At 43.7% G+C, this 55,000-nt stretch overlaps 1 protein-coding gene and 1 long non-coding RNA gene across 2 annotated transcripts in view; both read right to left on the reverse strand.

The window, feature by feature from the left end:
• Nucleotides 1-25,648: 25,648 nt before the first annotated feature.
• On the reverse strand, nucleotides 25,649-33,149 carry LOC146207409 (uncharacterized). Its single transcript, XM_084576713.1, has 3 exons — nucleotides 32,358-33,149; nucleotides 28,145-28,305; nucleotides 25,649-26,541 (listed from the first exon to the last, which is right to left on the reverse strand). Exons 1-3 carry the CDS (start codon nucleotides 33,071-33,073, stop codon nucleotides 25,649-25,651), a joined length of 1,770 nt encoding a protein of 589 aa, XP_084432839.1. The 5' UTR covers nucleotides 33,074-33,149.
• Nucleotides 33,150-53,662: 20,513 nt separating this feature from the next.
• LOC146207410 (uncharacterized) overlaps nucleotides 53,663-55,000 on the reverse strand; it is a 2,293-nt gene continuing 955 nt past the window's right edge. Inside the window, exon 3 of the long non-coding RNA XR_014703345.1 lies at nucleotides 53,663-54,296. This is a non-coding gene — a long non-coding RNA (uncharacterized LOC146207410). The remainder of the gene's footprint in view (nucleotides 54,297-55,000) is intronic.

The raw sequence follows: 55,000 nt of genomic DNA on the forward strand, positions 1-55,000 counted from the left end.
TTATAATCACGCTGCTAACCACAAGGCTTCCGCCTCCTCTTCTCTTCTGAGGAGAGCAAATTTGAGTCATCTGTTCTTTCGAGTTTGCAGCGAGCTAACGGTTAATTTAGCGGTTGGTGACTGACATGAACGCAGTTTTGCTCTGTGGCAGCAGAAGGCCAACAGATATCGCATAGCTGGATCTAAGATCCAAAGCCTAGTGCACAGCAGCCGCTGGAGTCATCAGATCATAGCGTGTGCTCCATACCATGCAGCATACAGTAAGAACTTGACGTAAGAAACACCATGTAAATGCGGGGGAAGGAAAATGAAAACAATAATACGCAACCATAGTGAAAATACCAATTCCCGTCGTACTACGTGAACATGAGCAAATGATGTCCGACGTAGTCACAACTGAAGCATATCACAGATGTTCTGCCTTCAATGCGGGATTTTATAAGCTTGAGTAATAAGAGTGAAATGTAGCATGCCAATTGAGTACAGAATGGCCGCATGCTTTATGTTATCCTACGCGTTTTTGATGGCAATGGTGACGGCGATACATTGAGTGCCGGTCATAATATAAATATTACTGAGCACGCATCGATATAAAAACTCTTGTCGTAACTAATCGAGCAATTATTAGGAAGTACTTTATATACCACTCAGCACATACCGCTGGTTCACTGGAGTATATGGACCCAAGTAACTGCCACATCTCTACAGAATGTGTGCGAAAATTTCACACATCATAAGCGTGCTAGCTGTATACTGTGGCTTCGGGTCGATTCACAGTAGTTGATGGTTGCTTTGCCAATGCGAAGGACCCAAGTAACTATCATATTTCTACAGAATGTGCGCGTAAAATTTCACACATAATACGCGTGCTACGTAGCATTTAGGCCACATCTGTACGTTGTGGCTTCGGGTTGACTGACAGCAGTAGATGGTTGCTCTGCCAGTGCGAAATCGATGCCGCCGCCGCCGCCCGTAGCGCCATACTGCACAAGCACATTGTTGTTGGTGATGCAGTGAAGCATGCCTTCAATTCAAGGAACGAGCTGAAGATGTATGAAGGTGCAGTGGAGGTGCATATCTACGGAAAAGGGCGCTCCGAGGGAGGCGCTGCTTAGTAATGCATATTTAAGAAATTCCCGAAAAGAAAACGGGTATAGCTATTAAGGTGCGATTTCAAATTTGGCCCTACGCTCAACTGTAGTTAGGTGGATGGTAGACTGGCATTTAACCTGACGCGGAATTATACACTGGGAGAGTATGGGGAACTCAGTAGAGCAGCGTGAAGAACTGTGCTGGCAAAACAGTATTGTGGGGTCGCTCATGAAGACGAGAAAAGGTGTCGAAAATGTCGCTAAGACCGATGAAAAAACAAGCGAATGTTTTCGGCGAGTCTTGCGACCGAAGACTTTGATTCCTTTGTCCAGGACGACAAATCTAACAGCCGCGAAAGCCCGAAGACCAAGCGCAATGTCCAAGTCGAATAACAGAAGCGAGTACGGCGACGGTGCGTTGAAATTTGATCGTGACCCATTGCAAATGAGCACAGCATTGCATGTGAACCGTACTAAAATGCGCCGAGTTTGCTACGCAAGGTGCTTTCGTAACGCTGACGGTGAAGTAGACTGGATTTTTTCGCTTTTCGTTCTTTGTAGTTCGCGTATGTTTGTCCGCTCAGGCGTGGGCAAGAGAAGAAAACTTCACTGTCTGTTAGATGTCACTGTCGCCTCCCTCATGACATTTGAAGCGGAAAACAAGAAATATTATATAGTTCGCTATTGTCACGTGGTAGTGACAAGGCCATACGCAACGTGGATCAATACTGAAATAAACTCTTTACTGTGCTGACTTGCGCCCGGAAAAGAACTAAGCAACTCTGCGGTGGCGATAGCAGCAATCGTGCTCGGCGGTCGGCGATCTACGAAAGGCCATTCTATTCGGCAGTGCTCAATTTAAATTCAGCGCAGAAACATTCATATAAAGCAGCTAAGGGATACTGGAAAAGTCCGGATAATGCGGAAGCAATTGTGCTTGCCTGCAATCATTCGAGATTAATCTGGGCGCATCTAACGATACAAAGAAAAGGATAAAGCCGCGTTTCGCGACACCAAGCATGAAAAAAGAGCTCTAAATCAATACGTGCGCTACAGTTACAGCCGCAAGCCCGCAGGTGTTGAAAAGAACAAAATAAAGATTTCAAAGGCTCGCGGCACTGTGAAGCAAGAGAAAAAAACTTGACTCATCAGTAATTTTTCCTAGTGGTCTTTTGGTTGTTTTGTGGCCTTCCGAGGTTCCTCACTGTTGAATTTTTAGCTCTGTAGTTTTGTTTCACGGCAAAGGTGTACTCCGTTTACGCCCTCTTAATTTCAACTACCTTTCAATAAACGCTGGGTACGGTTTAGCATGGTTATAGCGATTAGGCATCACATAATGATTTCAAAGTTGGATTGGAAGTTTTGTGTTGGAGATATAAACAAACCTTTTTTGCTTGCAGTTTTTTTTTGCGATGTTTATTGGGCCTCGGGGCACAAAAAGAAAGCTATGAAGGATGAAGGCTATGATCAAATGTTGTTATTTTGGCACTGCGCAAATTTCTTAGAGGTGTGAAAGACGAAGGTGCAGTGGTTAGACGCCCGACTACTGTGCCGGAGCTCCCGGGTTCGAACCCGACCACGGCGGCTGCGTTTCGATGGAGGCGGTCCGTGTGCTGTGCGATGTCAGCGCAGGTCTCATAGGAGAGGTGGTGAAGGGTGGCAGTTCTCGGCCCTACGGGGCTGGGACGGTAGGTCAACGCCGCTTGCGGCGGGGGCTAGCCAGCCACTGATTTTTATCTGTTGTAGGCCGTCATTGCACCCGCCACCGCTTCGGTGGTGGTGGACGACGGCTGTTGTTGCGGCGCGCGTGTTTCTCTCCCTCTTCTTTTCTTTCTTGTATATTTTTTCTTCTGTCCGCACGAGGCAGCGGAGGGGGCTCAGCTACAGAGCCAGTAGCAGGCCCGTACATTTCCTTTTCTTTCTTCCTACAGCCACAACAACAACAATGTCAGCGCACGTTAAAGATCCCCAGGTGGTCGAAATTACTCCGTAGCCCTCCACTACGCCTCCCCTTTATCTCGTTCCACTTTCACTCCCACCTTCCTCCCTTCCCTTACGGCGCGGTTCAGGCGTCCACAAAGCAAGTGTGACAGATACTGCGCCTTTTCCTTCCTGTGAACCAGTTAGTATTATGTGAAAGACGAAGCGTTCATCAAGAAGGCCATCTCATCGAGAACGACAAAGAAGACGACCAAGCTTGCCGGCTCGCAAAGGCGATGTGTTTCCGTCTGGTAATCATAGCGATAGCCTCCGTCATTTTTAGCCGTGTGGCGAAATGTTTCCTACAGCTTGAAGCTATCAGGTGAGACTACTGCTATGTGTAAAATAGGCACGTACATACATAACTGCATGATCACGCATTTATTCATCCTGCTTGAGCCCCTATTCACAGAGTCCTTTGCTGCGGTTTACTCAGCCTAGACCCACTGCGTAGTTAAATATACCACTCCCTCCTACGTCAGCAAGTTGCAGAATGCGCTGCATACATCATCAACTGAAATGCAGAGTTGGGGATTGTTCGCCTTCCTTCATCTGTAAGCCTTGTGATTTCTTGAGACATGCATTTTTCAAAAATATTGGTCAAACGCTGACTACACTTGTATGGAATAATGAAATCGCTCTTTTGAGGAACAGAATTGAAATGAAAGATCGTAGAATACGCAGTGGACAAGTAGTATTTAGCGAATAAGTGCATCTGTTTGCACAAGTCTACGCCAAACTTTTTGCACTTTCTTGCGGCGCCTAATTGAGCCTATATCTAAATTAAGAAATGGCTTTTCGCTGCAACATTTCATGAGTTCGTTATTCATATTTTCATGCATATATCTGCTCCCGAAGGACAGCCCGGTTTGCGCGTATAGCCGATGTCATCGCTATAGCGAAGCACTTTCTGTAAATGCCTTTGCGTCTTTACGATTTTGCTAGAAATTTCTAAGGCAAAATCTGCACTGAACTATCATTCCAGTGTGAATGCATGCGGTGCAACAATCAATCTGCGCTTTTTTTTTTTATGTGGCACGAATCTGGCTACTGAAAACCAATATTCGTTGGTTGATACTTCTAGGTAGTTTTTAGCGTGTGGCGCTTAATACTACTCCGATTTGTTTCTTCTAGTTAAGCTGCTCAAGCTACATTGTAAGGTGGCATAATTCAACTCATTACTGCTGTATTCGAGTGAGAAACCTCTCGCACTTGAAGCAACCGAACTTTCACGGTGAGGGTCGGATTGCAATACACAGGGGCTCCAGTTTATTATAATCAATGTTTTGATAATGACGTAGATGTTTGTTGCAGTCTAGGTTCGTTCGAATAATTGTGATCACGAAAGAAGCGCTTTAATTCTCTAACACGCACCGGAACACAAGAATTGCGGAAACAGTTGAAAAAGAATTTATGAATTGGATAAGCGTCTATTTCTCCACCTGAAATATTGCTTCTGTCAGCGCAATGCACTTGAAACGGTAGTAGGCTTAGGCATGTCTAGGCACATGGTTGATATAAAATTATTTGTTCCCGTTTTTAAAGTCAAGAGAAGCTCATTACCCGAATGTTTTAAAGTAATAATTTAGACGCGGCCGATACAGAACTGCCAGCTGCGGTGGCGCAGTGGTTAGGGCGCTCGACTGCTGAACGCAAGGACGCTGGTTCAATCCTGGCCGTTGGCGGCTGTTTTTCGATGTAGCCGAAAAGCAAAGCGCCCGTGTAATATGCGATGTCAGTGCACGTTAAAGAAGCCCAGGTGGTCGAAATGTCCGGAGCCCTCCACCACGGCGTCTCTCATATCCCGAGTCGATTCGGGATGTTAAAGGCCCTTTGAAATTCCACTTGGGGTAAATTCTAACGCAAGTCTTTAATAGAGGAGGTCTTTGTAAGCATTCGCGTCAGATTTGAAAGCCTTACCTGGAGCCGATAATTTGCAAATAATTTTTAATCAGTGGTCCTGGCGACCGCTCGCAGCCGACTTGGGCGACAATCGTTGCGCTCAAGTCTCCCCACTGACGTTAGTGGGGCTGCTGGGCGCTACCGCTCATTGTACGCTCTCAAGTTAGGCGAGCGGGACAGGGCGTGGTTGGGCGCCGTCGCGACGTTTTCTTACGCGCCGGTGTGGGTGGAGTTGAGGAGGCAAAGGAGAAGCATCATTTTCGATCGCCCATATGTTTGGTGCTAATGAAGCTGGCTCAAAAAGCTTTTGCCTTGCAGATAGTATTGATAGGATATCTATTGGTAGCACGCGTTTTATAATTCCAGTAAATAGCTTCTCATAAACCTTTAAACCTCATAAACACAACCAAATACAAAACTCCCTGCTACCATGATTATATGTCTTAAAAGCCTCTCTTTAATTAAATATAGTTATGAAAGTATACACTTTGCTATCACGATGGGCATTCCGAAATTGTTTTGCTGTTATCATGTCATCTTTTTTAGTCGCCCCAATGTTTAGCATTCTATACCGTGCAGTACTGCAAATAATTTATGCTCGAAACATAGGCGGACTGATGGGTTTCTTAAAGCCACCCTAACAGTAACGGTTCGTTTTAAATAGCCGACCATTGCACTAAAGGGGGCTTAGTCTTGCTCCATCCAAATAGGCTTCTGCGTTATGTTGCCGGTAGTTGAAAGAAGGGACTCTGCATGGGTGCATGGGACCGGCAGCCATCAAACTCTTGACACACAATTTCTTTTCGGGCTACCTTTTGACTTACGGTGCTAGCTCTGCCTGTGTGTTTATTTATCCTATGAATGGTATACTAGTGGGTTCATCGTCCAACAAATGTTCAGTTCTTTAATGTTGTAGTTTGAGATCCTTGAATTTATCCCTTAGATTGTTGTATGAAACACGAAGGAGTGCAATCAGGCTCGATGTATTTTAATAAGGATGACAAAGGTTTAGTTGCTTTTCTGTACACTATATCGCTTGTCATAATTGCACAAAAAGCTTTTCTCATAATTATGCCAATGTTACTGGTTCCTACTGCTGCCGTTTCTGTAAATGGTTAGTCTGTAGTGGAATATGCATAATCCGAAAGATAACTAAGAGCACCACACACTCCCGCAGTAACGATGTGCAGCACGAGGAATCTACGCCTACACCTGCTGACATCGTCTCAACAGAGGATGATGTGCTCACAGAGAACCCAGCCTCGCGCCAAATCATCAACGGTAGGTTGCAAATAAGCGTGCTTATATTAGGCCTATATCTGCGCCAATTCTATTGGAACTCGGGTTTTGTATTGTATCAAGCTTCGGAAGGGTTACGGGGAATGCTTATCATTGTGAGCAGTGACGATTAATTGTGGTTAGAAGTCTGTTACATCGTTTGTTAAGCTAATAGCAGACAAGTATCGCTTTAGTGAATTTAGTAGAATATTTTAAACTTTGGGGTGAAAATTTGCTTCCTTCCAGCTACTTTACCTGCCCACAGGGCTAACAAGAGCAGCCTTTCAAACGCGAAGCAGAGGATTACAATTAGAAATTCACGCTAGGTAAGTGCAGCAGCATGTCTATAATGAAAAGGTGCAGAACTGCTGTTGCTAAAAGAAAATCTACTCCGGTTTGTTGTCAAACCAGCTATGACCTGCTGGCCGTGATGCTCGAAATGTGGTAACAAAATGGCTTACAGAAATAAGAGCTAGAAGGAATTTTCTAATTAATTTTAAGCTGCAACAGTATGAAGAGGACATCGTAAAGACGCTTTCTTCTGGGGTAGTTACTCCGTCTGGGTCATTTTCGCGACACGAGATGTGGGAACACCGCATTTCAAGATAAAATATGAACTGTGGTTAATCGCTCAACTCTGAGGAAAGCTGAGTAAAGAGGTGATATTGGATGCCGTTTGCAATCTGTACATATATATGCAAAACATTTCCAACTGATACCACACCATCTTTTGCGTTAGCAGTGCCTTAGCCTTTGAAGCATCTAGAAAAGGTTATCATGTCGCACGGCAGCTTCAGAAAATGATCCATAAGTCATGGTCAATTTTTATATATACTGGAATGATTTGTTGTTTTTAGTGTAGGTACTCGCGACCACTCAGAACAGTTTAAATACTGTAGACAGCTTACCTTGTGCTTCTATGCTTTTTGACCGCCGCTGCCTTTACGCCGTCAAGATTCATAAGTTTCAGTTTCTCCTCCTTGGTAGATTCCCCTCATTTGAACCTGAAACGCTGAATGTTCAAGCTCCAGGAATAGAAAAAGAACGATTCCAACGAACTCTAATAAGTTACAATAGGATTTTCATAATTTACAGGTACTCCAAAGCTCACTATATTTACCAGTTGCTTTGATAAAGACCCTTCAGACAGTTGTGACACCGTTCGCCTAGTGATGCTTTCACTTGGAAGGCGGTGTTGTTGAAAGCTGTTCAGTTTGTTATGTTTTCTGTAGACATCTTCTAGAGGCGTCATCACATTCTGGCCCATACAGCAGCCCGCGGAGCACAGGCGTGTGGCGCTAAACCAAAGGCATCTTGCTCTCATATCTAATGGCAGGATGCAGCTTTATGCGCAAAATTAATTTGGTGGCAGTTGACCATAAGCAAGCATCTTGATCTCAACATAAGGATTGAGGTACTTGGCCTTGAAGGCATCGCCATACCTGCGAAAACTGGTAAACAGCCGTTATTTCCCAAGAGTTAGAGAAAATGTGTCAAATTTATTTTTTACCTGGTAGGTACGAGGATTTTTTAAGAATTTTATTCCTCCGGCTATTACTACACATTTTTCTTAAGCTTGTACAACATTTTCTCCCGCACTCATCGTTATAAATGTAAATTAAGTGTTAGTGTACACATACACTACATAAATCGCGGGCACCTGTTTGCGGGCAAAAGTTGAGATTTATTCAGTTTCCTATATATCTGTTGTCAATTGCGATGTCCAGTGATGACGTAGTCTGTATTTAAGAAAGCATGAAATATTGACATCTCCTATCATTTTGGGAGTTTCATGGGATGTGTAATCTTTTATCATAGCTCAGCCTTACTGTAAAGCTCACATTCTTAATGAAGCTGACTGTGAACGCGGCCGGTCAACGAGTAAAGCGTGCTGTAGTCTGGCACATACGCAAGGGCGTGTTGACATGGTTATCTCTCCATGCCACCGGGTAGCCCCAGGCCATCTTGGTTGAGCCTGTTATTGCATGTAATTAAATTGTCAACTTCCCCGTAATCAGTTCATTGCTCTCTTAGCCGCTTACAAGCAAGACAGGCACATTACCACGCACATTACCACGGCAGTTATAGTACCCTGACATCGCACGCTCAAAAAGTAACGAAAATATTAACGCTTTATGATAAAGGCGACTTCGATACTATAAACAGCAAAGTAAAGGAATTCAGTCATTCTTTCGTTACCTATTTCTCACTTCACACAGTTGAATCGAACTGGTCATTGTTCGAACACAAAATGGAGGAACTTATCCACCTCACATTCCTACAAGAAGAGTCATCATGCAATCGTCATTCCCATGGTTCAACCAAACAATACAACACCGCTGAATAAAAATAAAAGGCTCTTTCGTTAGGAAAAATGCACTAACAGTTCCTGCGTATGGCAACGGTGCCATTATGCGGAAATACTCGTTTTTTATTATGCCGTTGAAGCTAAAAAAAAAAAAAACAACAACGACATCTTACTCAACCACTTCACCGTCAATACTTCGCAATAACCCTAGACAGTTTGGAAAGCGATAAATTCTTAGACACTCACCTTAGTATCACTCTGCTATTACCTAGGTACACATGTCACAAAATCTTTGGAGCTAATCATTCAGCCATGTCTTTTTTGCCAATTTTACTAATGAACCCGATGACTGCATGTCTCACTATCCACATTTTGATTACCTACCTATGCCAGACCTACAATTAGAGCCTAACGAAATAAAATTGCTCATCGAATCTCTGAAACTGTCATTATCAGCTGGAGTCGATAACATCAATGCTTAAGTACTTCACAATACTGAAGTTACTGTCGCCCCCATTCTTTCCCAAATCTTTCACGAATCATTTGAACAGAATGCCATATGTCATGACTGGAAAGTAAAAAAAAAATTTCAAGTGCATAAAAAAAGGCTCACCATCGTCTTATTAAAATTACCGCCTATTTATTTAATCAGTGTTCCCTCTACATTAATTGAAGCATGTAATTTACTCACAGGTAATGAAATTCCGCCAGTCCGTCAACTTCTTTCATCGCAGTCAGCACGGGGTTTTAAGAAACCTATACCTAACTAGAATTATTCACTAACGACATCAGCTCTAGCTTGTATACTGAATCACCAGTGGATGCGCTCTTTGTATATTTTGAAAAGGCGTTTGACAAAGTTGTCCACCGAAGACTACTACATAAACTCTCACGACTAAACTTAAACCTACTAATGTTTGAATGGTTGCAAATTTTCTGACTAATCGCCAACAGTTTGTATGGGCTAATAACCGCGCGTCTTTTTGTCTCCAGTCACTTCTGGAGTACCGCGAGGTACTGTTTTAGGACCCTTACTATTTCTAATATACATTAATGATCTACAGAAAAATAACGAACAGCATTGATTCATGTAAACTTCAGTGTGATTTAAAACTTGTTGAAACATTGTGGGCACTAATGGGTTAATGCAGCTAAATGTAAACAAAACCACTAAAGTTTCATTCCATCGTCGCGCATCATACCACGCAGAAAACTATACCTTATGTGGTGACCAAATATTGAATGAAGCTGCAAATAAATACCTGGGCATTTCATTTACTCAAGATCTTACTTGGAAATCTCATATTACTAACATCATTAACGAAGCTAACAGAGTTTTAGGTTATCTTAGGCGAACACTACGACTTGCTCCACCTCACGTAAAACTGTCCGCTTATACAAGTATAACCTTAGGCAGCCCAAACTTTAATATGCGTGCTCGATCCGGGACCCACACCAAACTAACCTTACAGAAACACTCGAATCCGTCCAAAACAGAGCGATTAGATTTTTTTTTTCAGACTATGCATATCACGCGTGTTTTATTATTAAAAAGTTAAAGCTAACCTTGCAAACCTAGAATCTCGCCGTAAGGCCACCAGAATCTGTTTTTCCCACTAATTCTATCACTAACCCCTGCGCAGAGCCGTTATGATCCCTGCGCATCGCCACTCAGCCTGGATCAACCATCAACAAGCCGTCCAAACCCCTCTGGCATCTACGTCAGCTCATTTGAAGTCATTTTTTGTTCTAGCTGCAAAGGACTGGAATGCTTGCGCGCTTCAAATCATCAATTGAAAATGTAATAACTTAATGTTAGCCCATCCCTCGTTTAATGCCTTTCGTGGGCCTTTGAGGTACTAATAAATAAATAAATAAATAAATAAATAAATAAATAAATAAATAAATAAATAAATAAATAAATAAATAAATAAATAAATAAATAAATAAATAAATAAATAAATAAATAAATAAATAAATAAATAAATAAATAAATAAATAAATAAATAAATAAATAAACAAATAAATAAATAAATAAATAAATAAATAAATAAATAAATAAATAAATACGTTCTTTAGAAAATCTGAATTACTTGTCGAATGTAAATGTGAGGTTTCCTATGCAAAGTTTGTTTTTATTCGGGCACAGGTCGCACCTAAACGCCCTAGGGAATGAATCATATGTATATCTTATATGTTACGAGTCTCAAAATGTCACAATTTACTGTCATATCACCTTCAGGGGCTGCGCCCACATTTATGGACATGATATGAACAGTGCCAAGCCTCGCCTACGCAAACAGAAATTTTAACAAATGATGGTGCACAACATACTCTCAATCGCTCAATGATCGCGTGTGGTCATACATCTAGTTAGAGATGCGAGGTGAACATAGAGGATTATTTTGGATTGCTCTGCAATTCTGGCAGTTCTCTTGTTGCTCTAGTGAGTGTCCGTTATCCTTAGCAAGCGTAAATACACTATTGTCTACCTTTAGCCGGTCTGCTTGCGCAAAGGCGTATGACGGGCATAGTCGAGATATAAATGACATTTAAGTCTGTGTATTCATTTGCGATCACGGCATTGTCACCGCCACGTGAGAATATTGCAAAGTCCGGATATGGTTATATGAAGACCTGACAGAATCCGCATAAATGATCAATGAAGAAGCCTGGACTTTTTTGTTTGCGTCCTTAGCTTGCTTCTTACAAATGCCTGACAATTGGAAAATATCCCCCCCCCCCCCCTTCAATTACTCTTATATTGTTGCGGGTGAAGCAGACATGAGTTGCATGGTCTGCTTTATCACGGTCTTTGTGGTTGTTCGTTGCAAGAGATATGCCCGCTTTTAACACCTTTCAAACGGAGGCTATGTGTGGGGCGGTTGTATTGAATTCTCACTCCGCGGCGGCATGCTTTACACGGAGAACACTGGCGAAAAAATGCGATCTGGCATAGTTTTCAAGGGAATAAATTGAACTGAGCCTTTAAATAAAGCGTTATCAGCACCATAAATGCATTTCACGCAGCTTGTTGCAGAATCTCATTAGGCCTACCAAATAAATTGTAAGAATATTTTATCCTTTTTCTGAGGCTTTGATAATAAAGACACTTGTCTCCGAAGGACAGAATTCCATCCAGAGTTTAAGATTTGCGGGTCAGCTGGGACTATAAATTAGTTATTCCACACAAGACTTCACCCCGTTGTCTTACAGAGCATTTAAAAATTTAGATTTAAAGGTAACATGCTGATCATCCTCTGAGAACGTTGAATCAGATTTATATCTGGTTCCTCATAGCCGATGTCACATTGGGACGTTAAATCCTGTAAACCAAACCATATCTTTGCGCAGGAAGTGGCCAATTGGGGCCGGGTTCCCTATGTCGCCAGCAGACCGACTGTGCGCACGAGCTGTTCTGCCTCGCGTCCGGAATGTGCGGCTGCTCCCAACTGTCGCCTGTTCTGCTTCTCGACGCGGGAAGCTTCACCTGTGTTAAACGTGTGTTAACCATCTCAGCTTATTATTAACGCGAAAATGCGCAATATGATGATAGTGGAAGCTTGTAACGGTTACAAATTCAGCATCTCATCAATGCTTCCTTTTTCATAGTCGTTTGATGCCATTAACCCAAACTGTCAAGCTATATATTGACAAAGTTTTGAAATTTTACTACCCGCCTACGCAGCTGATTGCAACAGTCAGTGTGCAAAACTCGTTCGTTCATTTGGACAGGCAAGTGCGGGTGAGAAGTTGCTAGTTTTGATGAGATGTGGAGCTTGGTTTCTAGGCTAGAGTACGTGGTTCCCACTTTCTTGCGGAGTCCCCAGATGCCGAAATTACATGTAGTACCAACTAATGATTAATAGCTTGCACGCAAGTTCTCCATATTTCATCTCCAAAGCTCACAGAAGCCGAAGGCTGAAAAGCACACCATGATGAACCTACAAACAACGCCAGTGTGCTCTGAATCTGCAGTTCTCCCAATCAAACTGAAAGAATACCTATCGGTTTCTTCTCAGTGGTGACCCGAATAGTGAGCAGGCTTGTCCTACTGCAGCTCGGCGCCTCAACGAGCCTTGCCTGAGCCATTCGGAGTGTAGCCACGGTAACAAGCACGCGTTCTGCCTGGACTCCGTTTGCAGTTGCCCATCACGATTCCGCACCGACGAAGACAGATCGCTGTGCCTTCCTGGTGAGAAGCGGTTCTCTCCTGCAGTGCTATGATGGTTAATATAGAGCTTTTGTTTTCAGCTGCATCTCAAGCATGATGCTGCTATTGTGCATAATTTTTGTTGGCATGCGGAGCCGCAGAGATATATGGTGATTATGTGCACCTTTGTAATGTTGCCACTCTGTGATACATGGTCAAGAAAAAAAAAATGCCGTGAACTTTGTAAATATTCACGTGTTCGTAGGTTAAGACAACTATAATCTACAAGCAGGGTTATTTCGTTATAACAGCCGTATTTATGATGCCTATTCCACATACTGGCAGGCCTCAGACTGTCGATATGTGGGGGAACTGTGCAGCGTTGCAACCTTGCTGAAATTCAAGTGAACGAGCTTTTCGATTGGCGATAAGCAACACGTGCATTATGCATCATTCTGTGGACTTTGGCTACTTGAAATCGTGCTTAGCTGCAGCTGCAATTAACAAAAAAATTGGGCTTACAATCCTGCAGATAAACATGCAGGCCGGATGTATATCTGCATGTATATATATATTTAGAGCAGAAAGACAGGATGGACAGAAAAACAAGACGAACACGGGCGCTGCTCACAATTGATATACTGAAAGGAGAGCGAGGCATATAAATATGCAACAGGCCTGGGGGTGCCAGCGCAAACTAACAAAGAACTTGGATCCACAGTACAGAAATCACAGTAGATGCGATAGGAAAATAAATCTCGGCATTGTATAATACGATAGATGCGTCACTGACGCAGTTCTGTTTACCTTTCTTGGAAGCTTTTTTTTTTTTTATCAGGAAAGGGTACAGAACAGCGTTAGTGATAAATCTCTCGTATTGTACACTACCGAGAAGAATTTCCTATCGCTTCTACTATGATTTATGCTGCGGATACAAGTTCTTTGTCAGATTCACTCCGCAATATTTGTCAGTTCACCCCAGAAACCGTACGTGACCTAAGGACTAAAAAGATCCCAAGCGAGTTTACTGTATCGCATCCGCATGGCCACTGCTCGTGCTCCTGCATGGATGCATAAGACGGGACTGACAACGCCTCCGCGGTGTTTCGCATGTGTTGTGTATGGAGATATAAAAGAAATTACATAATGTTCATCCAGGGTACTGCGCGGAAAGGAGGGTGTTGTTCGCTTCCCTCAAATAAGAGGAGTCCTCCACAGTTCACTTCTGGACATTATCTACCCGTGCAGAAACCGGTCTAGTAGAGAGGAGGTTTCAGGCAAAGAGATTCCACTCCTTTTAATTTTCCTTCAGGACTCTGATCGGGACTGCAGATGATAACAGCAAGCGTGGATATTATAATTACATGTCTTTGCGTGTATATGCCTGCTTTGCGGACACTATTTAATATTTAAGTTGCTGTACGGTGGAAAAACTGGCGACAGAACTCGCAAAGCTAACCCCACCTGTAGTCAGTAGCATCCTCAACCTCAACCTCTCAATTATTTTATGGTACTGTCTTTAAACCTGCTCCTTATGTTAATCTCGTAAAAGCCGCATTGATCTGCTTCACAAAATGAACATTTAAATGCAAGAAATACGGCTAAAGTTTTAAACCCCTGTTTACGTACATAGTTTATCCTATTACCAATGAAGAAACGAGTAAGCTCTTGGATGGAATGAGGCGAAATCTGTCTGAACAACACAGCCGTGAACTGAATCTTGAGAGCAGCAACCAAGGCAAGCAAAATCTGCCTGACGAACATAGTTTATTGATTCACGGGCTTATTGCGTGGTCATATTTTTAGTGCCCTTAGACACAATACACTGCCAGCGAAGAGCTATACGCATACTTATTGTTTCTATAAAAGTGAGAATATCTCTAACACCTGCAGGCTTTTGCACGATAGGTATTGTTCATCTTGTACTGTATGAGCGAAAGAGCGCTTGACATATGGCCGAGTAAGGTTCTGTGTGACAAGTTCGTACCTTTGACATTTGGCTTGTGCAGAGTCCATGATGTTCAGCCTTGTGACCATGGCCATCCTGCCGGCATTGGTGCTCATCCTAGCGGTTGTTGGTCTTGGAGTACTCAGCTATCAACGGTATGCCCTAATCTCACCACAACGTTGTCTTCATAAAATTTACGTGTTTGCAAGTTTGAAAACTCACTGAATTTTTTCCCTGTACAAAGTATAATTAGGCGTATCTGATAGTGGTTGCAAAACGGAGCAGAAACGGAGCCCTCTGAACCACGTCAATGACTACAAGATATGTAGTTGCACTCAGAATTTCAATGAGAAATCAGCCCTTTTTACTGTTATTTTTTACTTTTAGACAAATTGTTCCATTCTAAGTTATGCTTACTAACACAACTATGAAAGTGCTTCTCACCTGGAGCTATGAATATGCGAGCTCCTGCGACCTTTCGGGATGTCCGGCTCTGTCTACGGCAACTACCGCACAGGACACTAATATTCACTGAATTTTACTCCTACAAGCTACGAGCTTTATTAACGCAGATGAGCTATTCAAGATGTTCCGCAAACCTAAATAGGAACGTATCTGAAATACTATATCATCTCGCAATTTTTTTACCTGAAATCTAAATAAAGTGAGAACTGACTTCTCGTAAGAAATAACGCTTCTCGTCTTTTTAGCTACACTATAATGACGTGTCTTACGACTAGGTGTTGCGAAAAGCAGACAAAAAACATGCACGGAATTTGTTATATCAACCACCTCAGTGCAGTTGTCGGAAATTTCCACCGAGTGTCGCCTTCTTAACTGCATCTAATCTCTGCGAGGTGTAGTCAGCCTGAAGAACAGAAGACACGTTATCGTTTATTAATAATGCGAAGGCATAGCTAGACCATCTCGGCAAGTTCGCGTGAGCAGATTCGAACGTGCATGCAGAACGTGTGTACAGAACGTGTGAACAGAATGGAATGTGTCCGCAGCCATTGTGTCATTCTTAGAAGAGTTAGAATCAAACGAATGTTGTGATTGATAGAGAATGATATGAGAATGCTGCAGAAAAAAAAATATTCCAATAGGATGATTAGGTAATTAGAGTCAAAATGCAAAAGTAAAACTGATGAGGCGTCGAAGTAGCTATACCAATAATGTCGACGTCCAAGGGATGTGACGTCACTCTAACCGAAAGTGGATGTGTTTCTGGCCTAATGAGTCAAATAAATGCGCGATGGTGATGAGAACTGTGTAACTAGCGTCAAAAAATTAGAGGGTTTCTTTTTCTTCTTCCTACAGCCACAACAACAACAACAAAAAGTTGGTCCCGTTGATAGTGCTGGAGAAAAGCTGGCTGCCGCAATGCTGTGTTATTCTTGCGAGGCAGTGGCGTGTGGCCTGATATGAATGCAGATTATACTCAGTGTAGATGGTTTATGTAGCTGTTTAACTGCGCAAACACAATTTGCCATGTTGCAGGAATGCGTTGGTGTCTTTCAGCGTGTCGATGTGTATGGAACATGGAACTACCAATACATGGGAAGGCTGTATTAGAGGTCTTTTTAAGACTATGCCTCATTGTTGTCGGCAGAAGGTTGTCAGCAGAGGTGTCATGCTTTCAAGAACGAGTTAAAAATAAATTAACATAATCGGCAAGCGTTGTGATTATTATATTACGCCTGTGAATTTTGATGCGTTCAACGGAACGCGGTTGTGCTAGATAAGGCGAGCCCGATGTGCCGTGTGCAGCAGCAAAGCTCAGGTTTTCGCATTTCTCCAGTGCACTAGTGCCCTCGGAATTTTTACGCGCGAGCACGTACTCATACTATCATATTGTGTCTGTAGAGTAAAAAGAATTCTAACGATACCAGTCTTCTAGTAAACCTACCGATGAAGATGAATCAGCTATTTAACGCCATGCCATATCTAACTGTGAGAAAAATTTAGCCTTCTGCACTATCTGCAGGCTGTACAAGTCGTCTGGTGATAAGCAACGAGAGGCGCCCGATCTGCCTATCTCGTCTGGTGATGCAAGCTGCCCCAGCAATGCCATGACTCGTAACAATTTCGCGAGTTTCTCTCGTGAGAGGGGCTCCCGTTCCGGTTCCATTTCCCTGTCCGAATGGAGTCGTCAGCGCGCTTTTGCTATGGATGCGACGTTAGGTATGGGGGGCGTCAGGCACCATTGTAAGTGGCCAATCTCTGACTCAAGCAGTCCTTGCACAATGACACACGAAGACGAACTGACGAACTCCACTCCCTTTTCCTTAAATTACACGTGCAAGAAGCGACAAACAAGCAGGATGACATTTTTAGAGTCTGACGTAACTTCCATGCGGCTTTCATCATCCAAATCGTCGCAGCTCGGAAGTGCACTATACGGGCTTGTGCGGCCTTCTGCACAAGGTAGCGTGACAACTTACTCACCGTCACCGCCTTCAACGACGGCGGACAGCGATAACCCTGTTCCCAAGCATCGGACAAGGATTTCGACCCTGTCAACCAGCACGCTTATGCCTTGCCGCCGCGCCAATAGACGAAGCAATTTTAGTTCTTCTGAGTCGTCGACGGCTACTACGTTCACATATAGAAACTGGCCGGGATTCCTGGGCAGTGGACTGTCCGGTCTGCGTGAAATGGACACAGAAGCGAATAGTGAAGAGTCTGAAAAGTCTTCAGTGCTTCTGAAAAGCTCGCCCAAATTTACCATGTTCACCGCAAGCGAGCTTCAGGCTGCGGGTCCAAAGAAATTTAGATCGGAAAATCTTGGAGTCACAAATCCCAAGCAAATACGGCGCACTGTGTCCGACCTGCACGACCGATTGTCAGCTATAGTGGAGGAGCAGGCAGAAGGTGAGCAATGTTGCAGTGCCGGAAGTTCCAATGTGCACTTGTATGCACCTTCCGACGATTCGAAAAGCACATTTGAATGGCGCACTGAGTCGTGCATGAAGCTGTTCTCGGGAGAAGACTTCGACCATGACAAATCCAACTCTGTCCTTACCTGCAGCCAGAAAACATGGCCGTGCGAGCCCGTCGTCCAGAAGAGTCCCGACCGCAGGGCCAGGACGTGCGAAGCATTCACTGCTCAGCACGGTGAAATACGACTCCCTAAACTAGTAAAGAGGCCCAAGGCGAAAATCGCGGCATTTCGTCGGCTGCCCCGGATGTTTTTGGGGAGCGGGAGCCACAGACCAGTGAGTAGAGACTCTTCTCGCCGACGCCACCAAGCCCTGATAAGCAGCATGGCTTCGAGTGAGACGCAGTCCATTGAAACCTGCGCATCTGTGCCGGATGTCCGGTCCGTGGCCTTGGAAACCCAGTTCCCATGCGGTAGCGGTGGGCCCCAGTCTAGGAAACCTGGTGCCCGAGCAAGGTCACCCTTGAGTCGCGCCTACCAGAGCGCTCCACACGCGGTGCGCATGGCTGCGGCGGGGCGGCGGTGCGTGGACCCTTGACTCCACCTCTAGGAAAACCACTGCAGTGATAGGGAGGGGCCATCAACGGCACCTCTGTCAGCTCGATCGCGGTCACGTGTGACGCCGAGCTCCTTCCTATTGTTTCACTTCAATGCAATGCGCAGTGGTCACACTGACAGCTCGCGCGACCTGGAAATCTAGCAGTGATAATTAAATTATCAGAAAAGATTTGTTACGGAGAGCGTGTTACCTAGATTTCTTATGCTGTTGATAATGTCCCGTGACCTTGACGCGTGGTGGCCATATCAAAGCCTACTAGATGTCAGAAACAATTCTAGAAATACGTATTTATTGGTAGAAATTCGTTCATATTTTGGAATGCCGCGGTGGAATGCATTGGTACAGCGTCAAAAAAAAAAAAAAAGACAAACGTGATAAGGGGTGAGGGGGACCTCAGTCTTGTAGCCAGTGTTTCGAAAAGTGGTCATTTCTTCGTCTAGACTAGCGGTCTAAGGCTCTCCCCAACCGTTGTTCAGTTTATTCTGACTTTGTGTACCCATCTTTAGCACCTTGCTCTACCGTCCATCAATAGGCAGAGAGGTCAGTGAAGGATTGTGTCTTGCATCATATCCTATCCACTGTCAGGTAACACGTCGCCGACAAGAATCTACTGTGCAGTTTCGCAAGCAAGGTAGTACTAATCACTCACGGCTGCAAAGTAGTATTTTGGCAAAATTTAAGAGAGAGAAAAAGAGATTTGTTGATTTATCCTGTCGGGGTAGTCACTTGAAATCTCTCAGTCGGGGCCTATATCACCTTCCACATGGACGAAATGGGCAACGAACTGAGGCTAGAGTAATCGACAGAGTTCCACAGGAGGAGCGATACAGCTCCCTAAAGAATCGGACACGCATAAGACTTACGATAGCGTAATAATCCGAGATGCAGAGTTCACCGGCATCTGCTGCTGCATCCCAAGCCGGGTAATACCGTATCGTTTGCGCAATGTTCGGTCTTCTCTCGTCAGCCTACGCTTCAATGTGTTGCCGCAAGCAGAAATCGCAGCGACGATGGAGGAGGGATCGGTCAAGTTTTCTCGAATTCTTTAGGAATGCAAGGACATTTCACCGGTCACAGAGTGCTGTTGTAACCTTCACTACCAGGTATAGAATGCCTCGGCCTACTCAGGTCAGTGACGGAATCCTCTCTGAAAAGAGCAGCGGTATCTTCCATGCTGTACACGTGTCTGCTGCTAGCAGAGACAGGAGATTCTATTATTATTTGCACATACTATCAGTCCATCTGGACTAAGATAGGAGTGGGTTTGCCATCAAAATTTATAAACGCCGGCCAGTACGATAAAACAGCAAGTACAGTCAATAAAACACAGTTCATAAAATACAGTCAATGTAATGCACAAATTATGTGCACTCCTGCGTTAAATATTTGCATATAAGGGTAGCAAATTGCTCTCGGGATTGAGCATTCACAACGTGGTTAGGAAACGCTCGAGTATCAGTACGAAAGAAGCACGCGTAGCTAACTTTCAGAACATTCTTTGCACCTTTTGAGCTTGGACTCTGTCAGAGCTAACTCCCTACTGCACTGAGAAGCTCCACCTTGAGACACTGAAGCTGTGACGAGCGCAGTATTGGTGTTCATCGCAACTGCCGCCGCTTACAGCTATGGCAGCTAGCAACCTATGTTGGTAACCTAATCTAGTATCGGCCAAGGTTCACCAAATGTAGGCAAGGTATGTAGTAAAGATGGAAATAAAATAAGATATCAGGGTGAGCACTCTGGTGAAAGGTAATTGCAAAACTCGAGTTTGTAAACAAACACGTTCATCAACAAGAGCAGAAAGCTCAGCAATTCGAGAAAAGTTCTCGTGAGCGCTAAACTGCGTGAGAAGGGAGGCTCAGAGCTTTAAGAAATCAAACGCCAGCAAAATGATTTTATGAAGGGCAAGTGCATACCTCTTTTCTGAAGCCCTCACCGATTTATAACCAGAATGACTGCCCTCAGTAAAGGGCAGTCATTCAAAGAAGTGAGCGCACTCACTCCTACAGCTGTGAATGGGAGGGAGCGGATATGAAAACGTGGCGCCATTTTCCGACTTTATCACTCATCACCTGGGTCGGTATACCGAGTTGGCGCCGTTATCGAAAGTGGCGTTATCTCACTGGCCTCGAGTCGGTGCGAACGCCGGAACCGGAAGTGGTAGTTACATCCGGTTCGGTGTTCCCACCGACGTGGTGACTCGAGGTCGGGGAGATAGTGACACTTTAGAGAGAGAGGGAGAAAACTTTATTTCAAAAAGAAAAGGAAAAGAGAAAGGAAAAAAAGGAAAAAAGAAAAAAAGGTGGGGGGGGCAGTGAGTGGAGTCGTCATTCCAAGACCCCAGTGGCCTGGGCTGCCGCTCTTGCCTGAGTTACCAGCCTACGCTGGGTCTCCAGATCATAGCACTTTAGATAACTACGCAAACTAGGAATAAGGGCCCTGCGCTCGAAAGGCGATACGACGTCAGGGTGGCGTCTTCGCCGCCGAAGAAGCTGTCTGGAATCAGCTCTGAGTGTACCGAAAATATCTCCTAGTAGCCAAAATGAGCGAGGGCCTGCGTTACAAAACGCTGTCGTGTTTCATCGAACCAAATAAACGCCTTCGTGTACCGGTTGCCTTCGTCGTGTGGTAATGCTGGCCGATGCGTGAACGTGAGGCTTTTAGAGCGAGCAGGATTAGTCGACAGTCTCTCGCTTGACAACCTTCCAACACGTTTCCGGGAATGCGAACAGTCGATATTCTTTCCAAGAACCACCATTTTATTAGTCAAGAACAAGTGGTGGTGGTAAAAATATTTGAATGAAAATGTTTAGGAGGTTGTAGCGGTGGTTCTGAACGCGCAGCAGGGAACTCCATGCGGCAGGAGCGCTAGTGCGCTATCCAAAGACGCTTGCTAGAGAAAGTGTGACAGATACTGCGCCATTCCTTTCCTATATGTAGCACTGCAACGAACACAGATAAGAGGTAAATGATAGGAGAGCAAGGATTTGCTTTCGCCATTCTCTTTTTGAGACATCTAAGAGACCGTCTAATTTTTGAGGCGAAAGCATTTAATTGGCTCATGCGGCATCCGGCGTCTGGTGTCCTGTCCCACTGTGTCAATATCCTGACAACCACACCGGGCAGTTCTTGTGTAGCGTCGTGCCAGCGCGGTTGCCATGGAGAGAAATTAGTTTAGTTAATTAGTTATTCTAATGAACGGCCCAATATTTAGTTAATTAGTGGTGGTGATGCTAATGACAGAGAGTATTATGATGTCATCACCTGGTGACGTCATGATGACGTCACATTCGGTTAACGTCACGACGGGTCATGACGTCACCAGGCGATTCACGAGTTAGCCCGAGATCTCTACTTCCGGGTAACTGTGGAGCCGCCTGGTTGCCAGAACATGGACGAACGTCTATTAAATTACACAGAAATAGTCAAAATTATATTATAGCGAAAACAGAAAGCTGGTGCCACCACCGGATAAGCGTCTGAGCAACAAAGAGGAGACCGCATGGCGGCGTCCACAGGCAGAAAATTACATCCACCCGGTCCGGGCCTATCACGCCCAGAAAGATGAAAGACAGGACGATAATGTAATGTGGGGAGAAAGGGACCCTCAGCCATGTAATTTGGGAATGCGCTAGCTCTCCAGGGGCTAAGTCAAAAATATTTAGTAGAGAAGCCTGGGAAACCTTTCTGCGGAGCGAGGACCCAACTCTTCAGATGCAAGCCATCCACCTGGCGGAAAAGGCCGCAAGGAACCAAGACCTCTTTGCCTGCCTCTAATCGCGTAGGTCCCGGCCCCCGCGCGCGCGCACGCACACACACACACACACACACACACACACACACACACACACACACACACACACACACACACACACACACACACACACACACACACACACACACACACACACACACACACACACACACACACACACACACACACACACACACACACACACACACACACGCGCACACGCACACGCACACACACACACACACACGCACGCACGCGCACACGCGCACGCACGCACACACACACACACACGCACGCACGCACACGCACACGCACGCACGCACACACACACACACACACACACACACACACACACACACACACACACACACACACACACACACACACACACACACACACACACACACACACACACACACACACACACACACACACACACACACACACACACACACACACACACACACACACACACACACACACACACACACACACACACACACACACACACACACACACACACACACACACACACACACACACACACACACACACACACACACACACACACACACACACACACACACACACACACACACACACACACACACACACACACACACACACACACACACACACACACACACACACACACACACACACACACACACACACACACACACACACACACACACACACACACACACACACACACACACACACACACACACACACACACACACACACACACACACACACACACACACACACACACACACACACACACACACACACACACACACACACACACACACACACACACACACACACACACACACACACACACACACACACACACACACACACACACACACACACACACACACACACACACACACACACACACACACACACACACACACACACACACACACACACACACACACACACACACACACACACACACACACACACACACACACACACACACACACACACACACACACACACACACACACACACACACACACACACACACACACACACACACACACACACACACACACACACACACACACACACACACACACACACACACACACACACACACACACACACACACACACACACACACACACACACACACACACACACACACACACACACACACACACACACACACACACACACACACACACACGAAGCTGACCCACCGGGCGTTCGATAGAGGCGTCCGCGCGGCGCCTTTTACTTGGCGATTCCTCGAAAGCCGCAGCACATAGAAGCACAGTATATAGAAGCACCCCACATCATATAGAAGCACGCGCAGCGCCCCGCCGGGGCGGTGCAGTGGTAAGACGCCCGACAACTTTGCTGGAGTTCCCGGGTTCGATCCCGACCACGGCGGCTGCGTTTCTATGGAGGCGAAACGAAGTGGCGTCTATGTGCTGTGGCGATGTTGTTGTTGTTGTGGCTGTAGGAAGAAGGAAAAGAAAATGTACGACCTGCTACTGGCTCTGTAGCTGAGCCACCTCCGCTGCCTAATTAATTTTTTCACAGGAAGGGAAAGGTGCAGTATCTGTCACACTTGTGTCTGTGGACACCTGAACCGCGCCGTAAGGGAAGGAAGGAAGGTGGGAGTTAAAGTGGAAAAAGAGAAAGAGGAGCCATAAATAAATAAAATTGTCTTGTGTGTTATAGTCGATATCGTGTTGGCCCGCATCTCAAGAACCGTGGTTCTGAATTCTGTATAAAATTTATAAAGTTTTTCTTTGAGCGGAATACATTACTTTCTAAATGAAATAATTTTAGACAGGCGACGGCGCTTATTTCGCGTTGCAGGTCATGTTTTAAAAACTTTCATTACAAGCGTGACGTCGCGTCTAACGTGAGCATCGTGGTGTGCTTTAAATTCTCGCCCGAGTTTATGTGGCTTTCACGTGACCAGCTGTTTCGTACGGCAAGTTTCCTAGACGGTGCGGCGTTTCGTTTCTGATGAGCAATATAATACTTTGGCACGAAAAATCTGAGATTGAGCCATAGTTATCGACATATAGGAGGGCGATTTATTCTACGATTTCAGGGAGGGGGGGGGGGGGGGGGGTGGGGGGAGGGTAACACTTCCTACGTTTTAACTAGTAGCAGCTCAAATATACCACTTTTTGACAATTTTTAATAGGGTCCAGCCACTCGGTATGCACAGTAGACGCCGACAGAATTATTTATATATGTCTTTTGAATGAGTATCATGAGTGTCGAATCACACGCTTCAAGGCGTTGCCGCACGGGCCGTAGAAAGGCATTACATTCGACTGGAAATTATCTTTTGATAACCCTAGATTTTAGAACTTGCAAGACAAAACAACATCTGTGATTTTGTTCTGATTACTAATGGTCAGTGTATTCCATAAAATTTCTTCGCGGTGAAATTGAAAACTTTGTACAACCCTGCGCCAAAAAAATACATATCGATCTCAATCTGCTATGTCACGAAACAATCCTTTATTACTAAGTCAAAACAGTTATGTTCTTCCCATAAAATCTACCTGATCGAATATTTTTAAGGCCTTTTGATAAACTAGGTGCTATTAAGATCACAAAGCTTTAAAGACGAATCTAACCCTTGGTATACTAGAAGACTGATTTTCCATCGCGAACACCATAAATAAATAATACATAAATGAGTACAATAAAATGAATGATGCACGCAGAGATTAAAAATAAATCTGTAAATAAGAAAAAGCGGAAAAATTTAATAACACGGTCCATTTCTGACTCTCATGACAGAGCAGGTTGTTACATGTTGGTAGATATTCCGCTGATTTAAACCTGACTATCATTCTTTAAATAGTTCTTTTTTCAATGATCGCTGATTTTTCACCACCGACATGAATGTACCGTTCGGTGGAGAGAGGTCTAGGAGTCTGTACTCTACATAATTCAATTAGAAAATGATTGAGAGTGAGGCATTTATGTAAAACGGGCAAAGTATTTTGAACCCACCCGGGAGTTTGTCTGCAGCTGTCTTCATTGATTGTTTTGTTGGCAAGTTTAAAGCAACGAACTTATTTGGTTGATCGCTCGCGTTTCTATAATATTTCCCATGCCTACAACTCAGTTCTGTGTCGCGCGTTTGGTTCATGCTGCATTTAGAACTTAAAAATTGTGTTCAGTTGTGGGTTCACTTGCGAAAATAAATAAATAAATAAATAAATAAATAAATAAATAAATAAATAAATAAATAAATAAATAAATAAATAAATAAATAAATAAATAAATAAATAAATAAATAAATAAATAAATAAATAAATAAATAAATAAAGTGCGAAATAAAAGTCCACTTCCATGTCATATAACGCCCCATCTCTGAATATATGTGGTTTGATTGTGAACTTCTTTCGATTCTAATCATTATGCGGCATAGAGCAACTATATCTTAAAAACGAAACAACGTAAAAAAAACTTTTTGATGTTTTGATACACTACTGCTTATAAGTTCGAAATCAGAATCATTAACAAAAAAAGGAAGAACATCATATCAGTGTTGGCAGCGTCCAACGACGAAGGGATGCCGTGTTTGTAGTCGCTCATTTCCGCGTAAGAGTTCAAGAAAATCTAAATCCACCGCCACATTTCTGAAAAACAACGTTCTGTTGGACGTTAGGTATGGAATGCCTTAGTTGAAAATAACGAGCTTCAAAGATCAGGCTTTGCCTATTCGGGTCCCTCGCATTTTACACATGGGTAGTCTCTTCGTCTCCAAAGTCACGGAACACCTTGTAGAATACAATTTTTCCAATATCCATGGTCGGTACATCCGGCAACCGGAAGCTTAGAGTGATGCCCTTTCCACGCCGTCGGTTTCTATTGCGACGGGCTGTCTTTGTGGGTCTAGGCTGTGTAGGGACCCAGTCGAAGTATACAGTCTTGGGAAGGTAGGGTAGTCTGTCTTGGAGAGGCCACAGGGTCGTAGCCGTTGCGGAGGCGTGCGATCGCTTTAGAAGATTGTCAATCAACTCCCTGATCAGAGACTTGGTGCTCGCTGTGATGGTTGTGGTCAGTGGCTCGAAGGTTATCGAACGTCCCCAATTATGGTTTGTTGAAGTTGTCTTCATTGCCGTAAATGTGAGGTTAGAAACGCTGTTTGTGTTGTTGGTTGTAGTTTTTCGCCCACTTGAGCCTGCCGCGTTCACGTAGGCGTCGCTGCGATCACGAACCGAATGAATAAATCTATGACGTCTTTTTCGCGCATTAAAAGGAAAATGGTCATCACGGACGGTGCGATTTGGTCCATTCCGCAATCGCTTCTTGAAATAAGGCAAGGGAAGTGGGGCCGTTGTCGTCATAAATTCATCTTTTAATCCTGGGTTTAGGCCAACTTTTTCCAGCCAGTCAAAAATCGAGTCGGTGTGCGAGGTCTTTAGAATCCGGGCAGCGAATTCCCCATCGCGGAACTCGTCGTCGATTCCGATTTCACCGAAAGTTTCGGCGAGGTCGAAAAATGAGGCTTCGGTTGACTCTTCGACACTGGCAAATGCATTATTGGGCTGTGTCTCGTTTGCATTGTCACTCTCTCTGTCTACCGAGCCTGGTTTCTTTTCTTCACGTGTGACGAGGCCGAGTGAGTCTGAAAGTAAATGACGAATATTGATTTCTGGACTAACATCATTGGGAATGTTTCGAGCAGCGCATTTCCATGTTAGCCATACAGTCACAGTTTGGATCGAATCAACTGCTGAAACTTTTCCAAGTGTGCAGTTGTCGTAAAGAAGGGTTTTTGTGATATGGCCAAAAATGTAAAGAACCACTGCACAAAACAATGCGAATAATGGGTAAAAAATTATCTGGTTCTGGTGGCAATAATAGCTCTTAGATGAACGTCGCTACGCAAGCGCCATCATGGTCAAAGAATGAAAGTAAATTCTATTTTCCTTTACCTTCTAATTAACTATAAAAACTACATAGTCGAACCCGTAGTCAAAATCGCCCTAGGAATTGCTTGGTGGTAACCCCATCAGCAAATGTCGTGGCTACTGAAGATAAAATAGTATTTTGTTAATATTGACTTACTGAGGGGCATTTGTTGTTGCCAAAAGTATCAGCGCAAGCAGATTATTAGAAGGGAAAACGCATAATATATATAAGACCAAGTAACGAAGAAATGTAGTAAACATGTGGTAGTGACACAGCTTTGCGATGCCCCGTTAACACATAGGCTGACAATAAAAGAGCTTCGAAATGACTGGGAAGATGTGCAGTGTCGTTGACAATCAGCTGAAAATTGTACAGCGAACTTTATCTGTTGACCACAAAGAAGCGTTCACCTGTGCTGAAAGATTACTTTTCCCGCACAACGAAACCCCTCTAAGCGAACAGTTACCCCCAGCGTTGCAGTTAATTGATTACTTGTAATTGTGCACTTTTGTAATCAAATGATTGCTTTCTCAAACAGTAACGTTTCGAGTAATTCAGTTATATTTCTTTTGTAAATGATTACCGGTTATGAATTCCTTTTTTTTAAGAATGGGTTACAAGTGCGAAGCGTCATGTGACGACGTGACTTTTCAGCTAAACGACGATGCGCATGGCTGCCCTTATTACCATGCGATAAGGTCAGCGTGGCCAATGGTGCGCATAAATCGGAGCGGACTGGCTATAGTGTCACACGAAACCCGCATATGATCTTCCCAAGAAAACACCTATATACGATTCTTTCACCGTTTCGGTAGCCTAACATGCTACCTCTTTTTAACAAGACCAACAATGAAGCGCGGCGCTCTATAGACAACGTTAAAAAGGGCAAAAACATTAACCTGTCTCATAATTACGTAGCCAATGAACAAGTTGACTGACTATAAGCTAAAGTATGCATCCATTCAAGTTACTGTGATGCTCTGCTTTGGATTAAAAAAAAAGACATGGTGTCTAAAGCCATTCATATGTATTTTAAACAATATGGTATGGTGTTTGATGTAAAAGAAAGGTTTTGTCAAGTCGGCTCGAATTAAGGGATGGTGTCATACGTAACCACCTATTGTTTCTTTTCATGGGAAGCGGTCAGCAAAAGTATGCACATGGGAACGGGGATTCATTACACCAATTTTATCCCTTGGAAGGCGTTTGAGAGAGCACCGGTCACGTCGCAACCTTAAAGCGATTTTGCGTTGAAGCCGCCTAAGACATTGCTACGAGATTTCGCGCACGTGCTAGCGCGTTTATAAGCAGCCTACCCAGTAAAGTCCGCAGAAGGGTCGGTGCCACGGCCAGGGTGACAAGACAAACGAGAAAAGCCACGAAGACGGCGTAGCAGCAGATACCAAGGAAGCTATACCCGGCGGGAGCCTCTGTCTCGTCCTCCGTTGTTGTCACGTGTTGTCCGAGCGCCGTCGTGCTGCGATGGAAGGCATAGGACGTGAGTGGTCAATGAGCGCGCACATTTATCAAAGCGGTGGCACTAAAGGAGCAGGTTCCTTAGAAAATTCGGAGTGGGCGTTGCCGGCATTGCGTGCGAAAAATCATGCGTGTGCCTCTGATAGCTTGTAGTTGGTAGGTGACAGTGATTTGCGCCGTTGTTGTGTGACGTCAGATAACCACATGACATTGTCGATTCGTCAGGAGCTGCCAAACCGAGATGGGGATCCAAATACCCCTTTGGATCCCGAGTTGGAAATGCTACCCCTGGGGTTGGTTCAAGCGGCCTCGTATCAATCATGGATGGCTGTGCAGAAGACGTGGTAGCTAGAACTGTGCGCTACTATGCACGTGGGAGATAGGTGGTACACAAAAAGCTATTAATGAGCTGGCGGGTTGTAAAATGCATATAAGGGAAGGCGGATCCGCAAAGAGAGCCACCGATGAAAGCCTATAGTAGGTATTCAGGTGACGTCACGGGTGCCCCTTTGTGGGCAGTTTACAACTTCAGCCGTGCAAGTGGCGATAAGACAATCAGATAGGCCCGAAGCCTTTCGCAGTGATATGCACTACAAAGGGTGCATATCACTGTGACTTAGCATACTCCCTATAACGCTGTTGCAAATCCTCAGTCAAGTTTTCAGGAATCATTAGAATTCGACCAAAATTAGTATCTAACCTAATTGGCTATGAACAACTCAGTGGCAACGTGCAAATTTAGGTGGGCCACCGCCAGAATCTGTGTCCTTGACCGCAAAAATTTGACTTTGTTCGAATTTAACCATTGGTTTTGTACCGCTACATTTATTATTGTACTCACTGCATCGGCCCAAGTCTAGCCGAGAAGGCTAAGGACCCACATGATTTCTGATGCATCTAAAGCTAACATCACTGAGTGAAATAAATGGAATTGAATTGAATTGAACTAAGTAATGGTACTGAGAAACGAAACACAGAAATAATATCGGAACTACGCACGGAACTTGCAATGATTTCACATTTTTGCGTGTAAGCAGACTTAAGCGCATCCCTATATGTTTTTTTTTTCTTTTCAGAAGATGATGCGTAGTTCAACGGCTAATAAATGCAGTCGCCACGTGCAATCTTGAAAATCGTCTATGCCTAAGAGTGTCACTTTGCGATTTTCACGTTAGCCATATTTTGAACATACTTAATTCGTTCAGTTCAGCCGCCTTGCTTTTACTTTCAAGAAATCACTCGCAATCAGCGCTGGTGGGATCTGTACACGTGGAGGGAATTTCGAGCTAGCGATTAGCGATTGCGACATTGTGATACAAACATCAAGTTTTCATGCCGGATGCCGGATAGTAACACCAAGGCCATTTTTATTTTTTAATATATACCAGCTACACTAGTGGAGCAAAAAAGTATTTTAGGTATAGGGGATTTGCTACACTGGTGTAGCTGGTCTAGGGTTAAGAAATGGCCCTAGTATGTTTTAGAGTGAATGCTGTCCTTAACGATTAAAGCTGCAAAACCGGGCTGTCTCCGAATATTTACCTTGATTTAGTCTTTGTGTACCTACAGTGTAGCTAGCAACAGTGTGTATTAAACAAAAATATAGCGCGGTGTCCTTATCGTTTTACGGGAATATAAACTACTAAATTTTGTCGCGCAGTCTTGGTGAAAAGTTATGCTCTGAGAACTTCATATCTTAAAAGCTAGTTTCCCCAACGGAAATATTTACGTCTACTATATCCTGCAGTTTACGGCCGAATGCTATCCTGTTTGCGTTGTCGCGGAGAAAATATTGGATGAGAACATCAAAAACAGCCTCATTTACACAGGTTCATTAAGTGTCATCACTGCAATAAACTACAAAAATGCCGTTGAAACACTGATAGGAAATATCATACACGGCATAGTAAAGATCACAGCACGAAGACATACTATAAAATTCTGCTGGGTACCCAGTCATGTTGGGATTAGGGGTAATGAACAAGCAGATATATGTGCTGCGTGAGCAAAAAATGAGCAAATAGAACGAATAGACACGCCGCACAGAGATTGTATGAAGTTAGTACGCAGAAAATTAAGAGATAAATGGCAGGCTGCTTGGGAAAGTGAAGCAGAAAACAAGCTTCACTCTATAAAGCCCATTTTAGGAAAATGGCAATCATGTAATCATCAGAAACGATTCATAGAGATAATTTTATGTCGCTTACGCATAGGTCACACACACATCATTCATAACTTCCTACTAACAAAGAAAGACAAACCTGTGTGTGAAATGTGTGGACAGGAGCTCACAGTTAATAATATTTTAAAATCATGCTCACAATTTGAAGAACACAGGAAAAATATTTTACTGTATTTTACAAGGAACACATTCCATTTCACCCTGCATTGCTTTTAGGAGAACAAGCACTCGTCAATGTTTCGATTGTTCGCACACTTCTGAAGAAAGCCAATGTTTTGAATCCAATATAACCCTATACATCTGATAGATCATCTAACCCTGTGTTTGGCGCATGATAGCCACTTTTGCTTATGTGCCATAAAACCACACATAACTAACTAACTATATCCTGCACTGATGCGATCACGCAGAGAAACGACGTCGAGTACTGGACAAATTACTGCACTTATTGCTTTGGCTAACCTCTTCGCCAAGTGGCTTTACGCGTCGAAAGCCACATTCTATTTCAGAGCTTTTCAAGACTAGCCTAATTACTTATATAAGTAACCCACATGCACAATAATTTTCTCCAGTGAGATTTCCTCATTCTCTATCTAATGCAACCGTTCTTTTCTTTTTTTTTTTTTTTTTTCATAGATCCTTTCATTCGAGCGTAATCATGCGGACAAAATCGTGATGACACGAACCTGCCGACATGCCCATTTAATGCTTACGCATTAATAAGCGAGTGTTCATTATAACTGTGGCAGATGTAAGTGAACTCGGGGTCATTACAGCCTACTTCTCTCACAAAATTTGGATTATATAATGATATCGCGGTGTCAGGACGCGTGCAAACACAGCCTCTATGATCGCAAAGTTTGAGTTTCTGACCGATATGATGAGGAGGTGGGAGTTATTTCAGAGTGCTATAAGCGATATTAACTACAAATATTACTGAGCACTTTTAATCTAGACACTGTGTGCGCTAACCTGAACATTTGCGTTCTATCATATGCGTGAGAGCGTGCGTCTGTGCCTATACGCACGCTGTGTCTGTGCATATACGCGAGTTTAAAAAGGGAGGGAGGAGACTTTTTTGGCTTTATACCCTTAGTAGTTTTTCCAGAATTATGAAAACTATTTCGAGGAGCTTAGTTCCACATAATTCGGAAACGCCCATCGCTTGTGATGCCATATTCGGCAAGAGTCAGAAAGACAATACTGGGGACTTCATTTGAAGAAAGCACCAGTGAAACCTATTGAAGAAATGGCACAGTCGAAAAAAGAAACTATCCAAAAGTTTCTGTTATCAGAACGAAATTTTTGCGTGGTTTTTCACTACGTATTTTTTCTGGCCAAACCAATTTCCGCAAAAGCTTCGGAACTTCGCGTTGTTACAAGAAAAGTACTATAGAATTACAGAATAGATAAAAGCACAAAAAACTGCAGAACTAAAAAAAAGTACTAAATTAGTACAAAAAAGTCTGTCGTTGCGATAGAAATACAAAATATTTTGTGAAATTCTTTACACAGTTTTGTAGTATATATTTTGTCTTTTTTATTGTGCGGCGCCTGTGAACCAAACAAATAAAGCGGCAGCAAGCAGAGTTATAAGAACTTGAGATTGAGTGTGCCGGAGAAGTAACAGGATTTAGTTCATTACTATCAACGTCCATCTAAGTTTATATCATGAAGAGTCAAACAAGAAAAAACACAGGCACAACAAATGTTAAATCAATGTGGGTGTTTTCAGTAATTAGCAGCGCTACTTGTTTTTCGTTCTCTATCATTGAGAAGAGAATCTTACGAAGGTAATTAACATGTCTATAGCACAAATGTTGAAGGCAAAGCGCGAACAGCCTCGTTAATCTAAGCTGTATTACCTTTACCTAGGAAAACTGAGGCTGAGAGCCGGGGCGTTCGAATCGGGTCCCTTGCCCAGAGATTCCTGTGTTCCTTCTATAGTCTTAGGTGCGTCTTTTCCTGCCTCATTCTTCTCATCTTTTGCTTCTTCAGCCTCCTCTTCTTTTTCACCGGCCGGGCTCTTAACGTCTTTCTCTTGATCAAAGCTTTCGTTATATGGTGACAGAATTCCCGAATTGCCTTTCTTACGTGCAGCCTTCTTCTCTTTGCCCTTCTTAGTGCTAGGTGTTGCGGCCTCCGGGGAGCGTGGGGGCGAGACCATGTCTTCTGGATCGACCTCAGGCATCCTTCTGCCTCTCATTCTACCTCGGCGAGCAGACATCATGGATCTTATCTGTTGCATCATCATCATCAGCGCTGCTGTGTCGGCCATTTCGCTGCTCTGGTGTTGCTGCGGTGGAGGTGGGTACTGGTATGGAGTTGCGTAGGGGCCTGGAGGTGGTTGCGTGTTGCCAGTGACAATCACAGTGCTTCCTCCACCGCCGCCTCCAGGAACCGATGTCGGCACGGGCGTCGGTATTGGTATCGGGATGAAGCTGGGCTGATAGCCCCCGCCACCACTTCCGGTAGGAACTGTGACGATGCAAGGTTGGGAGCCGGTGACCTGCGGTAGAACCGTAACTTGTGGTGCTTGATACGGTGCCGCACCAGTGCCGCCGAAGTACGGTGGCGCCATCATCATGGGTGATTGTGGGTGAAGTGGCGCCAGACCTGCCGAGAAATGTAGAAACAGGGAATGAGTGTGTTAGTTTGATCGAACATTGTCTTTCTAGCAATAATATTGTAACGCTACTGACGACGACGAGGTGTTGGGTAGCAGAATAGAGGGAAGAAGAGGCGGTGGTGTTTGGAGCTAGCAGGCCTCACCTTATTCCGCTCCCAACTGCATTGTAAATAAACACGCCTCTGCTATTTCATCGCAAAAAATATGATGCCTGGCCGCTCACACTGAAAAGTACGAGGCGCGTCTCCACCGACATGAACATGGCACGCAGCGAATCGTAAATACAAACATGGCGCAGTGACCCGCGATACCACCTGGTTTTTAAGATGCCTCATGAGACCACCAAACAGGCTATTGGAAACAGTTACATATGTCTTGAATCAGTCACACGGAGTGAGGCTACCATGCTCAGCTGCAAGCTTCTCAGCAAGTGTCTACATGCTTTGTCCGACTATGACAGCCTACTATGCTTGACGTGTAGTAGCTTACGACTGATTAGAGCCAGCAGTATTTCTTTGATTCAATAAGTGTAAACCAGTGGAGGTTGCCAACTTATGACATTGTAAACCAGATGCCCCTAAGCGAGCATATACTGAGGACAAAACACTAATGCCGTTCAGCGTGATCCTGGACGGAACTTTGGAAGCTGTGTAGAAAATGATTGCAACCAACCTGGCATCGTTCCAGCATACATAGGCATTCCGGGAGTAATACCACCCATAACACCCGGAAACGTTCCCTGCATCATGCCGGGAAACATTCCTTGCATCATGCCGGGGAACATTCCCGGCATCATCCTTGGCATCCCAGGAAAGTATGGCGGTAGAAATGCGCCACGGGTTGGGAACATCCCTGGTATTGGGTACTCGGGAAGAATTGCCTCGCCTGATGGCGATGCAGGACTTGGCATCGGAGGGGGTCCAGGTGCCCACGTATAGCGTCCTCTTCCGGCAAATCCTGCAAAAGTTTGTTTTATGTCAGCTGCCGGCACTAGTAAATCTATGCATTCCAAAAAATGGCAAACGTTGCGAGTTTCAGTGATCACTATAAAATATGCTATTGGAGAGCCCAGACACATTCAGTTTGAAGACACTGCAGGTTTATCGAAACTTCATCGCTGATTTCGCACATGGAACACGCCTCAGGCTAAACACTTACATGCATATTGATACCCGTCCACGTATAGATTCTGAGGCATTATTACTCAGATTTACCTTAGCAATACAGGGTTGCGATCATAAGCGCTTCTCCTGGTGTGTGCGTCCAGACTGCCTCATCTCAACAAAGTCGCACTGACCGCCGCTGATCTCATGTGTATGCCCACTGCTAAGGGCATGTCTTGGTCATTTAAAACAAATCAACCCAATACCACGGCCAGTTTGCTTGGAAAAATGTTCGATCATTAGGAATACAAAACCGATCGAAGTTCGCTTAATCCGCAGCAGCTTCTTCTCTTGAAGGTAATTTGAAACGTTTTTCGCAAAAAATAAATTATGACGGCATTTTATAGTTTTTTTTTTGTCTGCTGAACAAGACTGTCATACTTAAAAATGGCAGAAAGAAGCGCAAACGGCAATTTTTACAAGAAAACAAGCACCAGCGGGACCGCTGTAAACGCCGCTATTGTCCGTAATTGGCCGGGCCCACCATGACGTCAAGCTCGGTAAACGAGCATGCTAGGGCGGCGCCGGCGGTGTTGCAGCGTGCGCGTTGCTTCAGGGGAGTTGAGAGCTCGATTTAAAATTTTATTGATTATTCGTACAATATAAAACACCTTGAACACTTACCCTGCGTGTTCGAACAGCCAGCAGTCCCCCCCCCCCCCCCCCCAAAAAAAAAAAAAAAAGAAAAAAAAAAGAAAACGAAAAGAGAAACGACGCTATGAAAGACGCTGTCGAGTACGTCAATAGCGAAAGCGAAGTGAACACATTTGCGTGAGCCGAAAAGAGCAAGAGTTGGCCCGCTTTAACAACTGCCCTTCACACACTAAAGCTCGTTTCAGTAGCAACCAAATGAATAGGCTTTGCATATGATTCGCTGCATATGATGCAATCCTAGTCGACAAAGCGTTTATACAACCTTCGAGTATCGCCCAACGGGGCAACGACAAACGCACGCTGCCCGTCCTTTCTTTGTAACTAGTTTGCGCGGTGTGCTGCTCAACTCAACACCAAATATGGTCCGGCTTCAGCCGCATCATGAAATCAGACATGATCGCAGCATCTGCAGCGCCGGATGAAGCGAGCTTACTGGAATTGTTCCGGCATCGAGCGTGGCGGACGGCGCTCTGGACGAGCGCACTCCCTGGTCGTCGCTATGCCTATATTGATTCGCATCGGGCGCCATAGGAGACGACGTTTGGAAATTGAGCAGCGCTGTAGTAAACGGGCTACTCGTATAACTGCCTAGTGTAAATCACTTTGTCTCACAATGAAATGAAGATATCATTGATCACGGTGCCGCCTTAGAAGATGAGGTAATGTATACATACAAGAAGATCGGAGGAGCCGCTACGGCACCGGCGACTGCCGCTACACAGCTGTGAACAGAAACTTGCTTGAATCGCAGTTATCCTACCAGCATCTCGGTACGGGTCAGCGAGCCTCAATAAGGGTTAATTTTTGACATTCCGTCATCCCTTGGCTTATTGTTTAGGGCAGCAATAAATTTGAGCACGCTTTCTTGACGCTAGCGCAAGGGATCCACGGACAGCTTGCGGAAGGCTCGGCCGACGCGGCATGTGGAGGCGTGCTGCGTTCGGACGATGCTTGATGCGCGCTGTTGCCGCGCGAGCAGCACGGCACTCCAGCCACTGCGTTATAAATGACTATTGCAAATGCAACTTCGTTTTCCCTATCATGCATTTAGTTTGCAGTACCTAATTGGTAATTGCTGACGTAGCCGAGAACGGCGGCGAGCTGTGTAATAACAGTGGGCCGCGAATCATGATTTAAGTTCGGTATCCTCGCTTAAGCGTAACGACGGTGAAGCCAGCCGTGCAGTAACCATATTAACGTAATTAGGTGCGGGAACAATGACAGAACGGCACCGGATGTGAGGTGCGCTGATTTAATTGGAATCCCAAGTGGCCATAATCGCTGCTAAGATTCAGTTATCGTCATCGACACAAAAATAATGAGGGTAAAACACAGCTGATTCCAAAGGCAAGGTAATTTTTTTTTTCCTTTTCATGACAGAGGCCCACAGTGCCGAAAGTTTCTTATCCTTTGGGAGACTATAAAGCACCATGTCACCTGGACCACCAATGTTCGCACAACGGAAATCCGTGCTGATAACCACCAGTAGCCTCACGCACTCACAAGAATGTTTGTTTTCTAATGACACGAAGAAACCAATTTTCTAACTTCGAACGACGTTTATTTTACAACTGAGCTTAAAAGGCTCACTGGTCGGAGGACGTCGAAGCACGCGGCGCGCAACTCCGCAACAGCTGCATATCTGCTGGTTGACCTTATGGGATTTCCGAACATGCGGAACCTTCAGCACAGGACGATAGAAGTGGAAAAGAAAAAAAAAAAAAACGGCACCAGTAGCGAAGCAAGCGTGCAAAACGCGCGGCTGAGACTGACGTCACATCTGCCTGTTCCCCAGTGTCGGCGCCCCGCCCCCGCCGCTCCGGGCAGCGACGAGAGCGTGACCGCAGCGCATTTTTAGCAATCGATTTGTTTTTCTTATAGACAGAATTAAAAAAAAAAAATGACACACATGATTAACAAACCCCTCCTTTCCAAACTACCGAATTTCATGCATTGAAAATCGTTTCAGATTCCCTTTAAGTAACCACTTTCTTTGGCATTGTAACCATTTTCTTTGTCATTTTTAGAACGTGGAAGTATTAGCGCAATTATTTGTTTCAAAATAAAGATGGGAAATAATTAAATAAGACGAGATGATCCCTGCGAGAAAGTTCTGTGGTGTTCTCTTTCGTTTTGAATTCTGGCTGCTGCGTCGGCTGCCTACCTTGGTGCATCGACAATCGTCCTAGAATCACGGTGCTAGATATTTATCATCGGGTGTCGATGTTAAATACGATGCTAAAATGATATCGCTTGTTTCCGCATAAATTGGGTTAATGGGATAAGATATTCAAAACGAGCAAGTTCAAATTTTCGAAAAAGATCGGAGGGCTTTCTGAGATGCTTAATTTGCCTGTTCGTAAGCTTCAAAATGACGCAAAACGGAACTTCTCTGTACATATGTATACGCTTTAGATGAGAAGCACCTTTGTTGAAAGCGACAAAAAACAAAGTTGTAACTTTCCCTTCATATATGTCCGCCTATGCTTATGATGGCCGTGTCCCAAAAGAAAGTCTCACACTTTCGAGACAAAGGAAAACTTCAAAATTTCTTGACGAAGGTGAAAGGGTAATATGCAAAAATAACCTGTAATTTGTACAGATACTCTTTGTAAGCTTCTTTGTGGAAGTGAGACTAACTCTTGTTTATAGTGCTACGTGTATTGCATCTCCTTCTTCCATTGTTTGCTTATGCTGACACACTCGTGGAATAAAATACAAGCCACTATGACTAAACGGTATGTAGCAAGGTTAGGATCCTGAAAGGTATTCCTTTTGGAGTTAATTTATATGTGTAGTTGAATTTAACGTCAACGACCAATGAAGAGCGGAAAAGACGATGAAATGGGTCACCAGTTGAAAGATTGAAATCGTTATAGGTAGGAGCAAGCGATCAGTAGGCCGTGTTGATTAGGCAGTATTATAGGTAGGATGTTCGTCATTCGGGATTTTTGGTAGAAATTTTTAAATGCTTAGGAAAAAGAACATCTATCCTTGGGAGCACTAAAGAGTCTTGCTAATGTGGTGATGACAGTATTCCTGCGAACATTAAAGACACCTTAAATGCCCGTTTCTTTTTTATTCCGTTTGATGTTGGCCCATAGTTTTGCAGATAGTCTAGCACCACAAGAGGCCGAAAATGAATTCGTCCCTCTCCTTGTAGAAAGAGAAAGTTGAAATTTGAATAGATCTCTGAATAAGATTTTATAATTTTTCGCGTAAGGCGGATGAGAGAAAATTAGTTGACGTGAGCCGCCGGGGCTACACGCCACCTTCACTGGGAGGTCAGGACTCGGGGCAAGGCGGTTGTGCGGAGCCGAGAAGCAAAAAAAAAAAAAAAAAAAAAAAAAAAAAAAAAAAATAAAAAAAAAAATAAAAGGGCCCCTAAAGTTCTACATAGGCCCACGGGCAGGGGTAAATTGCGAAAAAGGCGTCACAGTGACAACAAATTAGGAGCAGTCAGTCGCGCCTGAGTGTTTGTTGAGTGTGATAAGGTATATGACTCTAAGCACGCGAGTGTGCGGGTGTGAAAACTTCAGGGTGTGGTTCAGGCAATGGCTGCAATGAACATTGGAGGTTTGTGTAATTTTGCTTATGGCGCTTCTTGTGAAATATTCTACCATTTGCAGAAAGTCTAGGGGCTCGCGGCACCTGGATAAGAGTTCCTCAAGCAAGCTGATGAGCCAGCTTATTGCCTATAATTTCTGTGTGGCCTGGCACTTCCACAACTGCCGACATCATGGCAAGTTCAGATAACGGAATGCGCTAATTGCGTGGATATGATTTCCACCAAATTCGTTCAATCTCAGTAACAAAAAGAATTGAGAAGCAAAGCAAAATTGCAAGTTGCGTGAACAACGCAAGCGATGTGAAATGCAGCCGAAGAAGTCGGAATACAGGGTAATAATAAACAAGTTAGATTAGAGTACAAGGGCCGGACTGTATATGTTCAATATAAGGGGCCAGTGAATATGTTCAGTATGATTGAACATATAAGGCAGTGTGTGCAGAAGCTTGTTCAGTACGATGAGCGAAGAGAGAGTAAAATAGTTACGACTTTCCCTTCGTGAGCTGGTGGTGCCACGGCGGGCATAACATTGATGTTGATCAACTATGAATTCGATGCTGATCAACTATTATATAATCAACTATGATCAGCTGCGCCCATCCTTGGAGCACGCCTGTGTTGTTTGGAACACCCACCAAAAGGTTTTAAAGGATAAACTGGAACGTATTCAAAGAATGGCCGCTGGTTTTATTCGGTCAAGATGCAGAAGAATGGACTAAATACTCAACACGTGTGAACTCGGGTTACTTGAAATTTGAAGATTGAAATCGAGATTAAAGCTTTTATTTCAAATACTCCAAGGGCATTCAAATATAAGAAAGTATAGATATATTCTCTCCCCGGGAAAAGGGAGCGCCAGAACAAATCAGACTAGAACAATCAGGCCTTATATGACGCACGTCTTGATGTGTTTCGCAACTTCTGTTTTCCGGATGTGATAGAATCTTGGAATGCTTTGCCAGCTGAGGTTGTTGAGCAAACGGATGTACATAAATTCGAACTATCCATTGATATTTTGTGTCGAGTGCGTCGAACTTAACGCTATATTCTGGTATGTATTTTATTGCATGCCCTCCCTGTATCGGCCCTCAAGCGAGGGTTATCAGTATCAATAAAAAAATTGAAAAGCCACTGACCGAAAGGTGGCCTCATCGGGCCCATCGTAGAGCCTCCCCACCATGGCATGGGTCCGACTCCAGTCAGGTCGGGCATCGAAGAATACGATGATTGCTCCGGTCGTGCTGGAAAGTACGGGTAGCCGCCCCATGATCTAGCTCCAGTGCCCAGTTCAGGAGCAGAAGCAGAGGCCCTGGCAGGGCCAAAATTAACCAGCGCCCCTGGTTGTCGCATCTTGTTCGCATAGGTCATCCGCCAGTAGCTGGGAGTTATGCAAGTATAACCATTTCAGAGTATGATAGTATTAGCGCACGGGCTTTCAGCTTCGGTGATCTTCAGCCTTAATTTGTCACATGCTCTGCAAAGCATTACTTTTTTCTCCTAAAAATTTTATGCAGTTCTAGAAGAGGCTTTTCTTTCCCTGGCACTCTGCTTCGGAACCCAAGCATGTACCCCGTCCAATGCAAGCAAAATTGAAAGCTAAAACTGATGTCTTCGAATTTTTTCTTGAAAATTTTATCTTAGCAGCAGCGGGATTAAATTGAATTTGCGACTTTTGACAAATTGAATTTTTCTGCGATGCCGCTTTCAGGTATAATATGATGAAGTCAAGGCTCGCGGAACCCCTTAGGTTTCGCGGAACATTGGATGGCGACGTTAGGCGAATTTGACGGCAGCTATTCTGAGCTTCTGTTATTTAAATGTACTAGATCCAATAGCGCATTTTCCAGCACGAAGGGCACACAACAGGCAGTTTTGGTGTTCCAGCATTGCATCGTCTTGTTAGCTGACTTATGAGCATCATTGTTTAAAATTCGCTATTCAATCTTGCGGCACATAAAATACAATAAAATGCTACTTATCTGCGCCTAAAGTGCGAGCCAAAGAACTTGCTTACGGTTACATTTGAGTGGGGCCATTCCTGTGCGCATTACTGAGGCAATATGAAACGGCAGTGCTACTGTTAGATGTCCTTACTCTCAGTGTTTTTAGTTGCCGTCTATATGTTATGATATGAAAGCCACAGAAAGTGAAGAAATCTCATGCGCGCTCATGGTCTAGTGTCATCTTCCCGAAGGCAATGACCTTACCTTGGTCTGCGGGAAGAGAGCTTGCCTAATCAGCCGCCGCCGAGTCTGAGGTCTCCGACCGCCTTCGGAGGATGCCTGGGAGTGAACGTGACGCGTAACTAACAAGACGCGACGTTCCTTAAGCAGCGTGACAATCCCTCCAAGGGCTATTTTTTTCTTCTTCTTCGCAAGGACGCCTTTCAGACGAAGATGACGCACTAGGACTCGAGGCCTGCTCTCATGGCATGTATTCACGAGAGTCGGCTACAGAATCCGCTGCAGAAGTTTTGATGATGCTGGTGACGTTCCTAACATCATGAGATTGTTTGAAAAGACTTACGCAAAACATAATAGCAAGGACGTCGAAAAATTAAAAAGATGGCGCCACGTGAGCATCCCAGAAACGACCGCAAAAAAGACGAAAAACTTCAACCGACAAACAATTGTCGGTTGCTAGGAACAGTCGCAACTCAAACACATAATTAGTACGAAGCACGAACAAGCCGAATATGAGTGATGTGCGCAAGGAAACACGAGAAAATCGGTTTATATTTGTTTAAAGGACGCTTTTTATATTTATATTTTTATATTTTAAAGGACGCTTTAAGAGCGTCCTTTAAACTGTTCATGTCGCTCTTCTATCCGAGGCGAGTGGACAACTTCGCCCGCCTGGGTTTTATTTATCATCGGCATAGCGCACAGCCAATAAAATAATCAACAGACGAGGAAGAGTAGATTACAAAAAAATAGGAAGTGCAAGGAGAGAGGAGTGGCACGAAAGAAAAAGCCTTCACCTCGCTCTCCGACGAACGCATGTCATGCAAAACGGGTAAATTGAAGCAGCATACACAATGTATTCAGTTGAAAATAAACAGCAAGAGGCGCATTCTAATCATTTTATCTGGCATAACCACAGTTAACTGCGCCACAAGTCGGACGGAACGCGAACACTTGTTGGCTACGTGCACTCACAGTGCGTGCTCCTGGTGGGCTTAGAGTAGCGACACTAGTGGTCAGGTAATGGATGAACAGTGGACTGTTTCTTATCGTGATACGTCTGCCCTAGGTGGTACATACGTGGCCAACACATTCAAATTCAAACAAGGATAAGTATGCGGCTGAATACGATTTCGGTGAGATATATAGTAAACGATTGCTTTAGAAAAAGAAAAAGAAAACAAATGTCAGTGCACCAATGCTGCAGAGATCTTAGCAGATGAATAGTTTAGGTTCGCACAAGTTTGTGTGGAGCATATTACGACTTCAAGAACCCAAGGTAAAAAGATTACGTAGCGTTCTTTGTTTGTATACTTAACAATAAAGATGACCCAAGATAGACCTTGCAAAATCTACAGTATTCTATACTGAGAATATTGCGGCGCCTATTTCTCGCATACACCGATATTATTTACTTCATGCTTGTGTGGCTGTAACAGGAAAAAAATACCACGAAATGGTCTTTACTGAAACTCGTATTAGACATCAGATATTAAGTTTGCTTATTTTGAAAACAACAGTGAAATTGGAAATTCTATTTACAGATTTTAACGAAGACTAAGGATTAATTGGACATGATGAAATCATATCTTTTTGTAACAGAAGGAAGAAACGAAAATCTGACGGTACAGCAAATCTTTTGTCTTCTTTGATCGCCGTTCATATAATACTAGTTTTCATGCGTTTATAGCTTACATTCATATGAATCAGCAGAAGAGAGAATTCATACGAAAGAACCGAGATTATCTCCTCGGATTCCGAGACCGCTTTACGGGAGGCAAACAATGTACTTTGTTCAGGCTTGCTGTGCGAGCACAAGTGAGAATACTAAGAGTCATGCCAGATGCGGTTGTGAAGACAGAAGTGAAGGCATTCAAAGTGGGTTCTTTAAGCCTTTGGGGTGGGATTTGTCTTATGCCGGGCTGTGAAGAATGTTTGGTTAAAAATCCACTCGAGACCGTACTTGTGTTTTGTAACGCCGAGAGGCATGTTCTTTGGTGCGTGGGTACTACGAATTTTATTTTAGTTTTTCTTAAATGTTTCGCCAAATTACGTAGCTTGTTGCTTAAACTCGCATTAAATTTATTGAACCTGCGTGGGCCTGAAACGTTCTTTGAAAAAAAAAAAACAACAAAAAAACAAAAACAAAAAACAAAAAAACAAAAACTGCTGACATTTTGTTCATGGCCAAGTTTCATCTATTCTATTGATGAAAATCATGCGCAGCTACTATCTTACTGTTCCAACTTTGTTTTACTGACACTTAATTGGAGGGCGTCCAAAATGAATGATGTTTAATAACCGAAAGGTTCAAAAAGAAGCTGAAGTGCTTTTAGCCTTTCAAGAAAGCCCAAGCTAAAATGGGATAAAATATTAGCATACAGAACTTAGGAAAAGGATGACTCACAAGACGGAGGAAACGCGAATTCTAGTCTTTTTATTCTTTTAGGCGTGGTTGTAATCGTAAATGATGTCAACTAGTGGTATGGACGGCATAATTTCATAAATTCAATGTAAAAAAAAATTCTGTTGTGAAATACGCAGTTGGATGAGTTTCATGCATGTTAATAGAAAGAAGGTAAGGTAAGGTGAACCGTTGCAAAGTGGACACCTCAACCGTGCCTAGAGGGAAGGAATGAAAATGGGAGCAGTAGATGAAGAGAAAATGAAGGGTTGTGGTGAACGGTATAGAATAATTTGGATAACCTGGGGTTCTTTAACGTGTCATTTCAGATCTACATTGCTTTAGCCAGCCATATTGTCGATCTTGCGTCTTCGGTCGCTGCCAAATAACGCCCTGCGAGCTTTGATTTCGGCCGCGTTGCCCATCTTTTGTTCGCTTAAAAGTTTTCTCACCTGAAGTGAGGGTGTCATCGCGCCTGCTGTCAAAGGTGTGCGCCTCGAAGAAGAGTGAACATCTGCGTGCCTTTATACCTCCATTACGTAGACATTAAGATTAATGCCTGCGCAAAAATATTTCGCTTATTTTATCTGCAAGTTGCATTCATATGACCCTTTTAGTTTGCAAAATTTTAATATACTCCACTTGCTCACCACTTCCACTTCCTCAATGCCTTCCACTTCCAGTTCTCCACTTCCACTTGCTCAATGCCAGCATGGTACACCAGATAAGAATATCTTCACTTGCCATTTAAGAGGTATTAAGAAATCGTTCACAAGAAGCTGAGCACAAACGTAGCAGCATCTCAGGAAGGTTCATTCGGATCGTGCTTTCTATTTTTTGTTGCATGCAAGAACACTCCAACCTTCAAATAACAAGAAGTACTTATACAAATCTAGAATACTCGTTCAGTGTAATGCCGCAGTCTGCAACTCCTCTGAGACATCCTCGCTGCCTGTGCTCGAAATCATCCTTTGATAGCAGGAGCACCATGTTTGAATGTCATCACTTTTTCGCACTACTGCAGCTTAACAAACTATTACTAACAGTCAATAACGCTAACCCGGAAGTAGAAGAGAACACCCTATGGACAGCTCTCTGCCAAATAGCTCTCTTCTGAAAACTAAAGAAAACTGAAGAAACATAGTATATTCCTCGTTAGCCACCAACATTATCGTCGTTCCACGAATTCAACTCGCCGAATTGCCGGTAGTGCCCAGTGATGTTAGGAGGCGTGACAAGTGTGAGGAAGAAAAAAAAAAGAAGAAAAGCGCGCAGGTGACTGGTCATAACTGTTTTGACAGCAGCTGAAAGGACTCGGGAATCCGCGTACTTGAAAAGATTACGCTGTGTGCAGGCACTCACTGCAAGAGCGCGCAATATATTGCAGTGTCCGAAATCTCTGCACTGCCGGCACTCTTCCACTGCAGCTGGCGCCAAGGAACAATAACAATAAATGTTTTTTTTTTTCCTTTCACGCTGACATTGCGATCTTAAAAGAAAGAGTGAGAGGGAGAAATAAGCTTGTTCTGCATGGAGGAAGGGTGTCAGCGTGCCGTTCATTTCTCCACGCTCATTTTGTCTGACAGCCAACCACGCCGGAAACACTTCGGCGACTGCGAAAACTTCATTTGTCAGGGCAAAGTACCGTTTCCTGACGAACACTCAGTGCAGCATTTTGTGCGGAATCACTGAGTGAAGGTGTTTTTCTTGGAACAATGTTGGTACGAAAGCCAGCGCCCAAAACAGCGCCCGAGAGAACAGGACACGAGAAAACAGTATACGTCAAAACAGACACAAAAAACAATGCAGCCACAAAACAGCACATGAAAAGAAAGATCAGCATGTCGGCAAAATAATGCCCAGAAAAAGCAGAAAGACGACAAGACAACGCAGCACGGTATGGTGCAGCGATGCGGGAGTGGTGAATTTTAGTCATAAGCGTTAACGATGAAGAACAACCCATGTGACATGGTAGCGCCATTCGGAGTTAGAGATTGCTGTTATCATTTCGCCGTGCCGAAAAAAAAAAGCCTCTAGGAGATTTCAAAAGCTTGTTTTTAACCTTTGATGTTTTAAGATCTCATGCAAAAAAAAAAAAAAAGAGATGATAGTAAAAAAAAAATAACAAGATAATGAACTTACCCTCGGGATATTTATAGACTACAGTAAGGCCTTTGAGTACTTAAACCATAGTTTATTGTCAAGTAAACTTCACACATATGGAATTCGTGGCTTGACACTTTCACTGTTTGAGTCATACCCAAGTGGTCGAAATTACTCTGTAGCCCTCCACTACGGCTCCTCTTCCTCTTTTTCCACTTTCACTCCCACCTTCTTTCCTACCCTCAAAGACACTGGCTGCTTGCGATTACATTTCTCCCTTCTCAGCTGAAGAGTTAATGCTGGCGCACGTCAGATCATCTGTTGCCCACGGCGGGGTGAATGAAAGTAGAGAATCCTTTTGGCCTGGACAGTGTCGCTACTAAAATTAAAAGCTGGCTACTGCCAGCGCCAAGGAGAAGGACTATGAACATAAGCAGAATGAAAAGATTTAAGTAACAGACTTGTGATAAGATCCAATGGCCTGGTAGCTAATACAACGTTAAGGTATTGAACGGTGTTGTCTTAAAATAATAAAATAAGTATTAGATACAAGAAAAAACGGCAAAAAGAGTGAAAATTGCTGCTTCCGTTGTCTGCATATATATATATATATATATATATATAAAGACAATTAAAGGGATTGCGGAAACTACAAACCGCTATCTCTCATATCTACACTTGCATACATTTCGGGAAAACATATTCACCTTTCATGCAGGTGTGTTACGAAAAATATTCCTGAAATAACCCAACACATTACGGCTACACAAGAGAAAGAAGCACAACTGGAGTTTTTAGAAATTTTAGATTAAACCAATTGCACAATTGGAAATAATCACGATATACGGACAGAAACGTTTGATACTAATGTCTACGAACCAGTGTTACAAAATTATGACATTCAAGTTCTGAAGTACAGTTCCATTGGCTTTCTGGGCTATTTTATAAATAAAGCACAGTTTGTTGGATTGAGACCAAATATATAGAAATATATATAGAAATTTATAAAAACTTATAGAATTCGCATTTCCGCAGGGAGCTACACTGTTGCCATTGATATTCAATATTTAGATATAATTATGAAGTTTTGATATTAGCATCAATAACATCCCAATACGCAGGAGATGGTCCAATAATTCTAGATTTGCACCGTCGCTCTAGTCATCTCAGGTTTCTGCTCAGGACGTAATCTTTTTCAGAAAGACACATTCCAGGTAATGAACTGGCTGGTACACATATCAATATTTGAAATACACAATAACCAAACCTTATATTCTTTAAACACCCTCACAAACTAAATGTCATAATTGAGACCCCTCTTCCACACTCCTTATTGTAGTCCTTGCATTTGTCCTTTTCCGGTCAATTTGTGCAGTTAGCAGCGGGCTGTCCTGAGGTGAAATTATTTGAAATAAAACATCTCACTGGCGCAAGTGAATTTCAAACCAAGGCCGTCGCGAACAGAGCAGATTCGCTGGCCACTGCATTAGACAACCACGCCATCACCGCTTCACGAATATCCTTCAGAACGCTCAGCTTTCTATTAGATTTGGACATTAAATCGTTACTATTTTTCCTTCATTAAGTAGAGAAAATGATAATAATAATATTAATAATAATAACAACTTTATTTACCATCAACGCTTATAATAAGTATTATAAAAGCTGCCTTACGGGAGCTTGACAAGGCCTCAAGCTCCCCACTTTGGCAATGGTACATCAGCGGTCACATCATCACAGTTGCTAAAAACATTTGGGAAGCAAATATTCAATGTATTATAAATATTAGCGGGCAGAAATAAAAAAAGCAAACAAACAAAAACACAACACTGCCTGATGCATACAATTCATTGTTTTGGATTAAGGAATACGGGAAATAAATACATACCACAAGCAATACATTCACAGCAATGCATAGCACAGAAATAGATAGCGGAAGCATATGAAAGAGACAAAAACCGTTGGCAGAAATGTTCACATCTGAAAGCAATTAAAAAAAAAAAAAGAGCAAAGTTTGCTGAGCAGCCTCTAACTCGCCAGACGTTCCATTCTGTTTATACAATAAATCATCACCTTGTTGCTTTAACTAATAAAAAAGAGCAGAAATTCTAACCGACGCTGCCGTATGGGTTGTTTTTAATTCTTCGCAGTTCAGTTCAGTTCAGTTCAGGCGTTCAGTCGTGTCCGACTCTTCGTGACCCTATGGACCATGTCACGCCACGCTTTCCGGTCTCTCACTATCTTCTTAACATCACATAGCTTCATCTGCAATAATGCCTCGAGAATGCCATCTAACCATCGCGTTCGCTGCCTACCCCTTCTCCGGCGACCCTCAACCTTTCCCAACATCAAATCTTTCTCCAGCGACTCCTCTCTTCTCATCAGATGACCAATATATATATATATATATATATATATATATATATATATATATATATATATATATATATATATATATATATATATATATATATATATATAAAGGAAATTAAAGGGATTGCGGAAACTACAAACCGCTATCTCTCATATCTACACTTGCATACATTTCGGGAAAACACATTCACCTTTCATGCAGGTGTGTTACGAAAAATATTCCTGAAATAACCCAACACATTACGGCTACACAAGAGAAAGAAGCACAACTGGAGTTGCAGTTACGACTATGGTAACTCACCGCTCCCATAGAGTTGCACCGTATTGCGCTGCGTTGTTTTGTCGTCTTGCTGTTTTTGCGCATGCGGTTTTTTTCGCCGTGATGTTTTTTTTTCATGCGCTGTTTGTTTGCTGTCCTGTTATTTTCGGTATACTGTTTTGACGGATGCTGTTTTTACGCGTGCTGTTTTGTCATTGCGCTGTCGTTTGCGTCATTTTCAATGAACGCTATTTGCCATGCGTTATTTATTTAGAAATATAGATACGATGGACTGAACACTCGACAGTAATACAGCAAGCGGCGGAAAGGCAGCAAAAAAAGAAAAAGAAGAAAGAAAAAAGAACTAATGTGGAGAAAACAAAAAAGCTGGCTGGCTGGACAGTTATTGCTGTGTAACCCGAGATTCAGATACATCTATGAGAGTATTTTCATGCAATCATCATCAGAACTATTGTCACTATTGGCCTGGCTCCGCCAGTTGCAAAGCAATGCCTCCCTTATCTTTCCAATTAACCTGACCCTGCACTATATAGCCTGCGGCCGCCTTATCTTCACAGCATTCCCAATCTCATCAGCCTACTTCACTTTCTGCCGTCCCGGCAGCGCTCGCTTTTTCTTGGCAGCCACGGCGTTTCCGTTAATGAGCATCCATTATCTTCCCTTTTGATTACACGCACTGCCCGCGCTCATTTAGTCTTGAGTGCGAGTAGAATGGCCATTAACTCGCTTTCATTTCCGGACCCAATCTGGTCGCTTCCTTGCTCTGAAGGTGGCAATTTTCATTTCGTGGACCTCATTTTAACGTGAGCCCCGCCGCGGCGCCTCTCTCCTTTCTTTTGTTTCAGGACCATCAAGTGCAGCATGGTGCAGTTACCTTTTGTAGATTATATATAATGTTTAAGCATGATGTCGGGTTCACTGAATTCTGGTAAAGTCTGATAATTGTTTGTGAATATGTGCTTGGCTCTACTCGTTTACGTTCTGGGCACCTCGTCCAAAGCGGGTATAACATGGCTTCTTCAAGAGGAGTAATTGATTAGCTGGTTTCTCATAGACCAATGATTATGACGATCTGTCACAATCCTGAAATTGATGAAAAAATTGATGAAAAAAAAAACAATACTACCCATATCTGGCCTAACCGAAAACAGAGCGATACACTTATTATGCAAGAAGTTGCGCGTTATTTAATCATTTAACAGTATAGATTCATGTGGCGAGGTTAGCCCGCTGGAGTTGAAGCTAATGGCCCATAGCACGCTGAAGGTTGAGAGAACTTTCCTTTCATGAGGCCCTGAGAAGACCTACTGCATTGACACAGACAATGCAATGCGCCATGATGTTAGCAATGAACACATGCGGAGGTCGAGGGAAGGATGTAAACCACGCATGCCGTTTCACCATAAAAACAGCGCTAAGACTGAAAAAGAAGACACGCAAACAAATGTGCATCTTGTGTTTGTGTGTTCTTCATTTTTTTATTCATGTTAAGAAACCATTAGTGCGCTAGGTACTGAAATGTGGCCCGCAGTGGTTATTGAGTGAGTAGGGGGTGCTCGACTGCTGATCCCGAGGACACAGGTTCGATGCCTGCCATAGCGGCCGCATTTCGATGAATGTGTAACGCAATACATGTGTGCATACTCTGCATTGTAAGTTCACATTAAAGATGGAGATGTGACTAAGTTATCAGGAACCCTCCAATCCGGCGTCGCTCATAGCCGCCGTCGCTCTGGAACGTTAAAAGCTATAAACAAAACCACACTAAACCAAACTCTCTTTGGGCTGAAACTTTTTCGCGGCACTCTTTGTCAATGAAAGCGGTTGAACTTAAATTGCGGACAACGCGACATGCTAAAATTTTACAGCGTTATGCATACATGAATATTGTTTAGTCTGCTACTAGTGCTATGACAAAAAACATCCCTCCACTATCGGTGCTAGTACTGGTGCTGCTGCTGCTACTACTACTACTAACGCTACGACCACCACCACCACTATTCTACTACAACAACAACAGCAACAACAACAACAACAACAACAACAACAACAACAACAACAACAACAACAACAACTACTACTACTACTACTACTACTACTACTACTACTACTACTACTACTACTACTACTACTGCTACTACTACTCCTCCTCCTCCTCCTCCTACTACTACTACTACTACTACTACTATTACTACTACTACTACTACTGCTACTGCTACTATAGTAATACTACTGGATGGTTTGGTTTGTAGAGTTCAATGTCACAAAGCGAATTCAGGAAATTTCGACCACCTTGGATTCTTTAACGTGCACTGACATCGCACAGCACACGAATATCATTCCGTTCCGCGTCTATCGAAACGCAACCGCAGGCGGTCGGGATCGAACGGGTACTCCTGCACAGTAATAGCTACGGCATCTTGCCACTGCATCACACCACCGCGGCGCGGCAACTACTACTACTACTACTACTACTACTACTACTACTACTACTACTACTACTACTACTACTACTACTACTACTACTACTACTACTACCACCACCACCACTACTACTGCTGCTGCTGCTGCTGCTACTGCTACTACTACTACTACTACTACTATTACTACTACTACTACCACTACTACTAATAATAATACCATCACACTACGGCTACTACTAGTACTACTATTACCACCACTACTGGTGCTACTACTACTACTACTACTACTACTACTGGTGCTACTACTACAACTACAACAACTACTACTACTACTACTAGAACTACTACTACTACTACTACTACTACTACTACTACTACTAATACTAATACTACCACAATTGCTACCACTACAACTATTATTACTACTACTACTACTACTACTACTACTACTACTACTACTACTACTACTACTACTACTACTACTGCTACTACTACTATTACTACTACTGCTACTACTACTAATACTACTTTTGAAGCAATTGTAGCCGTCTGCATACATTCGCACAACTCCTAGCTCTTGAAGTCAAGTCCAGCTTTTGTGGATGTGCTTATTCACACATGCAAGACAAAAAGGACGCGGTTAATTGGAGGGGTATCGAGAGACCGTTGACCTGCAATGGGCGTAGTAAGGCTGTTGATGACAAGTATGCAAGCATCAACTCTCAGATGAATCTAGAGGGAAGTTAAAGGTTTAGCAAACGCATCATGACAACCAACTCTTGTAGTTATTGGGACTTTGGCGAGCGTGGAATGCTGTCCCGGAGTCACCGCTTATGCAGCTGATCTTCATTATTGGGGCGGAACTTTGCTGACCTTCGCTGAGGATGACGCTCAAGATCTACGCGTAATGCCTGATTGCGCTGTTTTGTTCCAGTAAGCTTGATCTGCCGGCATCCAGCGGTTACCCTGAAAACCATTGACAATGCGAGCTTGTACAGTGTCGGGTGTCGGGTGTCTGGAGCCAGCGTGTCGCCGACGAACATGTGCCGAGTATAAGCGCAGTGAGGAGTGCCGGCGGCACCCCTCACAAGGCGCATGCAGGAGTGCCAACACAGTCATGGCGGGCTAGCTGCCTTTGTTTTATAAATGCTCGCAGCACACAATAAATATTTTCGTAATTTCATAAAGTAGAGCTCTTCGTTATCACTGGTGCCAGTTACCTCCTTGAGTGACGCAACTACATCCTGAAGTACATTGTGCAAGGGTATGTTTGTTTGAATTTTACTAAGTGCATCAGCTTGCAGATAGAGAAATACGAGTGTTTGGCTGCGGCAGTAGTGATAGGTTCTCAGGGGGGGAATTCTATAACGCTCTCAATTTCGCTCTCAAGTTGTAGAGCGTGACGTCAAATTGACGCGGCTTTCACGTGACCTTAAGACGTCAATCGTGACGGATTACGGAATCGACCAATTGCCAGCGACTCGTAGCATGACTCCGCCCCTGAGGTCCCCGTTCCGCGGTCGTGCCTACTGCTACACATTTGTCGCAACGCTAGCCGAGGCCGACGAGGGACCGTCTCCTAAGTTTTTATGAAACGGCGCAGTTAATACGCAGTAAATAAAATTAATAAATATTTATTCTGCTGAAGAACTGTATTTACAACTAACTAACATGAAGCATAAGGAGATACGTTTTATGCTTCGCAATTAAATTTGCTCTTTAGTAACTTTTTGTCTCCGCGAGGGCACGCTGACGGTGTCAAAGAGGGCACATGGCGGCTTGCCAGAAAACAGCTGATTCCTCGGCTAGTTGCTATTTTCCGTGCGTCGCCTGAAATCGAGGTCCTGTGCGGATGTCGTGAGCAGCTGGAAAAATCCGATTGAAAACAATGAAGGCTACGAACCTGCAGTGATCAGCGTGGTGAAAGCGTTGGGCATGAAAATCGACGAAGTCATCAGCTTACTGAAGAGTGTCAGCGTTGTCAAACAGTGTTTACTATCGATGGCAAGAGCGACGAGTGGGAGGTATGTGGTCTGCTGTTCTGTTTGTTTAAAAGAAAATACAAGAAGATCATGAAGGCTACATTACTGTGTTTGCCGACAGAGGAACGTTTGCACTTGCAGTAAGGCAGGTGGCAGCTACTATGCTAGAGTTAGCAATTGCAGTGCGGGAAACGAGATCCGACACACGACCCTCCACTACGGACTCCTCATGCAAGCCACGGTGACAGTCACTCCTGTGCTTCGCAGCCAGTTGACTTCGGCCACATCGGGCTCCGTTCCCGATATTCCGTTGATGTTTTGATGTTGATTGTTTAGTCTCTATAAGGTACACAAACTGTGATATTAATGCTTCCTTTGGTGTGTTCAGAGAAATAAAATACTTCATTCAGAAATTTGATATAGTGACCGAGGAGAGGACGAGCTTGTTCAGCCAGGTCTGGACAGGGATGTGCAGTATGTTGTATTTCGCGCAGCAGGTTGTGTTTGTTAGTGGCACATTGTTGAACGGTATCCCCCCCCCCCCCCCCCCTTTTCGACGGGAAAGACAAACACATCACGCAAGCTTGGTGCGCGATGCCGGAGGCGAGCTGGTGAATCTGCTAAATTTCCCTAGTCTTATAAACAAGAGGCCCACCAGTGAGGTGTGCAGATTACCTCGAAGGCGAAGAATGTGTGCTAGTTTTGAAGTGTCATCATGGAGTGTGTGCAGTGTTTCAAAAAGATGTTCATTTTACACACATTCCTCATTCTATTACCTTTCCATGTTGTGTGCATTATGTACAAACCATTTCAATTGAAAAGCCAGTTTGCACAAAAAATGCTTTTTCTGATTATTTGGTGAAAACAACTTGGAAAATAAATTCCAAGGTCAAAAGTAGGTGACAATTAAGTAAAGAGGTGCTTATCACATGGTTATGGTGTATGAAAGAGCGCTGAACACGGGTTGAGGGGAGCCTCAGTTTGAAAGCCGAGCCCACATTTCGATTTTGGTTGGTTGGTTGGTTTGTGGGGTTTAACGTCCCAAAGCAACTCAGGCTATGAGAGACGCCGTAGTGAGGACTCCGGAAATTTCGACCACCTGGGGTTCTTTAACGTGCACTGACATCGCACAGCACACGGGCGTCTTGCTTTTCGCCTCCATTGAAAAGCTGCCGCCGAGGCATTTTGGCTAGCAAACCAAGGTTCCTCCTCAACCCTTGTTTAGTGCTGTTTTGTATTGAGTAGCCATCTTATTTCCCTCGTTCTACCATGTTTATGGTGAAAAATATTTTTGAACGCTGATGTCTTAGCTGCCTCTACTGTCTTAAAGCTGCTCAGCAGTCCCCTTGCAGTTTTACACGTTTTATTAGTGTACATAACATCTGCTCACAAATTGCCTTAATAATGTATGTGTGATGCTTATTTTATTTTCACTAGAATTTTGTAATCATTCAGCAATCATTGTGGGCACTGCAGCCTAGTATTTGTACACCATTCTCCTAACAGCTGTTACAGCATTTAGCACTGCGAGCAAGATCTCTAGTAGTATACCATCCAGCTGGCATTTTTACTTCTGATATGTAAGCGTTTTGCACACTGCACCATGCATACAGTACCTATTTGTATAGGTAGCTTCAATATGTTGAAAGGGAGCGGCTTCTTTGAGCCCGATAATTATTCTGCAATATACGTGTCAATGTTGTATGGTCATTGTACATCAAGGTAAGTGTGCTGGTATGTATGATGTCTCTTTCTCAATAAAAACACTCGAGTGAAATACAGCGGCCAAGAAATAAGTGCTTCTACTGAGTATATGTGGCAGTAAAAAATCTTTGGTGCCATTTTCTGATTCCAATAAGCGTCATGGATATTTATTACCTTGCTGTAACGCTACGCTTTTCGGTTTAAGTATGTTTACCACACAGCTAGTGACCACAGCCAACTGTGCCAGGCTGCAAGGTGATAGCAGAGAAGGGACAGCAAGTTGGGTCTGGGATGACTTGGCATTGGTGTAAGCAGCCATGACTCCAGTGGGTAGTCACTGTCTCCTGCATAACCAAACAATGACATCCACTTAAGTCCGCCTTTTGCATGTTCTAGTATACAATCAAAGATCCATACCAACTAGCCCGCAGTGAGGTGGTAAACATTCACAGGAATGTTGGCAACGTGTCACAGGGCTGTCCAAGCAAGCATCATTGTAAGGATAGCCTTGTAGCTTTACAGTGATATAAACAAAAATGTGTTAAGATTACCTGCACAACACAAGCGCTACGGTTTCTTAGGCAGTAAAGAGATTTCAAACATTGAATATTTGGTTCCTGGTGCCATAACACTAAATTTGTACATTAACAAGCATTCATATGCATAACTATAGTCCGTCTTATGCATGCAGCTTCAGCGAATTCAGACAATCGATCACTCGCCGAAATACAAGTCAGCTTCTCTGTAAGGCTCGTAATCCAACCAAAGGGTCTCGTTGTCACACAACAGACTTCTAGTTCTTGCTGAAATGAAAAGAAGCAGGCGCTTTTTGCAGCGTACTCACACTTTCGAGTAGCGAACGTGTCGTAGGGAGGGAGCGTAACGAATGGGGGCAAGGCACTACAATCCCTAGTCCCTTCGTTCTGTATTTTGAGGTATATACAGGTATTGAACTTTCGTCAGGTGTCGCTGGGTAATCTCGAAGACAACAGCTGGAAAGAAAAGAGATCTTTCCTCTGTTCGTTTTTTAACATTGCGAGGGGGAACG

Source organism: Amblyomma maculatum, chromosome 1 (genome assembly GCF_055883805.1).
Source record: "Amblyomma maculatum isolate TAMU_Amacu chromosome 1, ASM5588380v1, whole genome shotgun sequence".
Classification (NCBI taxonomy): Eukaryota; Metazoa; Arthropoda; class Arachnida; order Ixodida; family Ixodidae; genus Amblyomma; species Amblyomma maculatum.

Bases quoted from the DNA above. Each gene is read 5' to 3' on its own strand.
- LOC146207409 (XM_084576713.1), bottom strand. From the start codon at position 33,073: ATGATGATGGCGCCACCGTACTTCGGCGGCACTGGTGCGGCACCGTAT. The intron at 28,306-32,357 runs GTAAAGGTAATA...CTTCCATCGCAG, and splicing joins CTCAGCCTCAGTTTTCCTAG to CACGACGGCGCTCGGACAAC. The intron at 26,542-28,144 runs GTAGGCTGCTTA...ATTTACTTTCAG, and splicing joins CCTTCTGCGGACTTTACTGG to ACTCACTCGGCCTCGTCACA.